Source organism: Vombatus ursinus, unplaced genomic scaffold (genome assembly GCF_900497805.2).
Source record: "Vombatus ursinus unplaced genomic scaffold, bare-nosed wombat genome assembly UNPS02014791.1, whole genome shotgun sequence".
NCBI classification, from domain to species: Eukaryota; Metazoa; Chordata; class Mammalia; order Diprotodontia; family Vombatidae; genus Vombatus; species Vombatus ursinus.
This window is the reverse complement of record NW_020954569.1, coordinates 77,080,602-77,152,690: the sequence shown is the minus strand read 5'-3', so window position 1 is coordinate 77,152,690 and position 72,089 is coordinate 77,080,602. Positions and strand designations below refer to the sequence as shown.

Genomic DNA, 72,089 nt, shown 5'->3' with positions numbered 1-72,089 from the left:
AAGTCCTCTAAGGCATTAAATATCCATTTTTTTCCCATGCAGGATTACATTCAGCTTTGCTGTGTAATTTATTCTTGGTTGCAAACCCAACTCTTTGCTCTTCAGAATATTATGTTCCATGCCCTTCTGTCTTTTGATGTAGAAGGTATTAAATCTTGTGTTATCCTGACTCCACAGAATTTAAATGATTTCTTTCTATAGTATTTTCTCCTTGACCTGGGAGCTTCAAAACTTAACTATGATGTTTCTGTGAGTTTTAATTTCAGAATCTTTCAGGTGGTGATCAGTGGATTCTTTCAATTCCATTTTACCCTCTGTTTCTAGGATGGTGGGGCTATTTTCCTCTATAATTTTTTGAAATATGGTAGCTAGGCTTTTTCTTTGATCATGGCTTTCAGGTAATTCAAAAATTATTAAATTATCTCTCTTCAATTTATCTTCTAGGTCAGTTGTTTTTCCAATGAGATAGTTCACATTTTCTTCTACCTCTTTTATTCTTTTGACTTGTTTTATTTAGATTTTTTTTTGATATCTCATGGAGTCATTAGCTTCTGCTTGCCCAGTTCTAATTTTTAAGGAATTATTTTCTTCAGTGAACTTTTGTACCTCTTTTTTCCCCATTTGGTCAATTCTGCTTTTTCACTCAGTTATTTTCATTGCACTTTAGCATGTATTTTTCCATTAGGGCAATTCTATTTTTTATGGTGTTATTTTCTTCAGTATTTTTTGTGCCTTTCTCACCAAGTTGTTAATTCTTTTTATAATTTGCTTCCTTTGCTTTCCTTTCTTTGCTTATTTTTTTCTACCACTTTTATTTGATTTTTTTTCAAATCCCCCCCCCCCCTTTTTTTTTGTCTTCTTTTTTTGTTTTTTTCCCTTTCTCTTCTTTTTTTTTTCTTTTTTTTTTTTTTTGTTTTTTTTTCTACCCCCCCCCCCCATTTTTTTAGGAATTCTTCTTGGGCTTGTGTCCAATTGGCACCTTTTCTTTGAGGCTTTTCTTGTAGCTCTCTTGACTTCACTGTTTTATTCTGCATTTGTGTCCTGATCTTCCTTGTCACCATAATAGCTTTTTATAGTCTGGCTCTTTTTTGTTGTTGTTTGTTCATTTTTTCCATCCTATTTCTTGATTTGTTATGTTAATGTTATGTTAATGTTAATGTAATATAATGTTAATGTGATGATATGTTAATGTGGGGCTCTGTCCTCTGTTTGTATGTGTGTGTGTGTGTGTGTGTGTGCCTAATAGAGGCTCTACCTCAAGCTGTTTTTGGAGTTCTGGAGATTTGGAATTTTTTGGTACTTCAAGGTAATATGATCTGGAGGGAAGTGTAATTGTTGCTCTCTTTTCTGCACTCTGGTCCTTATCCAGGAAGGGTCCCTGGTCCCTTGGGATTGCAACAGATACTGCTCCTCAGGGCTTCTCTTTCCTTAGCGAAATGATGCTGTTCCTCAGGGTCCCTGATTCCATGAGGCAGGAACTGTTACTACCCCTCAAGGTTTCCGTTCCTTTTTACCAAAAGTTCTCCTCTCTGCCCTTGAACTGTGACCTAGAGGTGGCAATAAATAATGGTGTTGCCAAACAGTTTCCCCTCAGGGCTCCCACTACCTCTTGATTGAATGTCCTCCTCTCTGTACTTGAACTATGATCCAGAAGTGGGTATAGATAGTGGAAATGCCAAGCAACATCTGGTTCTGCATCCAGTTTTTGTATCCTTTAATCTCTTTCTGAAAAGTTGTCCAGTCCCTTTATCATCTTTGGCTTAAGAGTTCCTGAAGCTGCTGTTGCTTCTGTCACCACCACCTAGGCCCAGCACTAGTGTTTCATCCATGTGGGCTCCAGGTCAGCCTCCTCCCTCATGTCACAGATCTCCCTTTCTGACCTTCTGTTGTTGTCTTGGGCTAGAAGGATGTTTCACTCTGACCTTTGTTGGCTCTGTCACTCCAAAACTCAATTTTAGGTGCTATTTTAAAGTTTTTAGAAGGAAATGTTGGGAGAACTCAGCTGAGTTCTTCTCTGCTCTGCTATCTTGGCTTTGCCCCTGGAAGGCCCTGGACAATTATTGTCCATTTCTGTAATCTAACTTCTCCAGACCACATAGGTTGGTACATAGCTGGTGGCTTATGTTATTTTCCAGCTACCTAGACCTGATCCTACCATATTCTCCTGGCTTTCGCTCCACTCTATTAGAAATATACTTTATTTCATACCTCCCTGCTTCTCTCACTCAACTCTGTGTTTGAGAAATTAAACACAGAATGTTTAAAGCATTTGCAAAGTTGCTTGTTTGCAAAGCATTTTATGTATTTTGTCATTTGATATTTATAAGAACCATGAGATCAAGCCCATTTTATAGGTAAGGAAACTGAGGATTAGAGAGGTTAAGTAACTTGGTCATACAGTCACACAACTAGTAAGTATCCAAAGCATCATTTTAAACCAGTGCTTTCCTGATTGGAAATTTCTGTTTTCCCATTATACCATTTTGCCCCTCATGGGAAAAGGCTAATGAATATCTGTTCCCTGGTTGGGATATACAAGTTAATTAATCATTTGGTGAAAATTCTCTGGTCTTTATTATCTAGCTTAAAGGAACAACTCTAAATGGAGGGGGGAGCCAAGTGGAAAGGGAGGGTAGGCTAGGGTGGGAGGTGGTGGTAGAAAAGGAACTAATTTTGGAAGTTGGGATCTATGTCCTCTCCCTGTCTCTCAAATTATGTCTTATAAATAGGTTTCAAAAGATGACCCTTGGAATTTGGGCAAACTCTATATCTAGATTTATACACAATGTAAGCTCTTTGATAGCAGGGACTGGATGAAGAAAGGAAGGAAGAAAGGAAAGAAGAAAAATTTAAGGCATCCAGTGCATTCTCTTGTGATGTTTTCATCTTACAGGGTGTTTTTTTTTTGTACATGCCTCTTTCTTATTCTTTAAATATTACAGTGTTTATGGGGATTTTAGATGGTTAAGTTTACAATAAACAAGACAATTTAATTAAAAATATATGGTGTCCCTTTGGAGAAGATAATCCCACATGCAAAAGAAGATACAAACAAATAAAATAGCTTTATTATTACCTTGCTAAGTTATATAGATATATATGCATACCTATATGCATTTCTTTAAAAATTTGTATGTATATATGTATGTATGAAGCCTACAATTTCTTATACAAGTCATTTTCTTGCTTTTCTTTGTATATTTAAATATTTATTTATTATCATTAAGTTCACAATAAAGAATAAAATTTTATTTAAAATGTTCTTTTTTGATGAAAACCCCTTCATGGAGGAAAATGTTGAATTTGTGATCAGTTTCCTTGGGATGATGCTTCTGGCTGAGGAATTCAATATACATATCACAATTTTATTTTGTAAACATGAAACTCTCCAAATGTTCTTTAGTCATCTAAAGCAAGTCCCTTGATGTTATAGATTGACCATTTCCAAATGTTCTCTGCCCACTTCTTCAGGTAAGAAATGAACACAACATCACTATGGCTCTGGCTGTGTTTTTGTTCTGAGATAATATTAGTGCATCTTTAAATGAAAACATCTTTATAATGCATTCATTTCAAAGATACAATTTGATTTGTTCCTTCACCATTCTCTTGGACACATCCATTTATGGAGTCATAGAACACAGAATGTTAGGACTGGAAAGAACCTGCAAGATGAACTAATCCAACACTCTCATTTTTGAGATAAGTGAGGCCTAGAGAAGAAAAGTGACCTATCCAAGGTTCTACAGCTTGTTAATGGCAGACACATGATTAGAGTCCAGTTCTCCTAACTCCAATACTAAAAAAAATAATCCTGATATCTGATTTTATTGATTTGGAAACTCCTAGTGAAAAAACTACATTTATGAATGCAGATCAACACCTACTGTATAATTTTTTTACATACAGTATTACCTGAGGCCATGAGAGGTTATATGACTTGCCAATGCTTGTGCAGCATTATTAAAAGTATGTTTTAGATGTGGGACTTGAACCCAAGTCTTTCTGCCACCAAAAGATAGCTTTCTATTGATTATACCACAGTTTCTATATCTTTTTTTAATTACGTCATAAAAATGAAACAATGGCACCTTTAACACTAGCTATCCATCTTTTAAAAGTGTATGCTACTCATCATTATCTTAGTTGGTCTTTACAACCACTCTGTGAAATGTATTATTATTATTATTGTTAATAGTAGTAGTAGTAAAGCTGATTCCACCAGTGTAGGGGCTCCCTCCACTGACATAGATTGCAACCTCTCCATGCTCTAGCTGACAGTCTTCATGAGATGTGATAGACAAAAAAAAACACTATTTAACTGGTGACCAACTTGCAGTGATGACCTCTTCTGCACAGATCAAGGCAGATAGGAAGGTAATAGATCTCAAATATATTTCCAGGACTATATCTGAAGCCTTTCCAGCTGTGTAGGGGTGAAATTGGGGAGGGGGAGGTTGACTTGTCAGAACCTTCATTCTGTCAAATGAGAGAAATGATAATTTCTCTCATATTAATAATCAAGTCCTAATTGAGGTTAAGGTTTTCCCTTTCTATTTCCTCTTTCAGAGATTAAACCCCTTGGGGGCAGCTAGGCAGCACAGCGGATAGAGCACTGGCCCTGGATTCAGGAGGACCTGAGTTCAAATCCCACCTCAGACACATAACACTTACTAGCTGTGTGACTTTGGGCAAGTCACTTAGGCCCCATTGCCCAACCCCCCCCCCCCAAACAACAACAACAACAACATCAACAGAGATAAACCCCTTTAGGTTATTCAGCCAGTCTCTGAAGGACTTTGCTGATAGATGAGATTGCCCAAATCCTTGGGGTATGTGCTTTTTGATTTTTTTACCCCACCCAACTAGAAGACCTTATAAACAGAATCCAGTCTAGGTGAGATTTTGCCCTTAGGAAATAAACTTCTGTCTGTCCTTGGAACCTTCTATTAGAATTTTGGGTGACATACCCTATGAGGCGGAAAACCAATCAGTGAGGTCTGAATAGAAATGGATTCTTTCATGCAGATTGCTGGAGGTGGCCAAGTCTTACCATTAAGTCCTGTTCTCTGTAGGAGAAGCTGAAGACTTTTTGCCCACCTCCTTATGAATATGCCCACCCCCTCATTGATTACTAACCAATCAAAATTGACTTACACCCTCAGGTACACCCCACTTTCCACAGACATTTTAAACATTCAGCAGCCCTTAAGGTTCATCTTTGGTCCCTGAGAGTGCCACTGACCTCTTTTATTAATTATTTTCCAGTCATAATTGATAAAATAATTGTTAATTACCCAGATAAGTCTCACACTTTTCATATTTAACAAAGCTTTCCTTTGAAAACTCGGGGACATTTCGTAAGTTCAAATCTTGCTTAAGACATATTCTGGGGCAGCCAGGTGGCACAGTGGATGGAGCACCAGCCCTGAAGTCAGAAGGACCTGAGTTCAAATCCAGCCTCAGACCAAACACTTGATACTTACTAGCTGTGTGACCCTGGGCAAATCACTTAACACCAGTTGCTGAAGAAGAAAAAAAAAGACACATTCTCATGGTGTGACTCTGGACTAGTCATTTAACATTACTCAGCCTTGGTTTCCTCATATGTAAAATGAAGAAGTTAGACTCAATGGCATCTAAGGCCTCTCCCAGCTCTAAGTCTATGATCTTATGTTCCTTTATGTAATAAATCCAGTCAGTCATCTTTACAAAGAGGGGAGCAATTTTAAAACTGTTACTTCATAACTAGCACCATCTGACTCCTTATACTAATTATTGTTCCCTTTCAGGGACGTGATTTGACCTGCGGTATATCTGAATCCATCCAACCATGAGCTGTTTGTTAATGGGCTCTTCAAATTACTTAATCATGGAATCTCAGCATGATGGAGATAGAAGGAACCTTGGAGACCATCTAGTCTGACCTCCTCATTTTATAGGCGAAGAAATTAAGACCTAGAAATATTAAGTCTCCCAAAGTCTCAGAAGTAGTAAGTGACAACACTAAAGTTAGAAGCTGGGTCTTCTTATTTCCAGTACGGTGCTCTATGGTATGATATTATATTGAAAAGTCATGATTTTTAAAATGAATTTGTAAATAAAATCACATTTGAAATGGACTAAATGAGTTTGGTATTTAATAAAGAAATCCTATGGTGAATTCTTCCAAACATTTATCTTTTGTGCAAACTCAGATTTACTGCTTTCCCTTCTTATTTCTCCTTTCTTACTTCTCCCTGGTGCTGGTGTCCTCCCTCTGAGCTTACTCTTCACTTACATTGCAGGCTTTTCTTGTACTTTGTCTCCCCCATCAGAATGTGAGCTTTTTGAAGACAGGGACTTTGATTTTTACCTTTCTTTGTATTCCCAGTGCTTAGCATGGTGTTTGGCACAGAGTAATCACTTAATAAATGTGTGTTAACTGACATTGATCACTAAAACAAAATCCTATGATGAATCCTTTAAACTTTTAATCCAGCAGATGCCAAGCTACAGGTGACAGGTCAGACTATCAGGCCATACTTTACATTCTATCTAGCCATGTACCCAGCAGTCTTAACCATTCTGCCACTGCCCACACTCTGAAGAGAGTTGGGAGGGCTAGGCTTCCACTCTAACTTTGGGCACAGTAATCAAATCTTTAGTGCCATTATTCCCGGAAAGGGTATGTCAATAAACTGTCTTTTGTATCAACTTACCATCCCTGTGACTCACCCAGACATACCTTTCCTTGGGCACTACTCCATAGATGAGTTGTCTTTCCCTATTAGAATGTAAGTTCCTTGAGGGCATTCTAGCTAACTTTTGTAGCATAGTGCTTGGTGCACAGTAGGAGCCTAACAAATGCTTTTTAAAATTCATTTGTTTATTCAAATCATGGTGGCACAGGTTAAAAACAATTTGGGCTAGGTCTCAGGAAACATCAAATCTGATGTGATTTCTGTTGCTAATTTTGTGGGCAAGATACTAGACCTCTCTGGGTCCTGGTTTCCTCTTCTGCAAAATGAGGGAGTTGCTCTAGATGACCTTTGAAGTTGCCTTCAGCTCTAAAACCTTTATTTTTGCAAATTCTTTCTCAAATAAATACTTACATCTGTCTGTTGGATTTTCATAATCTGTTAATGCTTATTATTACAATTTCTTTGCCAGCATCATTTATCTACTACAAAAATGGAGTAATTGGTCAATTTCAAAAGGTTAAAAGTCAGCAATAAAGTATAGTTTCAACCTATAGCGACAATTTGAAGGGAAAAGGCACCTTATGGTTTGCTCATACTCACTAGTAATCACATACTTGACAATGAGGCAATAATACTTCTAAAAAAGAGTTCAGAGTCCTTCTCAAATATTTCTTATTCACCTGAAAATTGGAGGCTGCCCAGGCTTAACATGAGAAAGCTGCCATGGATTTTTACTAAAGTTATCATTTCTGAGTTAGAAAAGGTTAAGAGCCTCATTGACATGGAGGCAAGGCTCTTTAACAGAAAGTACAGGAATCCTAGATTTGTTTCTCAAGGGCTGTGTGACTTTGGGTAATTCACCTGTCTCAACTTTGTTTTCTTCATCTTCAAAATAGAGGTTTGGATTGGCTGATTTCAGGAATCCCTTCAAACTCTAGATCTGTCTCCATTTCCTTTAATCTTCTTTGTCTTGATCCAGTGGTGATGATGCCCTCTCTTTAAAAAAGATTCTACTTTTAAAATTTAATTTGCACCAGTCTGCCTGAGGCAAGGAGGGCATGCAATAAACTTGGTATAGATTTCATGTTTTACAGAAGTTTGTACCTAAGGAAAAAAAAAAGATCTGCTATGGATTTCTATGTTTTAACCATATCAGCATAGCAAATATTTTTCAGAAATGACTAGGCCTTAAATATTCTAATTCAGGCCATGAGGTTTAGGTTGGACTAGCTAAAATTCAACTGTGTCATCCTTCTCTCCTTTTTTACCCCACTTCCTTACTTCCTGGCAGTATTCTCTAATAATTTCAGGAGGAAGATAGCCTTGTCTTTAGCACTTAACAACCCTCAGAACTCTTTGAAAGAAGACACTGCATTACTTATTCTTCCCTATTTCTCATTTTCCTGTTTCAGTGCTGGGCATTATATTGGTGCCTGATTATTCTTTTTGACCTTTAAAATAAAAATCCACACTTTGTCTCACAGTTTGAGTGGATAAGAAACCGCTCTTCAGGCTCTTTCCAAGGCTCAGCTAAGAAGCGTGATTGAAGGGAATTATTAGTGTCAAATATTCCTTGACACTGCTTCACTGTGTGACATTGGGCAGTTCAGCTAACCACTCTGGACACCACTTTCTCATCTGTAAAATGGGGCCTTTGGGTCAGAGGATCTCTAGGGTACCCTTCAGCTCTAGTGGTCTGATTCTATGAGTAGAACAGAACTCCAGTAAACACACATAGAATGTGTCTACATAAGGCAAGTGGTGTTTTTAGGCATGCTATATTAATGAATTCTAATGTATTTTTATTTCTTTTGAATGTCTACACAGCAAGCAAAGGAATGTTTGGTACTGAATAATGCAATGAGGGCATTCCTTGATGTTGGTACAGAGATGGTCTGAAAAGCAGTCCCTAGAGTTATACCTTAGGGCAGTAGCTCCCCAACATTTTTTACCCTATGAAACTCTTTCAACAATAACTAAAAATGTATTGTAACGACCAGGGTAATTTAATATACTACTCACAACATTCTTTTATATTTGTTCATTGCTTGTTTATAATAATCACAATGGTAATTTTTGTTCAAAAGAGTTCCAAATTATAATTTACATTATATAATTATAAAAATATTATTTTGTCTATGATTATAAAAACTCCAAAATAATAAAGCTAATTACAAGGTTTTTTTGTGTGTGTGTGAGGCAACTGGGATTAAGTGACTTGCCCAGGGTCACACAGCTAGTATCAAGTATCTGAGGCTGGATTTGACTCAGGTTCTCTTGACTACAGAGCAAGTGCTCTATCCACTGTACCATCTAGCTCCCCTAATTACAAATATTTTATGCGGGACATTCTGTAAGAATTAAAAGAAGATCTCATACGCTTACTAATATCTGCAAAACAATATTAAATTTCTTTATTTTATAATTTTTTGTTGAATTACAAATAACATTTTTAGTGAAATAGTCTGCAGACAGTTTTAAATCTTGTTATACATTGAGTTTATTTCTGTATTTTGATTTAAAACAAGAATAAAGTGAAAATATTTGCTCATACAAAAACGGGAGAGTTTTACAAGCTCTCTCGATGAGAAATAGAAATTAATTTTTTTAAAATTTTAGTCACAAATTTATGTGGCTGTCACTTTTATATGATGCTTCCAGTCCAAAATCCCTTGATATGTCAATTAAGTTGTCATTTCATCATCTAGAGATGTAAATGACATATTAAAAGCATTGCAAATTCAATTCAATTTATTGGAAATTTCAGGAAAATATTCATTAGAAGTCACTTCAAAAAATTTCACATAATCACTGATGTCTTTCTTGACAGCCTGATCCAAAGATGGTTCATTTTAATAAGATAATTATAATAGTACTTAGCACTTACTTTAAGGTGTGCAAAATGTTTTACAAATTTTATCTCATTTTATTCTCACAACAACCCTGAGAGAAAAGTACTCTTTTCAACCTCCATTTTAAAGATGAGGAAACTGAGACCTAGAGAGAGGATAGTCAATTTGCTCACAGTCACACAGCTAGTAAATGCCTAAGGTCTAACTTGAACTCAAGTCTTTCTGTCTTCAGGTCCCATGTTGGATCCACTGTGCCACCTAGCTGCCAAGAAATGATGTAATGTCACAAAGCATTCAATCCTATTCTCAATTGTGTGGTTCCAAAACTTTAGCTTCTTAATCACAATGTTTTCTTTGTTTTGAACACCAAATATGTTTTTATTTGCATGTGCTGAGTTAGCTAATTTTTGAAAAGACACCTATTATGTTAATCTTTGAAGCCATGTCATATCACTTGCACATTCATGTGAAAAAAAATGGCCAGTGAAGAGAACAAACAATTCTTCCTTCAATTCAAATAGATAAATACTAACCGCCACAGTAAAGCCATTTAAAATCTTTCTGTGTTAGAAGTGTAACATGCTCACTGCTCATCCACCTGCATGAAATGGTAAACAATCAACAGTTAGAGCATCTTGATTTTGTAAAATTAGTTATTTTGACACCTAATCCAACATGCTTTTAAGTTGTGGCATTCTCTTTAGTATCAAAACTTGTTTGTGCATGCTGCAGTGTGTCCAATATGTATTTATGTTAAGTTTTTGATATGTGAAATAACACCCCCAAATTTCTCATTGATTTCGCTTCATCTGGGCAAATTCTACAAGGAACAAATTGATTTGTTTTCCTTTGAAATATGAGTTAATTAGATCAAAAATGTCTTCTCCACTTGTACATCCTGTTAACTGATAACAAAGCAGTATATTCTCTTCCACTTAGCCATAATGCAGATGCCTTACAAATATAAGTAAAATTGCTAGATATAAACATCATTTGTCTTATTTAATTTTAAAGTGTAAATGTCACTTTTAAAAATTATTTCTATAATAACTGATTCAACATCATCAGACATATCCGTCCAATGAGACACTGTATTATTAGAAACAGGTATCACCTCTAGCTTCTTAATGGAATCATCTCTAAACATACATGTGACAATTTCTTTGGTAAATAAAAAATTAATTTTTCTGTAGTAGTATAATCTTCTACATTTTTTTGCAATTTGATACCTTATGAAATATGAAGTTTCAATCACTTCTCCACTTTCTTGTCTATTCACAGAAATAGATGAATCAATATTTCATGTTGTTGAATCTTGTTCTTTCCACTCAAAAAAATCAACATAGCTTTCATATTTTGATTACAAATGTCAAGACATAAGAGAAAGTTTTAAGCTGTTATTTGAAAGAACTCTACAAATTATACATTGCTACTGTGACTATTCAATGTGTTTAAGAAACAAAAAATTAAATTTAATGCATTTTTCATGCCTCTTACAATACAGGCATCTTGAATGTTTTTATGTATTACTTTTGAATTGTGGCCTACCTAATGATTTTTACTCATTTTCTGAATCTGAATAAATATTTTGAGATTCCTCATTAACACATTTTTCAATATTAATTTTTTCATAAACTTCTAGTTTTTATCCAACAATCTATTGGGGCTATTATAATAAAAAAAACACATTTTTTATATGTGATACTCAGTAAATGTATAACAATACTGTACCAGTACAATGGAAATGTGTATTCCTCCAAGCAATTTTGTTTCACAGAAAGAAACAGGCATAGTGACACACTCTTATAACTAAACACTGCCATTACCAGACTCTGGAAGAGAAAGGTATCAAAAGCTAGTTATGATATAAAATATATAATTTTTTTACTGACTAATGACAAACATTGTATTAAATGATAAAAGTACTTACAGTGCAATTGCATATATTGTTTCATTTTTTACAATGTTTATACATAAACTAACCTTTGTAAGGAAATAATTTCTTCAGATGTGACTTTCTTCTCTTCTCCCACTGATATGTTCTATATATTCTTGCAGAAACTCTACTGACCTGTGTTGCCAACCCATTCACTTGAAAATCCTCCAAACAGTAAAATAAGTGGAAGTTTAAATCAGAAAACAATGTTAGGACTGAAGTGAGATTCATTGCAAGATTTATTTCTACAGAATGCTTTTGATGTTTTGCGAATATTCCAAGATGGCTTTTAATATACATGCCCTATGATCATGGTTTTTAAACAGTGTGATATTTGCATTACAAGAGTACAAATGTAACATCTTGATCACATGATTATAACAATGATAAGGTATGATTACAAGGTAAAAGAGGGGCAGAAGGGAGTTACTCTGGTGCAGTATACAGAACACAGATGAGGGTATGTCTGACCATCTCTTAGGAGTTTGTGCTCAAGTATCAAATCATTGTTTGGAAACAATTTGATGACAAGTTGAAAAACTAGAAGAATATATTGCACTTAGATGTGGTAAGAGTTTGATTTAATCACTGCACACAATCATGAAAATTGTTGTGCATGTGATAATGGTAGAATCACTGCAGAAACAAACCTATAATGCTTTAAAGATGCCTATGTTTGTTGTTACAGAGGAAAAATACATTTGTAACATAATTGGTCAATTACTACCTAAAGGGCAATTAAATAATTTTTTTTGTGTGAACTCCTTGGACCATTGCTGGGAGCCCTTGGGGTTTCTAAGTCACTAAATAGGAACCATTGTTTTAGGGAATAGCTGGAATAGTGGGTACTTGCATAGTTACATGGATTGAAGCCAATCTAGAGTCAGGTCTCCAGTAGAATCCTACATGGCTCTACTGTTTGATATTTTTATTGGTGACTTGAGTGAAAACACATACTTATTGGCCCTATGGGTAACCCAAAATTATGAAGAATGGTTAATACACTAAAAGACAAAAGTCAATTTCCCCAAAGCTCTTGACAGGAAAGAACAATGAGCCCAAACTAAGAAAATGAAATATAACAATAGCCTATATTTATAGAATAGTGATCATTCAAATTTCCAGATCATTTCAAGGTTTACCAAGAACTTTTCAGAGATAATCAGCTGGACAAGGGTTCATGTTTAAAAGATCTGCAGTTTTGATTTGCCACAATCTCAATAAGCTCCACAGAAGGACAGAGCATTAAAAAAAAGCCTTGGACTGTATTAATCAAAGCATAGTGCCTAGGATAAGAGAGTAATATATAGAGAAAATAAGACTAAAATAGGGAAGTTGGGCATAACAGTTCTTCCACAAGAAATCTGGAAGTAGGATGAGACTTTAGGATAATTATTAGCTGACATTTATATAGTACTTTAAGGTTTACAATGTGTTTAAAATACATATTTCTTTTGAATGTCAACTAATCCCGTGAAATATGTAGGTAGTAGAAACATGATTCTTGCTAGAACTAATTAAGAGAAGCAGATTTTGGCTCATTTTATATTACAAATGTAGTCTGAGAGTGACAGCCTACATGGCCCTCTCAGATTGGCTGTTTAACCCATATCTGTGGTGTCTAATGTGGCACCTATACCTTCCTTCATACTCTCTGGACTCACTCATTCACCCTATCCTGCACTCATACTGGAAGGTCTTCAGGAGGGGGTAGGTTTTCCTGGGCAGACTATGGACATGACCATGTACTTATCTCATTCTTGCATTACTAAGAGCAACCCTGATATGTGTGTTTGTGTGCGTGCTTGTGTATGTGTGCTTATGTGTGTGTGTGTGTGCATGGTGTAGACATACTTCTGCTACTCATCACTATATTTCTTGAGCCTCCACTGGTGTGCTTCCCATTTAAAAATCAATTCTAATAGTGATAATTATTTCTTAAATAACATTTTATATTACCCCTAATTACATGTTAAAGTAATTTTTAACATTTTTAAAAGTTTTGAGGCCCAAATTCTATCCTTTCCTCTCCCCCACTTCTCTGCTCTTTGAGATGGTAAGCAATTTGATATAATTTATATACATGTGCAATCATGTAAAAAATTTCCTTATTATTCCTTTTAAACAAAAATACTCAGAAAGAAGGAAAGAAAAAAGAAAGAGGGAGAGAGAGAGAAAGAGAGAGAGAAACAGAAAAAGAGTATGCTTTAGTTGTATTCAGATAGCATCAGTTCTTTCTCTTGGAAGCAAATAGCATTTTTCATCATGAGTCCTTTGGAATTCTTTTGGATAGCTGAAAATAGCTAAGTCATTCACAGTTCTTCATTGTACAATATTGCTGTTGCTGTGTACAATATTCTCCTCGTTCTGCTTGCTCATTTTGCATCAGTTCGTGTAAGTCTTTCCAGGGTTTGCTGAAATCATCCTGCTCATCATTTCTTATAGTGCAACATTCTATCACAATAATATATCACAACTTGTTCAGCCATTCCCTAATTGATGGGCATCTCCTTGATGTTCAATTCTTAGCCACCACAGAAAAACCGCTATAATAAATAATGATAATTCTTACACATAAACTATTTATTAAACAAGAAGGCAAAAGCAAGAATAATCAAAACATAACATTTACTCAATAGATGGCAAAAGAAGCAATAGTCTACCAGATAATCTGGGCCACACTCTCCTACCAATGAAAGTAGTGTCCATGCGGTATAGAGAGCACACATTTATAGAAACTAAATAAGTAAGCATAGAAATAGGGAAATCCATGTACCTAGAGCAACTCACAATTCTGAACTATAGGACCTGATGCCCATGGTTTCTCTAGGAAGTAGCCTGCACCACATGTTACTACTAGGCAAAATTGCTTCTCTGTTATTTGTTTCCCTTCTGGTACATATAGCTCTCATGCTAGACAAAGCTGCTTCTCAGCTACTCATGGGCCATAGAAACATGGTTAAGTCTTTTCAATAATGAAGCATTATTATACTCTCAATGAAACAACGGCTTTCAAGATATACCCACTTGACTGGTCACTGAAGCAACATTAAGCTTTTTAGGTGACAAGCTGTCACTTAAGCTGGAGAACTACAAAGCTCCTCAGTTATGTTCCGTGGTCTCTGAGAAATTTCTCCCCCTCAATCCAGATAGTGCAGGAGAGGGCAATGGCCCCAAGCCTATAAAGGGTTTCTACTCTCTCAGGATGAGGTTTGTAGGGCAATAAGCTTAGTTGGCTTGTCACAGGGAAGCAAGATTCAGTTCTCCAATGAATATTCAGATGCTACAGAGTCTACTGGGCTTTAGTCATTTCTCTAAGGTAACACAGGTGGAAGCAGCTGCTCTTATCTCTGGATTTTTGCTACTTTCAAGCAGCACAAGAGAGTCTCTACCATCAGCTTCTATCTTTTTTTAGATTAATTTTTAAAATTAACATGCATTTATTTTCCTTTTCTCCTATATTCCCCCTCCTACCTAAGAAAAGAAAAAAGAAAAAGAAAACAAAAACAAATTCTACATGGACCATGTCCATAAATGAGTGTCTCATTCTGTACCCCCAAGTCCATCACCTCTGTCAGCAGTCTATAGCATTCTTCATCACTGACCCCCTGGAATCATGATTGGTCATTACACTGATCAGATCTCTTAAGTCTCTCAACATTGTTCATTTCTACAATGTTGGTGTTATCATACCAATTGTTCTCCTGGTTCTGATCACATTGCTTTGCATCAGTTCATACAAGTCTGCTGAGGTTTCTCTGAAATTATCTCATTATTTTCTGTAGTACAATAGTATTCTATTACAGTCACAAGCTTCTTTCTTTTAGCAGCTTCTTGTCTTCTCTTCCTCATGACTGCTGGTTTCTCATTTTCCTTATCACTTATAGCTCCTCAAGTGATTGTTTCTAATGCCTGAAATCAGGGCCTCCTCATGGGTAATGATCCATATCTACCTCAGATTAAAAAACCTAAGTCCACAGTGCTATCAGGTATAGACAGTATACAAATTTTCTCACAGTCCGCCAAACAGTTTTTGATTTCTAGTTTGTCAGTTACATCCTCCAAAAATCCAAAAATACTCCTATGTAACTGAGCTGATAGACAACAATTTACTGTAACCTCCACCCTCCCATCTTCAACAATGCCTTTGAGTTTTCAAATACATCCTTTCAGTACATTTATCTGAAGGTCAGTATTTTTCTCAAGTCTCCAGAATTGTCTTAAGATGATTTTCTTATATGGCTTTCCTTTTTCATTCCCTTTTGGCAAAAGTCCACATGTGAAAAGCATAGTACCTGGCCTAAAGAAGAACTTAAAAATATTCAGTGCAGGTCAAAAATAGAAAGAGCTGCTTCATGAGGTAGTATGCATCCGATCACTGGAAATGTTAAAGCAGACGCTGGTAGAGCATATGAATTTCAAAGATGGTGTAGACCAGGTTTATGCATTGGGTGTATTAACCCTCTGAATCATTAAGTCCTGCTGAAAAATTTATTGCATCCTTCCCCTATTTTCCAGACTCTTCTTCAACCACCCTGGATTAGGTTTTGATTACCCCTGACTTGGCATAATCCTGACCCACTCATCCCCTGACCCCAAATTTTTCCTTGTTCCACCCCCCCATCCATCCTGAATACTATTGTTGCATCTATCTTCCTAAATCATATATCTGACCATATTAACCCCCTCCATACCATGAAAAAAATCTTCAATATTTCTGCAATACCTCAGCTTGGCATCTAAGACCTTATACAATATGGTCCCAAACTTCCTTTCAGTCTTATTCTCCTTCCACCCTCCCCTTCATATTTTATAGGCCAGCCAAACAGGGCAACTGCTCTTCCTTAATATAACTTTCCCATCTTCAGACTTCCATGCTATTCACTCCACTCAGAATTCCATCTCCAGGCCTACCGAAATCTTTCTTATCCTTCAAAGTCTAATTCAAATGCTGCCTGCTTCTTGAAGCTTTCTCTGCTATTTTCTATCTACTGTAATCTTTATTTCCTCTGGACCTATGTAGCCCTTCATGGATGCTCTTTTTTGACTCATCACACTGTACCTCATACCATAGGTATTTGTGTTCTTGTAATTTATTTCTACTAGATTATAAATTCCACAAGTGTAGGACTATTTCTTCCTTACATTTGTCTCCCCAACAATGCCTTGGCTCAGCTTCTTTTGACTATTTGAATTGAATGGAAACACTGTTTCTAGGGAAAGTCAGACTAAAGAGGAATTTGAATGAGCAGGACAATTAATTTGGTTCCTTCTAAGCTTGTTACCTGGTTTTGTTTCAGCTCTGGGAATCATGGCCTCTTTCTTTTTGGCTGTTTGAATATTTGTTACTAGTGTATAGGCAGCCAAACATTTATGGAGTAACCAACCAGGTGATATAATGAACTTAAAAAAAACTTATTCCATCAAGAAGACATTAAAACAGTGGGCATGGGGGGCAAAAAGCAGGCCCTTATATGAGAGCATCTTGAACTGTCTGGGCACAAAATGGGCTTCATTAAAGTATTTTAAAAGCTGAACAGAAGGAAGAAAAGAGAGGTGTCAAAAAGGTAAAAAAAAATAGAGCAATTTATTACTACTTGGTTAAATTATCTATATATCTATCCATGTGTAGATAAGTTTACATAAGTGTATATACATTTGTATGTCACAAAGTGTCTTGGGATGCAAAGTGTCACAGAATGTATATACACATATATAAACTTACCTACACACAAATACATATGTGTAAATATGCATATATATTATATTTATGTATACACACATATATACACACAAAATAGTACACTGCTTAGAGTAGAAGCTTATACTTTCTTGTACAATCTTCTTCCCTGTTTTTCCTTTCTTGAGATGTTTCTGATTGTTGATGATTGAATTTTTTTTTAAAAAAGAAAATAACAACAAAAAAGAAGACCAAGGCATCTATTTACTTTCCAATGCACAATAAAACAGTTTATTTAAAAACACCACATCCAATACTGTGTGTTTGGCACATGAGGCAATGTTGCAGGCACATTCATACTCAACAGTTATGTTTTGGAAAGATTCAAAGTGAATCAATAATATTTTCTTCACAAGCTACAATCACAATACACACACAGTTATCTCTACGTAAGAAAGATAGTCCTTGATTGCCAAACTGACCAAATATTTACACATGTGTATATCACACTGAATCAGATATAGTCCAGCTCCATTGGCTACTTCATGCAGACCATTGGCTACTTCATGTAAGACCAGATCTTACTGGTGATGTGGGCACCAGGTGTCTCAAGGGCAATTTTGACTGCCAATCACCTGAGATGAGGCTGTGATCCCAAAGGAACTCAGGCTCTTCCAAATGGAAAAAGGCCTCCTGATATGATGTAGAAGAATGAAATCCTCAGTGTCATTCTGTAATCTCTCAAATACCACTCTCAAAAACAATTCCCGTGAATAGGTGAACTGCCTGCTGTGATAGTAGCAGCAAGACTTTCCCATTCATTGACAGGTTTCTTGTTCATTTCTTTAATAACTTACATTCATTGTTTTCCCACTCCAGGTCTTTTGGTAATACTGCTACCTAAAACTTTAAAATGAGAAAGAACACAATAGTCCTATAAACACTTTTCCTTCTAAATTCTTCATTTATGTAAGATTTCATTAAAAAAATGTTAAAAAATAAAGAGGTTAAGTTAGAGGAGATCATTTAGAGAAAAGCAACATAAAATTTTTTTTCACTTATTTTCTGTCTTCTGTCCTCATAAAAGATTGTCTTAACATTCCATTAAAAATAATGGAGGCAGTGTGGTGAAATGAGAAGAGCACTGGTCTGAGAGTAAGGTTTACTAGGTTTCAGTCCTGGCACTGCCAGTCACTAGCTGTGGGCCACCAAGCCACTCATTTAACTTATTTATCACTCTCATCTCTCTGGGACTTAGTTCCTTATTTATAAAATGAGGGAGGTGACTAAATGATTTCTGATGTTTTTTTCAAGCAACACATCTCCTAACATGAAAAATTATACAACAAACAGCAACACATCTGCATCCAGAATTTCTTGGCATGGATGGAAATAAAATCCCTTCAATTTGAGTAGTTCCATGAAGCATATACAGTTGGTGCTTAACAAATGCTAACTATATTCCACTGAATTTAATTTGATATCTACTTATATACCCTCTGAATTTGCCCCCTGCTGTGACCTAATGAAAGGAACTTCTGAGGGTTTTTAGTTCTTACTCAATCTGTCAAACTCAACTTTCTGGGGCACCTGGGATAGAATCCATGGTGGAAACTAACAACATCTCCAAAATATTTAAGTTTTCTTTTAGTCCAAAGGGATAAGAATCGAAAGTTGAACAAATTGATATTTTAGAAGTATATGTCATCCAAGATAAGGTATAAAGACAGTAAAAGTAATATAGTAGAACAAAAACTAGACTGGAAGCTTGGGTTCTTGCCCCTACTGCCAGTTGTATGACCTTAGGCAAAACACTTCACTTCTGGGAGCGCTGATTTTATTGTCTGTAAGACGAGGAGGCTAAACAAGAAAACTCATATGGTTCTTTTAGTCTCTGAAAGGTTATTGAAGTAACTTTACCCATGCTGTTGAATGATTTGATCCCATTTTAAGATGAATTTAATTCTTCATTGATATACAAAATGAAATTTCAGTGCTATTTGTTGGGATTTAATGCTTAAATCTGATGCCATCACTAAAAGTTCTGAGAACTTGGTTGCACAAACACAATGGCATGGATGATTTTTCATATAACATAGAGTTAAGAAATAGATTCCCTGAAAAAACCAAGAGTGCTTCTACAATGGTAGTCATTCATTCCGGGCCTTGGGAGAAGCACAGGAACTAGTCAACAGAAGGTGTCTTCCTATAGCTCTTTGCAAAGGCAAATATCCTCATCCACTAATATACATTCCTAATTTCTGACCCTATTTCTGGTCCTTGCTCCTCAGTGATCTGCTCTTGAATATGTGATTTTATGTGCAATGAGTGATTGAAAGAATGGGCTTAACTGTCAAGACCCAACATTCTACCAACACAGAACTTTCTCTGTGGTTGGGAAGAGGAACTGACAATGATGATTTATTTAGCATCTATGCCACAGATGCTAAATGTCTATGTTTTGAGAATTACTAAGATTAGAATCTGTCTTTGGATAAATTTAGATAGAGATCTAAGGCATTTAAGAAACACTTGTACAACTTATTCAGTTGAGAGAGAAAAAGAAAACCTTACTACTTTTTGATTATTAGTTTTTTTTCTCCTGGACAACTAGTAAAAAACAGACTCTTATCTATTAAACATAACTAAAAAATATGATTTGTTTAAGCAGAAAAAAATCCAATTTAAATTAGAACTTCTTACAATTCCCCCAAAACCTTGCTTATAGAAACCAATAATTTCTACTTATACAAGCACAGAAATCATATTATGTCTTTTAATACATGCCTTAACTTCATTTGCTCTAATCTAAAATACACAGAATGAGAAATCTGGCCAGTCACCATATCTCAGTAATTATGTAATGTTGCTAGCATTGCTTTCCACAAACATTTACTTAAAAACAGCTTATGAATGAGTTTCACTAAAAAAAAAAATTTCAATTTGAAAAATTGAGTTTATGTTCTCAAGTTGCCAGGATGTCTCATTTCTAAATGCTCAGTAAAGAATCTAGAAATATCTATGTGGAATCAGTTCCTTTCCACACTGGCAGAATGAAAAGATAGATGGGGAACTAGCTATCATATTATCTAGGATCTAAAGAGCTTCTCTGATAAATTCAAATTTCATGGCAGATGACAAGATGAAGCCCATCTTTAAGGAAGTTAATGATGGTGAATCACCAAATGGTGCCTTTCCAACATAGTGTGTTCCAATGAACAACTTGCCTCATTTGGAATGGTCCTCATTTAATAAGGCTTTCCACACAGTAGGAAAAATGAAGAATGTTGAAGACAAATGGGAATCCAGAAGGGTAGAGAGCCAGGTTCAAGTTCAGGTAGAAAATCAGGGTTGAGGGCATTGTTTGTATAGACTCAACTGCATGTTCTCCAAGGTACTTCCATTTTCCTTGCATTTTCCCCAGTGCTTTCTTTTTCTGAATGCCTCTGGATTTTGCTTTCATAGGTGAGTGTTTAATTTCCATGGAGAGTAGGGAGGGAGAGAAAGTCCATGGAGTTGAGGAAAAGAAGAGATTAATATTTGCAGATGAAAGAAAAATCAGGCAGAAGCATAGACCCAAAATGGCTCTCATTTACTTTGCTGTGGTTTCTGACACTGGTTGTGACTGGCAGTAAAACCAAAAAATTTTAACTAAGAAATATCATACTTATATACTAGAAAGTGACCCAATCAATTCAACAAAGGAGTAGTTTGACCAAATCACATTCTGAAGACATTAAGGCCTTAATTAGCCTAATGGATATTTTTTTTCAGCTTTGAAACCAGTTGACATAGTCAGATTTCAAAGGGACAGCAATTTTGCCAATTAGCAAAAAGTTATCTTGTGACTTTTGTCAATCCTGAATGAAAGATTGAAGAATCAGAAAAAGGGAGAACTGGGGAGAAGGCCAAGAACAGACTGGTGATGCTCCTATTCCTTTATCAGTTTCTTCTTGGTTCATGTGCATTTGACTCGAAATTGTTATACACAATAAAGAAAATTTGTTGGGAACTGTCCCAAAATTTGGTTGAGGGGAAGTAATGAAGTCTGTAGTTACTCTGGTCAAGATAGGCCATTTTATGTTCAGGACTATAAAAGGATTGTCCAACAAACTCATTAAAAATGGGAATTAGAGAAACTGATTATTTTCTCAAAGTTCCAGGCAGGCCCTACTCACATAGTATGGTTCCAACCAACTTCATTTAAAAATAACTCACATTTATATAGTGAAGTAGGTAGTGCATTTTACATTTGAGGAAACCAAGGCTAAGAAAAGTTAATTGATTTGACCATGATTACATATATGTTAGGAAGTGTCTGAGATGAGATTTCAACCTAAATCTCCTGACTCCACATTCAGGGCACTTTCTGCCTTGCTGTACTGTCTCTCATTTCATGTTAACACCATTATATATTGTAGCCATGATTCACCATTAGGTCATAAAGCCATATTGTGATTTTATTTAGGCAACTTCCCCTTTCTCTGGAACTCTGGAACTAACTGATTTCTATATTATAGTTTCACCTAACATTGCATTTTCTCATTCCAGCATTTCCTTGTTCTAATATGTTTTCAATTCAAGAGGTAAGCTGTTATGCTTGTACAAGGGAATTAATACAAAATAAGACCTTAGTTATCCTATATTAGTGTTTATATTTAAGCTTCCTGGAATCTATTATCTGAAAGTCTCTATTCTGGTTCAAGGACTTTCACTTTTAAGGAACACTCTTAGGCAATGAGAAATCATATCTTTGAAGACCAATTCCAGGTTCTGTGACTGGCATGTAACTCAAACTTGAAATGGCTTCAAGGAGACAGAATTATTGAGCATCTCTTCATGCTTTTTAGTCTTTGCAGTGGTTACTTATGGAAGATATTTATATTTCAATAGATACTTTTATCCTCAATAAAATCTATATTCATGTTGATGATCTTGTAATAGATTAACAATGAAGAAGCTGCCATTGAACCTGAAAAAACCAACTCTACATTAAAATTATGGTGTTTTTGGCATGAGATTATGAGGCACTATCAAGTAGTGGACCAAGCTTAATGAGGCCTGGATTCGAGTCCTGGCTTTGACCCAAGTTAGCTATATGACTTTAACAAAGCATTTAATCTTTCAACCTTAGTTTCTCATCTGTAAAATAAAGGCTTTGGATTAGATGGTTTCTTAGGTCTCTCTTAGCTCTAAAATCTTATTCTATGAACTACTTAACTCCCATGACTCTCAATTTACCCATTTATCAGAGGCCTAATTATATTCTCCTATCACTTGAAAGCTTCATTGAACATTTAGAAAATACCTTTAAACAAAAACCTATGAAGGAAATACAAGATCAAGAATAAAGACAGAGTTATGGAGCACGCTTGGACTATTTCTATATACAAAATCATTCAGGCAGATCTGAACCAGTTCCAAATTGTTTATGAATCGGTTGATGACAGGTCAGTTCAGAAAACCCATACATGCAATAAAAATAGTTGCATTATTTTGGTGGATCTATATTTCTAAACATCTTGAAAACTTTCATTCAACTGACCATTTGCTAACTAATTAAAAACGTAGAACTGGTGAATTATACTTCTGGGTGTGTATAGAAACAGCATTGGAGATATAAAAGAACACTTTTGAAGGAATACAATTCATTACTTCCTATTGACTTATCTATTGAATCCACATATGGGTAAAACACTATGCTGAGGGAGTTACACAGATCACTGAAATGTGGTTCCTGTCTTCTCTTAGCATGGAATTAGTTATTCTATTACATATTCCTCACTGGTCTTCCATTGCAAGGTCAACAAATTGATGGACATTACTAAAGGTAAAAAAAACTCTTAAAAAAAAACACTTTCAATAATAAGCAACCAGATAAAAACAAAGTATTACAAATTCATTTTGACAATGGAATTGTGAAGCATTCTGCATTTTAAAGTTTAAAATGTGGAAGGACCTGAGTAGAGAAGACAGAATTGGCTTTAGCCATTGCAATGATTGAACCAGGTCATTTTGGTATTGAGCTGGCTGCAGAGCATCCATATTGATTAATCAGACTGACCGTGTTGCACTAACCTCCCAGGATTGGCAGTGCTTCAGCCTACTTGTTTCTTCTATATAGACACAGCCAATACCTCTCCTGATGATACATCCAGCAGGGTTTACACATTCAGAATAATGTGGAGAATGGAGGCTACACACAATCATTCATTTGTCAAAAGCAATTATAATGCAACAAGTAGATTAAGGGAGTTTGAATTAAACAGACAATTGAGTCAGTCTTCTATTTTGCATGTGTAGAAGCAATCTATGTGCTAGATTCTTAGAGCATTCATTTATATTAGCCTGTCTCTTTGTAGTATTCAAAGTATGTTCTAGAAAAAGTTTAAAATATGAATGGCATTAATAACAGTAATTTCTTACCCTTGAGAGGTGTCACTGGAGGTAGCATATAGTGACAGTATAAAACCATACTCACTTTTCAAGGTCCCGATTATTTATATGTATTACTAAAAATTATATCAAAGTTTTATTAAAATGAACAGAGAATTAAGTTCTCAGTTTTCAGCTGAAAGAGAAAGTAACAAATAAATATATTTTTTCCATAATAGTAATTTACCAGGAGCCTATCTCTTCTTTCAGTAGAGAATGTGGTTGACTATCAAAGAGATTGCATATCCACTTCTGCTCTTGTGTGCCTAGGAAACTATACTAGAAATGTTTATTATTGTTCAATAATAGATTTAGAAGACAGAAAATTTCCAGAAAATTGTAAAATGTACAGATTACCACTAGTTAGTTCCTTTTTTAGGAAACTGATCAAAATACAAATGAACCACATTTAAAAGTTCCAATTTTACATTCCCTCAATATTTCTGCTTTGCTGAAATTTTGAAAATATCAAAACAAAAACCAGCACTGAAAATGTACTTTCCTCTTGTCATTATAACTTGTGTTTCTTGTGTTTCAGAGATTTAAAACCAAGATCACCTTTTCACTGCTCCTATGATTGTTGGGTGTAATATTTGGCTTATCTTTTCTTCATATTGGAAGGCAAGAGACCTAAATTCTAGTGCTGGCTAGAATTATTGCACTATTTCATTAACTAGCTATTTGACTTTGGGCAAGTCAAGTCACCCCTACTAGTTTCATATTCCTCATATGGAAAATGAGGGTTGGACTAGATGATATTTCAGGTCCTGTCTAACCTTAAATATTTTATGATTTGAGGATATACTTGTTCCCTTTGTGCATCTTTAGTACTTCTTTGTCAGCAGAGGTGATACCTAATGACTACTCATCCCAAAGGCATTGAAAATGCTTTTTCACCCATCAGCTATCAGCAAATTATAAAGAGAAAAATCTAGTTGTCTTATCTTCAGAATGAATGTTAGCATGGTCTTCACACATGCAATGGATTCTTCTTGTCTTGAGCACAGTAAAGACCCAGGGCATCCCTTTTCTCACTGTGTACCCTTGTTGGCACAACTATCTAGTGCCATACACTTGAGTTAATTTGAGGCATGGTACAATAATCACATTAGGCTTTATATTATTCTACTGAACTTACAAATACTTGCATTATTCTATTGAACTTACAACTATTGTACTGAAGACAACACAAAAAATGCAATGGCTGATTAAACAAAGGAGTTTTAATCTTCAGTTATGTGTTTGTTGGTTTTTAACGGAATGGATTGCTTGATACCACATATTCAGAACTCTGGCCAGATTCTGGGTCTATGACTCTATGCACATGAACAACTATTTGAACAACTTATTGAAATGTTGAAAAAATAAACCCCACAATTGTGTGCTTGCTTTATCTACACAAAGGCAGTTTCATTGATTTGTTCTTGTTTTGGACTGAATTGAGTTTGTATTGGTATCAGATTAAGAAAATCTTGGTGGATCTATAGTAGAGTCTGACCCAGTATCTGGAAGTGGGTTCTTTGAAAAGGTAAAGTTTGAGTAACTACAGTTGGATAGAGATGGCAAAGGAAATACAGAATCTGAGTGTAAATAGCTGCCCCAAATTGGTAGGGATTTTTGAGTCTATCTGCTTGTCTCATTGTAAAGCCAGTCTATGTAAATCCAGAAATACTCAGGAATTCTGGAGAATTGGCCCTTACTGCTCCTTCCCAAACATTCCCAAGAAGGATCTTTTGGCTCTTTGGAGCAAATATGACTTGTCTATAATTGTCTAGACCCAGGCTTTGTAACAATCTTTAAGTACATAAAAAGATAGATATATATATATATATATATATATATATTTTTTGGTGGTGAACAGCTTTTCTCTATTGCTGTGGTCTACACAGTTCAAGAGGTTAATGGTTAAGTTGTAGGGGTGGGGGGAATGCTGGGAGAACAGCAAGAAGGACTTCCTGTAACAAAGTTATAAAGAAAACAGAAAGGAGCTTTGTGAAATGTCTTTCTTTGCAGGTTTTTAAAAGAAGAATAAATCATTATTTTTCTGTAATGGCTAGAATGAGCTTGTCCAAGAGCAGGGTTCTTAAGATTTTTGTTTCATAGATCTCTTTGGCAAGCTGGTGAAGCCTACAGACCCCTTCTCAGAATGTTTTTTTAAATGTATAAAATAAAACACATAGATTTTCCAAAGAAACTAAATATATGAAAGACATTATCAACCTCTAAAAAAAGAAAAAAAAAAGGCTCAGCTGTCAGCTTAAGATCTTCCTGTCTAGTTGATCTTTCCCTTTCCAGTCCTAGAATTCTATGAATGTAGCTTTTCCTGTAGGGGGCAGCTAGGTGATACAGTGGATAGAGTGCAGGACCTAGAATCAGTCTTGGGTTCAAATACAACCTCAGATACTTATTAGCTGTGTGACCCTGGGCAAGTCATTCAATCTGTTTGCCTCACTTTTTCCATCTGTAAAATAAACTGGAAAAGGAAATGGCACACCACTTTGGTATCTTTGCTAAGAAAACCCCAAAAAGGGATCATGAAGAGTTGAATATGACTGAAAAATGACTAAACAGCAAAAGCCTTTCCATCAATATTTTGCTTTCTAGTTAAATTGATAAAATGGCATCAGAAAGATGCCTAATTTAAGAGCATGACAGGGGCCAGGATTGAAATGAACTTTTTCAGAGTCTTATAGAACATTTTACATTTTCCACATAGTAAGTCCTTTAAAACATTTAAATACCCACTTTACAGTGATTGTCAATTGATCAGTGTCAGGGTTAGATTCTTTACTATTCTGACCAGTGTGGTTTTCTGCATCTATGTAGTTTAAGCTTGGATCAAATGTATAATAGCCATATTGGGGTTCAAAGCTTCAGCATCCAAATCTTCTGGCCTATGTGAGAAGTAAACCACTTCCCTAATCCAAGTACTGTGCAACTGGGAATGCAAGAAAAGTCTTCTGCCAATCTTGGCTGCACAGTGGAAACTTGACCCATAGAATGTAGTTAGGGGCATGGCCAATTGAATAGGACAGCTGAAGAACAGGCTACATCTCTGCCAGATTCCTGAAATAGTTTTACAGCTCATCAAATTGTAGGGGAGAATTGAAAAATAATATGAATATTCTTTCAATGAAAGTTTTTGTTATTGTTGCTCCTTATCCTGAAACATCTAACCATCTCTTTTCTCATCCAGTTTCATACTGTTCATACTGTTCAAACAGTTCATACTGTTTCTGTGACAAAATTATTATATTATGTAAATATATGTGTACACACATATATGCATATATACACACATATATACATATATAGTTACAGATATAGTTGTAATTGTAATTAAAATTATAGGTATATTGCCTTCCGTGAAGTCATCTTCTTCTCAGACATATACTAATCTCTTTAATTTTCCACTGGTTGATTTCTGACTTGAGCAAAAAAGCTCTGATCGTAATAATTTTGGGTGGTTCTCTGGATGAAACAAAACCCAAATAGCCTATCTCTCTAGGCTCAGGTAGTGTGTGTGCAGTATCTTTCATAGCTGAACTTAGTGTTCTTTTTAGATATAATATACACATCAAACAGGGGCCTTGATTTGATTCTCCCATCTCAGCAATTATTTTTGAATCACGTTTGTAACATTGTAGACTAGGGAATGCAAAAAATTTAGATGTGATTTATGGGAAAGAGTGAGCTGTCTCCCCCCATACAGATTATAAATGTGCTTGATTGGCATTTAGAAAGAAAGAAGACATATCATATTAAAATTTAACTTCCATTTGGCCAGACTACTGTCCAGACTACAAGAACAAAGAACCATTCAGGAAGAAACCAATGATCTAAAGTAATGGCGATTTCTATGCCTGCATTAGAAATAATGAAAAATAGAAGGGCCAAAGCCATGCCCTCATTGTAGGGTCTATACAGCTTCACATAGAAGATAATTTTGTCCAAGATCCTGGGATTGCCTAAATTGCTCAACTGTTTTTCCTCCTGAATGACTCATAAATTGTAGCTATAATATATTTGACTTGGACCTATTGGAAAGAGGAGTATAAGACCCAGAATTCACTTGGTAAAGAAAGACCAGGAATCCACACTTCTCTTGGAACAAAACAGTCACCTCTGAGACAAAAGGCATGGAAAAATTGTCAACTAGAGCCCGTAGACCTGACACGAATTTGAACACTGCATATTCAGGGTCCAGGTCTGAGGTGGCCTTGGGAGAGACAGTAGACAGTCCAAAAAGGTTCTCTTACTCTACCACTCTCCAACATTCCTTGTTCTAGAGAACATCATCCTAATGACCTTGTAGTCTCTGAAGAAGGCAGTTTGTGTGACAAAGAAATTTAGGTTGAACAGACTCATTAGACCAATTCTGTGCTAATAAATAATCTTTCATCTCTCAGAGGGCTTAAATTCCAAAAATGACAGTGACTGTATTCTGAGCACCTCTCAGAACCACTATCCAGTCTGGCTTAAAGGATAGTGAATGGCGCCAAGGTTTAAATGCCCTTGGTCCCTTACAAAATCAATTGTCATTATGCTAGTGGCCAACCAAGTACAAGAAGCCACTGATATCTTTAGCTTCCTGTGTAATAAATAATGAGAGACATACTATGTGTCCCCTTAGATTCAGAGCTCATGATCTGACCTGCCCGGGAGCTCAGTTCATGAGCATCTGGCAAGGGGTGTTTTCTGTAGAAAAATAAAGTAACATAAATGTATTATAATTTATTCAGTTTGAAAAGAAACTGGATGGAAGCATCAAAGTTATTCAATGTCATGAATGCATCAAGCAAACACGCAACCCACAGTGGAAAAGGCAATTAAATAACCAAAAGAAAATCCCACACATCAAAGAGAGAGAGGGAAATAGGTAGGCTATGGAAATCAGTCTTTTCTCTATTATCAATTTAAAGAGTCTGAACATAATGTTAAACAGAGATCCCTCTTAAATTAACCACAATAATATGATGCAGAACTGGGACTCTGGGTAAGAAAAGGGGTCACCTAGGGGGAAATATGAAGGGAAGGAAGGGGCACCAAGGCAAATTTTTTAATATTAGTTTTTAAATATATGCACATACTTGGAATCACAGAAAATTCTGCTCTCCATGATATGCAAGTGTTTATTTTGTGTAAAGTAATCCCATTTATCACCCTGATAGTTCCAAGTCTCTGGTAGAAAATAACATGGAGAATGGTGGTAGGGGGCTGGAATTCTCTAGTGAAGGAGTGAAGGGGGCCATTTTCAAATCTCTTCTTAGGTGCCTTGTCTCTAGTTCTACTTAGCATGGAATGCTCAAAATAGACAGCGGTTTCTCTGCTGCTAAAATATCAATATGAAAATACTTTAAAACATATATTTAATAGCATAGCTATAAATGTAAAATTTCTTTCATCAATTCCTTTAAGGTTCTCACAGCTCAAAAAAGTGGAGTTTTTGTTGGCCTTGCTAAGTTTGCTAAGACCCTTGCAGACCAGTGGGCAGGGCAATAGAGAATATCTTGACTTTTTAAGCTGTGGAAAATAGTTTTAGTAAACATATGACCCTAAAAGGGCTCTACTTTTGAAGAATATTCAATTTGGTTTGGGGCACTTTTAAAACAATCATTTGGCACTTCAAGTTTGAAGTTCTTAGGCACAATGTGACAAAGTCAGTTTGGTCAGTCCCTCCTCATGCATTCTGTATAGTAGCTGAAACTCGGCAGGAAGCTGGTGGGACTCCTGCCACTTGGTCGTAAATTTGGTTCCTTTTTTGTCATAGTAATGGTAAGGAAGGTCTTCCCGAGTGTTGGGGTCAAATCCAAATGGCCAAAATCCATACAAGTGGATCTCTTCACACATTGCAGATGCAAGGGTGTACATAAGAATACCTGTGCTCAGCCGTTTGGGTGTCAACCGTTTGTTTTTCCAGTACCTGTAGAATAATAAGCACATGCTGATTTAATGACTGAGGCTTTGTGTCACAATGTGACAGGTCAATGTGCCTCAGCTTAGCTAGGTGATAGGTGGGTTTCAGAGAGTATAAAGTCTGCTATTCAAGTTAGGGCTTGCAGAGTTCTGTCCTGGAAGTGCTTGAAGATTTCAATGTCTTAAGGTCTTTCAAAAAAATGACTGCTATGATTTAGTGGATGAGAGGGCAAACAAATTTTTTATACTTCATTTATTAACTGCCTACTATGTGTAAAGTAGTCAGTAACACCTAGACCGAGGTTTTGCACATACTTGAGGCAATGAGGTAGAACAGAAGGACTTCAAATCAGGAAGACCTGACTTTGAGTCCTACCTTAGACACTAGCTGGGTAACCCTAGGGCAAGTGACTTGCCCTCCCTCAGCCTCAGTTTTCTTAGCCATAAAATAGGAATGAGAAAAGCATCTATTTCACAGGATTATTGTGAGATCAACTGGGAACAAATGTAAAGTGCCTTCAGAACTTTAAAAGTATTATACACGTACTAGTTATTATTATTGAGTATTTGATTTGTCATGATGAGGTACTCCAGGTTTGGTAATTTAGTAGACCAGGGTAGATCAATCAGTTCATCAATAAACATTTACTAAGTGCCTGTTATGTATCAGACACTACAAAAAGATGAAAATAAAATGGTTCCTGTTCTCAAGAAGCTTGTATTCTATCCAGTGAGACACATATGTACATATATCTATAGAAAAAATATTTTTAAAAAATACAAGGAACTTCTTATAGTGAAAGCATTAGCATCTGGGTAGGGGTGGATCAGGAAAGGTGTCATGTAGGAGGTAGTGCTCAATCTGAGTTCTGAAGGAAACTCATCTATAACTAGCAATATGCTTAGTAGCTAAGTCTTAGGGAGTTGCTTGAAGAACATAAAGGTCAAATGACTTTTCTAGGCTCACACAGCTAGTAAGTTTTAGAGGCAAAATCTGAGCCCAGGTCTTTCTGACTTTTAGTCCAGTACTCTCTCCTATATTCTCTGTGCTTTTCACATAGTAGGAACTTAAAAATAGATGGTTGTTGAGTATATGAATGAATGAAACATTATCCATTTCAAAGGATGCATGTGCTCCTAAGACACAGGGACCTTTCTGGCATTTTCTTACATTGGATGAGTTTCGTTAGTTCCTTCCTATGCATTCTTAATAATAGCTGAAACTTGACAGGAAGCTGGAGGGACTCCTGTCACTTTGTCACCTGACTCTTTGCTGTAATATGGGAATGTACAATGCATATATTTCTATATACATATATACACAATATGTGTACTGTATAAACACATGTAGATATGTACATATACAAAAATACATTAAATCTCTTGGTTTTAGAAAGATTCTAGACTCTGGCTTTTGTTTGCAGATTGTTTGGACAAGCCAAGGGATGTTTGTGAAGGTGGTAGTTATGGACAGGAGCAGGCAATGGATTCTCTTTCTCATCTTCTGACCAGCAGCAGCTCAATTGCCTATTAGTAAACACAGGTCTAAGTGTTAGTGACCCATACCCTCTCTACATTTAGGGGAAAATGCTAACTTATGCTTATCTCCCAGTTAGGAATGACTCTGAAACCCCAAAACAAGCTAGAATATTGTATTTTTAAAATTTTTGGCTGTGACTTTCACACTTGTTCTGTCTGTGAATTTGGATTTACAATGGACAAAATTTCATTTCTGTCAGACATGTTTAATTTGAGCTTGACCTGGATGTTGTGGAGCTATGTTAAAAACCATATAGAGAATTCAGCTAAAATATAATGGTCTTTCTATTGGAGTTGCCAAATCCTTGAAGTGTCTTACATACTACCTATGTGTCAAATGATTTACCCTTCTTTTTCAGCTGAGAGTAAAAGATTTTACATAAATGTTAAAAACTCCATGACCTTGATTTTCTTTTAACACCTTTGTTTCACTGAGGTAACTGAAGCTAAAGGGAGCTGTATATACCCTCAATGTAAAAACTGTTATGGTACCAGAGGTAGGGTATCTTCTATGCAGATGGACATATTTAAAGTCCTCTTTCCCTTAAGCTCTTATTCTACCTCATAATGTAAGTGAACTGCTCAATTTAGGTAAGAAGTTAGATACTCACAAGCTGTTTAAGAAGGACAAGTTGAGAGTTGAGGCAATTTTTCAGGTAATTTAGAATAAGGAAAATCTTTCTGCCCAGGAAAAGAAGAATTATTCATACAGTTATTTATAGCCCCTTTGGCTATTTTCATTTAATAAGTTATACAGAGAACTAGTCAATTTCCCATTTTATTTTTTTCACTAGTTATTATAGAGAATGTGTTCTCTTCCAACACATTTAACTTTCCTGAATCCAGTGCTTCCAACACTAGTATAGTAAATGACTTAAAAATGAATTACTCTTAAAGAGTTAATCAACAACTTATTCTCATTAGGCTTACTTCTCTGGTAACATAAAACTTAGACATTTGTGAATGCAGGTAGAAAACTTGGAGAGAAGTATTAAGTTTGAGAAAATACATGAAAAAATGAAATGATTATTCTAACCTGAATAAACACCCCTGCTGTGACTTCTGTTCTACAAGAGTTCACATATAAATTACTCTTATTTGGGAACAGCACTTAGGGAATGTCGACTTAGAGAAATGATTCAAAGAAAGTTTTTCATCCTTAGTATTGTTGGGAGAAGTGGTATGGGATTAGAAGATGGCTAACAATACATTATTCACCAACAATACATTATTATAACTCTCAACTGAAGCTGATTGTAAAATTTGCAGATTCTCCAGGTTTTTTTTTTCACTTGATCTGGGTTTTGCCTACGCCTCACCCAACAAACTAGATAAAATGGGGGAAATGGATTCAAAAAATATGTTTTACTAGTCTTTAGGCTTTTCTCCATGAATAGAGATTGGGTAGAGAAAAGCAAAGGAGACAAAATTTGACCATTGCCTCTTAGCAGCTCAAAGTAGAAGACAAGTTAAAATGATTCCAATAGCTAGCTGCAAGTTGGTCAAATAATCATTTGTGTAAACTCTCCATAACAACCAATTGTGAATGACCCTCCCACCATAGATCAAGTGATTAATTTGCTATTTGAGCAAAAGATGGATTAGATGCAGTAAAATATACACACCTGTTGACATGTTGCATTATATTTCCAGGCCAAGCCAATTGGACCTTTAACTGACCTCTGTGCTCGACAAAAAAATCAACTAATGTCCTGGTGACAGTTGTTGAAGTATGGAAGAAAAATGCAGGGATCCAGAGGATGGCCCCATCAAGCTTTTTTAAACTGAGGAAAAAGTTGTTACGATCCTGAATGGTCAAAAGATTGTTGTAATACTTTTCCAGGATGCTAGGATTGAAGGTGGTAAGGTTGGTTTTCCTTCCAACATCTTTTTGGAATGCCTCAGTGGGGGCAAAATTGCAACGGAAAACAAAATCTGATTTATCTATTTCTTGTCCACACTGGCTCCCTGTCAGGATCCCACTATTTCCAACCACAGTACAAATATTATAATGCTTATTCATAATGGGTGACACATCTGGAAGCAGTGATCGGAAGTTATTGCTAATAGAAAAAACATATTTATGGCTGGAATAATCATAGTGCATCAGCTGTCCAATCCGAACACTATTCTTGGTCAAAGAAAAATTTTTTATTACATCGACATGTTGAAGAATCTCTTTCCTAAAATAAAAAGAAATTCATTAAATGTATCCCATTCAAAACAATTGATTTTTCAATTTTATTTCTTTTATGCTACTGTTTCATTCAGAAAATAGTCTTAAAAATTTTGAACCAATGGAAAAAGAAATCTATTGATTACTATCATGGTCTTTGGAAGGAGACCAGCATAATATTATAGGATCATGCTAGTCCTTGGGTCCAGTGTTCTAAATGTGGGCTTCTTTCTTGATAATAAAATTTGGGGCTGACAATATGCTAACTATAGCTATCATATACCTGTTCTATGTCTTATATTGAGGATGTGGATAATGAAAAGGTGACCCAGGCTCAGTCTGTGCCAGCAAATAATCAATGGGATACAGCTACTATCTGTCATTGGGTAATCATGTTAACTCATTTAAGTTGGAGACCTGGCCTTTGTTACATGGGATTGCTTTCTTGCTATCGGATTGCAGTACACAAGGCATATCAATTACCACCTCTTTTTTTTTCTAAAATAGTGCCAAATATCTATGGGAGAGTCAGTACAGTATTATATGTTATTGAAATATTAAAATGGTAATAGCAGAGGGGATAGTTGAATATTTAATGAAAATGAGATGATAATCTCATCAAGAACCTTTGAATAATGAAATAGGGAATTAGGGAATATTGCCTTTTGAGATGTAGAAACAAAATGTATTTGGAGAAAATTAAAATTCAGAAAAAAAGAATTATTATAAAACACTGAAAATATGCCCAGTACTCTAGTTTGGCTTTTATGATGATTTTTGAGAAAAATAAACAAATCCTACATTGTTAAATCATTCAAAGTATTTAAGAAAAGCAAGTAACATGTTGCTTTGTGGTCAAATCCACACAAAATATGCAATTAACAAACAAATTTGAAAGACTTAAGATCTCTGACTTAAGATCTCTGCAATGACCAATCATAATTACAGAGGACTGAGGATTATCCACACTTCTCACATTCTGAGGGAGAATAGATTCATGATGCAAAATGACGTGAACATAAACAATGTGTGGGAATTTATTGCTTTATACATATCTTTTAAAAGGATCTTGCTTTTCTTTTAAGTGGAAGGGTAAGAGATAGAGAAAATAAATATTTGATAATTGAAAAAAAATGAAAAAACCCAAAATATTCAGTTGCTTTAATTTTATTTATTTATTTATTTATTTGTTTGTTTGTTTTAAATAGAACTGAAAGTAGATGTTATGGCCAACATCTCTAGGCCACTTCATTTGATTATGTGTTTGTTTTATTGTACTTATCAAATTATAAATCTGTGTAAGGGGAAGTGTGTGATCCAGAACTTAGTGTTACTCAAAGTAATTTCACAATGGCAAAGGGAAAATATGTTCTGTTATTTGTTCATTTTTTATGTTATTGACTTAAAAATGGAATTTTTGTGAAAAAATTTTAAAGAAGGAAATGTTTTGAAAGGTTAAAAAATCACAAGGTGGGAACATTTTCATTAGGTTAGAAATATGATGAGCAATTGGTACAGAACTTAATCAGTTGAAAATTAGCATCTCCCACAAAAGTTTTCTAGGTTATTAGCTAAAAGAGTTGTATAGAAGCCCATATCTGGATTTTTAGAAATAATTTATTTTATTATGTTCTAATATCTATATACTGAATTTTAAAAATTGAATCATAGTCACTGAAGATAATGTTTTAAGACAATGCCTTGATGTCATCAATAAGTTTCTCTCATATTATTTCTGATGAGATATTATATGTCAGTACATTAAAAATGTATACCCTGCGTGGGTAGGTGCTATAACCACCATGCACTGTTTCTTAAACTTAAAGCTTTGTGGAAACAGATCTCCACGCCTCTAATGAGTACACTAGATGGCTCACGTTTCATTTAGCAGTATAATAACCCCACTAAAGCAGCAGCTTAACTCAGGGAACCAAATGAAAGCTAGAAATACTGAAGATATAAGTTCTATCTTGCATAAATGATTTCAAATAAATTCTTTAATTTTTCTGTTGATTATTTATCAATAAATATGAGACTGATGTAAGGCATAACTAATAATAATAACCTAGGATCACTTTACCATATATCAAAAGCTACAAGGGTTTAATTTTTAAAGGAAATCACATTATATACATACACACACATATACATATACATGTGTATGCATGTGTGTATGTATTTGGTTTTACTAATTTTATGTGGTGAATTAGCAGAAATTATTATTTTTCCATTTTAATTAAACAATACACATAATATAGATTACATACATTTCAGCAAGACATTCAGTAAATAATAAGCATTTAAATTGTATGAATTTACTGTGGGACTCCCCTCCCCCATTTGTGTTTGAATCACTTTGGGTGATATATTGTGACCAACATATTGTTTAGGGTTTTTGATGCTTTGGAGATTATTTTATTGATACTTTCACCTTAAGCTATGATTTTAATGTGAGGTCACATTTGAAAAAAGATATTTGAAATAATATTTAATTGAATTTGATGTAAATTATTTAGACTTTTTTCTCCAGTCAGAATTCTGATGCTGACATTGTTTTCTACTTATGAAGGGGCACCCAGTATTAGTATTAATTACAAGTTACTATTTTGTGTAGGGCAAGAGTAAACACCAAACATGCCCTGACAGCAGAGGAAATTATTGTTTCAAACCATTGCATTCAGAAACACTTTTTTTTTTACTTTTGTGCTTTCTTCCTATCCTACCTTTGTCGTAAAAATGCTGTCCGGTTAAATGTCCACTTAGAAGGTTTCTCCTGGAGTTCCTGGGTTAAAGAATTCGTAATGGGTACAAATGATGGATCTAGAAACTTCAGGGCAAATTGTGACCTGGAAAGAATCATGAGTACATAAGCAAAATAATCAGCCTCTGCTTTTAGAGCCAAAGGCCATTAAAGTTCAACTGGGCTGGTCCAGGCAGCACTATACAAAAAAAAAGTCTCCATACTCCTGTCACCATCACCTCTCCTTTAACTCTCTTTGGTTAAACGAAAAAGAAGGAAATATGACAAAAAATATACACTTAATGTTCTCATTGCTTTACTGGAGAAATCATAAAATGGCCGTCAAGCATAGAGAACAGAGGGGCTGAGGCTGAAAACGACAAGTAAATGTAAAGCATGCACCTAGCCGGAGTAACTCAAAGAGTCAGCACCGCGGACAGCGACCGCCCACAAAACCAGGCAGAAATCCAAACCACTTCAACACTCCAGGGCCTGACTTAAATTGTTTTTGGACAGGAAAGGCAGAGGAGAGTGCAGATGGGCGAGGGGGCGAAGGGTGGTCTTCTGCCTTAGCCTCTTCCATCTCGAATCTGTTTATGGTTTAATTCACAATTTCCTGACAAAGGAGGCCCATTCCCTCAACTTCCACAGACTCTGTGGAGGTCTAGCGGCAGAGGTGAGCAATTTGAGGGATTGGGCGGGAAAGGTTTCCTAGTGCCTAATCCAGGTCCGGGACACCAGGGGGTTGAGAGCATAGGGCAAAGTTTCCCCTCAGGCGCAACACATACATCTAATGGCCAGATTCTGGCCGCAGGATTTTGTTTTTTTCCTGTCATCCCCCTCCCCCAAACAATCTACAGGCCCTACTTAGTGTGCAAGACACCCCTCCCCCACTACACACACACACACACACACACACACACACACACACTCGCAGAAGAGAACTTATGGGTCTGAGAACGGGGGTGGGAGTCTCCAGATACCTAGGGAAAGCCAGAATCGCCTGATAAGGAGCCAAGCTAAAGAGCTAAGGAGCAGGTCCTTTCCCCACTGACTTGAACTGGGTATCTGTGGTTGCGGATGCCTAATTCCAGTTTGTAGGCTGCTTCCTGGGAGGGAATGGGAAGGAGAAAGGAATACAGGACTTAGTGCTGTAGTCTCGAAGAAGATTGCTAACACAGAAGGGGTAGATAAAAGAAACCCTAAGGGAATTCTTCGAACAAACCCCTCATAATTTTTGTAGGGAGGCGGGGGAGCAAGGGAGAGGGGGATAAGCAAAGCGCCTGCGCCATTTAATCGCCCCTGGACTGACCGTCACCACAACCATGCCGAACCCTGCAGACCAGGGAAGGGAGAATGCTCTCACAAGGCACACATAATCATCCCTTCCCTCTTCCGAATAGCAACTCTCCCTTCTATCACTCTCATCTCCTCACTACCATCTTCATTTTGGGGAGAGGGAAGGGGACACAGATACTGAAAACTCGTAGAAAAGCAATCGGATAGATTTGGCTAGTAGTATGGGTAAGATTTTTTCTTCCTTTAAATAATAAACAGTGATGATGATCACGCAGTTATCTTGGCGAAAATGTCTCTGAGATGTCAAAATACCTTCCTCATCTTATGTTCCCCGCCACCACCAAGCTCCAAACCTTCCCTTTCCCAATTCCCCAACCATAAAATAATAAATAAACCAGAGGAAAGAGAGAGAGAGAGAGAGAATGAGAAAAATAAATGGCCACACTTACCTAAATCCCGCGTGGAACATATACATTCGGGGCACCCTCGGGCTGGCGTACTTGGGAGTGGTGAAGATGTTATCCTTTTTCAAGGACACATAGCTGATCAGAGATAAAATCAGCAAGGCGACGCTGAGCATGACCAGCCCCAGTGCACTAACCACCCGGGCCATTTTGCAATTTCTCATCTTGGGGAAGGCGTGAGTCAGTGAAACCCAAGAAATCGGTCCATTGAGTTGCAAACGGCTGCTTGGGGAAGGGGGGGTGGGGGTGGTGGTGGCGAACGTGGGGGTGCGTGTGTTGGAGGGTGAGTGTGTGTGTGTGTGTGTGTTGAGTTGGGGAGGGCGCTGGGCTGGGGGAATAGCGAAAGGGTGGGGGTGGGCAGACAGAGAGAATCCGAACCCCCTAGGAAAGGGAGAGCCGGGACAATGAAGAATTAAAAATAAAATGGAGGGCTAGAGCTGCGGTGTCGAAATGGCAGCTGGCTGCGTTCTACGTCTCCTCTTCGCTGTCTGCTCATTCTACACCGCGAGTTTCCAGTGGGGCTGCCATCCCTCTTCGAGGATGCAAGATAAATGTGATTGGAATAATGTTACAGTTCGATCTAGGCACAGGATTTAATTAATGAACTCTAATCTCCCAAATAACCTTGGTGGGGGGGAGACAGTGAGGGAGGGAAGAGGAGGGGGCTAAGGGAGAGGAATTAAGGGAAAAATGCATCAGCCCACAACATTGGGCTGTTCAGGACCAGGATGGATAAAGCAAGAAGGAGGATGAATGTGGGGAGACAGACACCCAAACTTATTTTAATGGACCATTCATAACTTTATAAATAAATCGCAGAATAGAGAGATAAATAACAGGATTTGCTGCCTCCGAGGATAAACACCAGCTGTGCTCTGCCCGTATATGTAGTGAAAATAGTATTAGTGAGGCACGCATTTAAAAGCTTCTATATCCACTAAGAGAAATTCACCCCCACACCACTCAGTAACCCACGTCCCCACACCCTGAACAATCACCAGCCAACCATTACTGTTATTCCACCTCCCCTGAGAGTATCTAAGCAAAGACTATCCTGCCTCCACCATGGTGTGGGCTAGCCTCAACTATACAAAATATCTTCTTGTCCAAATAACTGATGGCCCTCTCCTCATTAACAGACAGAAGCACCCAGTAACCCTCCCACATCAAACAGTGGTAAAATAGTGAAGTTTTCCTTTCACTTGAGTGTAGGGACTTTAGCTTGTACTTCTTTTTATCCCCATCCCCAACACCTAACTAAAAGGTGAACATACTCAGTGGTTGAACAATACATGTTTGTTGATAAATTGAAGATCGACAGTGCCTAGTTCTTTCTGAGCCTGAGCTATGACTTCATTCTTGGCTTCTCTGGTTTTGCTCCCATTCTCTTTTACTAAGTCCACTATCGCAGGACCTTAGGGAGAGAACATACTTAGGATCACTTTTAATTGAGCATTTGAGGGTTGAGAAAAAACCCTATATAGATAATACAACCCCTTGCAGTAAGCACTAGGCCTTTGGTACATTAGCTATACCTTTGTCTGGCCTTGCCTTCCAATATTGGTCAATTGGCACTTCCAATATTTGTCAGTTAGAGTGCTGGAGATAAGAATTTGGCTGTGAAGGCCTTTCTCCAATAAAACAATCCAAGGTATTCCAGGCAAAAGTGCTTTTTTTCAGAATTCCCATGACTTCTTGTTTGTACTTCTCATAGGTACACATCACATTCAACCTTGTGGCATTTTTATTTACATTTTATATCCCCAACTAGACTCTAAGCTCCTGGAGGGGTTCACCTCTGTTCCCCATAAGGCTTAGTGCACAGACTTTCAGGAAATATTGTTTAAAAGGCAACCTGATGATTTTGTGGAATAGAACATATAATGTGGTGATGGGATCATAGATTCTGAGCTGGAAGGGACCTTAGAGGTATGAATCCAATCCTTGCATTTACTAGATAAGGAAACTCAGTGATGTTGAGTGACTTGACAAAGGTCACACAAATCTCTTTGTTTTCAAGAATAGAGCATGGAATTTCTTACCCCCTGAAGCCTCTGATATCAAGGCACAGGAAATGGAATAAGAACATTACATTTTTTTCTTCTGCCTATTGTTTCTGATTCTTCCTCATTTTCCTAAATGACTCTCACATGGCATTTTAGTCCCACATAGCTTCACTGGAGCAATAACAGAAGCACAAATTTTAATGCAGATTTTTCTTCTGGAAAAGAAAAAAAAGCATTAAGAGAAATAGTAAAATGTTAACAAGAAAAAGAAAAAACTAATGATAATAAGTTGGCCCATATTTGCATCTGCTATAAGAACATACTGTAGTGGGAAGAACTTTGGCCTCAGAGTTAGGAGCCCTGTTTTCTAGTTTAATGACTCAAACTCACTAACTGAACACTTTATTTCATGCCTCTCAGGCTCAGTTTTCTCATCTAGGTGAACTAGATCATTTCTAAAGTCCCTTCCAGCTCTAAAATTTTGTAATTCTAAAAGCAACTCAATTTGTCACATATGCAATTTTACTTAGGTAGGGTAGTTTCTTTATAGAGAGCAATGAGTTTCAAAAGTCCTGTTTTAATAAAACAACAAAAAAGTTTAAAAAGTTTATTTTTAATGTGTTTCTTTAATGAAGATATTGTGATTTAGACTATACTTTTTAAATGAATGCATTGTCTTTTTGCAAGATTTGAGTGGAGTACTTTGCCTCAGTTGGCACCTTCTCCCAATAACACATCATATCAAGTAGGTGACAGTAGACTGATTCTTGAAGGCTATGCTAGGAGAACACAAACTCTAGCAGGTCTTATCAAGCTAGAATGATTTTGAATAGAACCTGATCAGCAGAGTATCAGCCTGGTTGAGTTAGGAAAGTCCCAGGACCAGAAATCTACAGGTTAACAGAGTTTGGGCTTTTTTGTTTTGTTTTGTTTTGTTTTTAGCTATAGTAACTTAGGAAGTCTACATGGAAAGGTTTTGCAATGTGCATTGGTAGATTTACTTATACTGATGTAATCCTTTTGATGTACTTGATTGCATGGTTCTGTGTCAGCCACTTACATCTTATCTTTTTAAAAATTAAATTTTATTTCAATCAATGAAAATCTACCTTCTGTCCCTCCCACCCACCCCAATTGAGGAAGACAAAAAATAAAATGTTTGTTTTGAATGTGTATAGATAAGAAAAAATTCCAGCACTGGCCAGGAGCTATATCTCAATCAGTAAGTACTCTCAGTCCATCACCTCTCTATCAAGAGGTATGTAGCATGCTTTATCATGAATCCTCTGGAATCAGAGTTTCTCATTGCATCGTTCAGAGTTTCCAAGTCTTTCATAGTTGTTGTCTTTACAATATTACTGTTAACTTTATAATTTCTTCTGGTTCTGCTCCTTTTGACATTTGTTCATTTACAAGTCTTCCCAGGTTTCTCCTTTTTTTTTAAATAGCACAATAGTTTTCTATCACATTAATATACCACAATTTGTTCAGCCACTCCTCAATTAATGGACATCTCAATTTCGAATTCTTCATAACTGCAAAAATAACTGCTATACTTTTGTACATATGAGTCCTTTCCCTTTTCTATCTCTTTGGTATTTAGACCTAGTAGTGGTATTGGTGGGTCAAAGGTGTGCACAGGTTAGTGTCTTTTAGGGAATAGTTCCAAAATTGCTTTCCAGAACCAGCCACTTTATCTTTTAAGAGATATCTGCCAGTCTACCTCTTCTGAGAAGGCACAACTCATACTGTGTGAGAAGAATGATACTACATAAATGCAAACTATTAGTGAGAGCACTGATCTAATAAAAAACGGATAGGACTAGTCCTGTGGTAGAGTTAACCAATTGTCTATTTGATTCCATTTGAGATATTAAATGATCTACTTTTGGATGTATCTTGAATTGAAATGTAATAACTGGAAGGAACCTGAAAGATCAAGCCCAATCCCTTTTATTATACCAATGAAGAAAAAGTGATCCTGAATAGGGAAGCATCCTGATCAATTCTCATAGTGAGTTGGTGGCATAGAGAACCCATATTTTTGACTCCTAGTCCAATGAAAGTTCTCTTATCCATTTTCTATCTACTCCCATAATCTTTTGGTGTTGAGTAATTTTTCAGTTATGGCACATTCTTCATGAATCCATGTGGGGTTTTCTTGGCAAAGATACTGAAATGGTTTGCCATTTACTTCTCCAGCTCACTTTTCAGATGAGGAAACTAAGGCAAATAGGGTTAAATGACTTGCCCAGGGTCACACAGCTAGTAAGTGTCTGAGGCCAGATTTGTACTCACAAAGATGAGTCTTCCTGACTCCAGGCCTCTCATTCTATCCACCCAGCCACCTAGCTGCATCCGATAATCTATTAATATGCTGAAAAGTACTACTGTTAGTGTCACTCATTCAGTTGATGAGCACCTATTACATTTATAGTGTACCAAGTTCTATGGGGAATTCTAACAAGTATAATACTTGGACTCTCAGAATGAGAGAAACTGGAAGATGCCTTACAGGTCAGATAGTTGAGCCCTCTCATTTTGCAGATGAGGAAATATGCCAAGAGAGGTTAAATGATTTAACTAAAGTCACAAAACAGAGAAAATTGAAGTGAAAGGACTCAAAGACAAGTCTTCAGACTTCAAGTCAACTCCTTTTTCCAGAAAAGCACATTTTCCCCTCAAGGAACTCACAGTCTGTTCAAGGAGACAAATATGCATAGATTGACAATAGTACAAAGCAGTCTATGACAGGTGTCAGATGAACAGTAGAAACGATAGAATTATGGAAGTTGAGAGGAGGGAATAAAGACTTGAAGATGCAGTAGTCAAGAAGAGCTTCTTGGAAGGGGTGATATTTAAGTTTGGCCTTGAAAGGTGAATTGAATTTCAATAGCTTGAAAGGAGGGGAAAAGTTATTCCTGGCCAAAGGAATGGCAAAGGATCACAGAACATAGAGCTTGAAGGAGTCAGAGATGTCCTTACATTTAGTCCAATTAGCTTGTTTTATCATGAGGAAATTGCAGAGGAGATGGGGAAGTGATTTATCTAGATAGTAAGTAGCAGAGATCAGCTTTGGGCCCAGGTCTTCTGAGTAAAAATTCAATGTTCTCCCTACATTTTATTGGAAATGTGTGTGAATGGTACTGCAGGGTGATGGTGACTAGACCAGTTTGAGCAGAGCAGAATTCATGCAGGGGAAGAGTGGAACACCAGGCTAGAAGGGTGTGGGTTGGGTCTAGGAAAGCCTTGAATGACAGATTAAGAAGCTTGCAGGCAATAAGTAGATATGGGAAGTTCCTAAATAAAAAAGTGACAGGATAAAAGCAGTGTTTAATTGTGCCATATAAGGCATCATATCTTCATGATGCTCTTGCTAAAATAAAACATATATTATCTCAATTCAACAGACATTTAAGTGCCAACTGTGCACAAGCCACTTTGCTAAACACTGTAGATACAAAGACAAAAATGAAAGCTTCTGCCCTCAAGGAGCTTATATTCTACTAAAGAAATAGAACAAGTACACATAAAAATATTACACAAGGTAGGGAATAAAGGGGAAGAAGAAATATTGACATGTTCTAGAAATATTGGAGAGAAAAAATGCTAAGAACTGGAGGGATCAGGGAAGGCTACATCAAGGTGATTTGGGGGCCAGTCCCTGGGAAATAGTTTGGAAGAAGCTATTTTATTTAGTTGTATTAATCTCTTAAGCTGTCCCTGGGAATTTCTTATATTGAAGACATTTTTTTCCCTAAATATTTCAGGGTATTTCTTTTTCTAGAAGCCAAGACATTACACATGGAGGAAAAATAACATTATGGTTTCAATTTAAACCATTCATATGCCTTATTGTGTTTCTTTATTGAACTAAATATGAGTAAGAGAAATCATCTGGGCTTTAAAGGCAGCTGTAGCACATTGCCTACATACTGTCAGATGAACTTTTTTCTTGAAAAAAAAAAGATCTAATCTTAAACTTCATCTTAAAGTCTTTTTTCTTTCCATTTGCAACATTCTGTACCCTCTGCATCTGCAATATTGTTAACTATATACCTTTTTTTTTTCAGGACTAGTTCTGGTTTGTTGGGGGCATTGTAACAACATTATTAAAATGTTATTTAAATACAATGCCTTTTTAGCATTATTTAAGAAGAAAAACTGAAGCACCACTCGTTTATTGATAGACATTGCTCTCCATGGGGAAACAATAGGGACTACTTGTAAAGATCTGTTTGACTCTATGACCTTTGAAGTTTTGTAATCATCACCTGTGGGCTCAGTCTTGCCCTTATTTACTAGAACCAATCCTGTTTTTAGATAGGAAAAATATAAGGAGCATGGTACATAGCAGGGGCTTAATAAATGGTTATTGACTAAGTCATTTGTTCACTTACTCAGCATCAAGTCATCCTTTCTAATGGTGCCACCCTGACTTTCCAGCACTATTTTCAGTAACTGGGCTCTTCTCTTGTTGGGTGAGTTCGAATTATTGAAATTTCAATTGTTGAAATTGTTTCCAATTTCAACCAGTGAAGATTTGTTTGTTTGATTCCCCTATAGCCTGAGTTTATTGCCTTGGTTCACTTGGTTTTCCTTGGTTTATTGCCAAATGACCTAGTTCTCCTGAGATGGGGGTGGGAGATGGCAAGAATACTTCCTTACCTTCCCAGTCTTCAAAGAAGGAGAATCCTGCTCTTACTCCCCAATGCCAATGTTTGGGTCCCCAATTCCTTCTGCTGGACCTCTCTGACAATGTCTTTGTCTTGGACTAGATAGCCTCAGGCCAGCGTTTATTCTCTTGGCTTTCCTTCCTCTTATGTTCTGCTCACTGCTGCCCTGACTTCCCAAGGTTGTTTGCTCTACTGATGCAGGGACTGGACGGACTTGATTTGTCTTGTCTCACTATTAACACCTTGATTTTAGCTCCATCAGAAAATGATGTTTTGAAAAAATTCCTCAAATAATGCACTTGTTCCTGGACTTTCTTGTTTTGAAGTCAACCAGACAATGTATTTTTGAGCCCTGTAATGATGAATTGTATTTTCTAAGAATTAAGAAAAAGTAGACAGTGGTAAGACCTTCTCTAGGATAAAAATTTTGTCTTTTTTCCATTGAGAAGTGAAATTGATGCTCATTATTGACTGGAGCCAGTGAACCTATACCTTCTCCTTATTTCCTTTATTGTACATCTATAGCATACTCTGTGGCCAGCCATCTAACTGTAAGGAAAACTACTCTCTATAGGTGGGAGGACTTCTAAGCACATTCCTATGAAATGACTTAAAATTTGCTTTATTTGGTAGTTTAAAAATGTTTCTAATTGAAAGGGTTTGGTTCCTCTTAAAACAAAAGACTGTGAATAGTCATTCACCAGAATGAAATAGCTCAGAGTGACAGACTGGAAGCCAAGTGAGGACCTAAATGACTCTGTTTTGTTATGTGTGTGTGTGTGTGTGTGTGTGTGCGTGTGTGTGTGTGTGTGTGAGAGAGAGAGAGAGAGAGAGAGAGAGGGAGACAGAGAGACAGAGAGAGACAGAGAGACAAAGACAGAGAGAGACAGAGACAGAGAAACAGAGATAGAGAGAGACAGAGAGACAGATAGAGAGACAGAAAAAGAAAGTAAGGCAGAGACAGAGATAGACAGAGACAGAGACAGAAAAAAAGACAGGAGAAGAGAGACAAGGGAAGAGACTGAAACATGAAGCTTTTATGATGTCAGAATTTTTCTGAGCAAAGTGTTTTGTAAGCCTCAAAGTTCTATTTAATTTAAGTTGTTAGTGCTGTTACATTATTATAATTATTATAGTCTAAGTGGAGAGAAATTAAGGCAATTTAATGCTCATAGATTAACAGGGGTGTAAAGGAGGTAAAGAACAATTTTCTTCTAAAAAGCAGTTGGGATCAGACTGGAACAGAAAGGGTCAAGTACTTGAAATAGTCTGTGGGCAACCTCAGGGGTGAATGAGCTTTTCTGTTGGCATCATGGAAAGGCAATATTAAGTCAATTAGAGTTTATGACAATTTAATGATATGTTGTTTATCAGACAAAAGCACAAGCTAATTAATTGATACTTTTTAAATGAAGAATTATATTTTTGTGGGAAAAGTATAAGTGATTGTAACTTGGGTTAAGTCCCTACTCCTCACATTTATCTGTTTACCAAAAGTCTACCTTCTATGTCCATTACTACATACAAATGTGTGTGTGTGTATGTGTGTGTGTGTGCATGCATGCGTGCACTGCCCCCCCCAGCATCTTCCTATCAAAAACACACATATAATGCCTAGGAGCAGTTAATTAATCTCCACTGGCATAAGTCTCAAATCCAGCTCTATCCAGCCCTAACCTCTCTGCTAACCTCCATTCATGCATCTCTAACTGCCTATTGGACAATTAAAACTGTATGTCTCATAAACATCTCACACTCAACACGTCTAAGACTGAACTCATTATCTTTTCCCTCAAACCCTCTTCTCTTTCTAACTTCTCTACTGCTCTTGAGGGTACTGACGTCCCACCAACCTTGCAGCCTATGTAAGTATTCACTCTCTTTCACTCCTATGCAATCTGCTGCCAAGATCTATCATTTTTACCTTTGTAATGTCTCTTACACATACCCTTTTCTCTTCCCTGACACTGTTCCCAACCCTGGCACAGGTCCTTATCACTTCACAACTGGATTATTGCAGCAGCTTGCCAGATGGTCTTCCAGCCACAAATCACTCTACATTCCAGTCCATTCTCCACTCAGCTGCCAAAGGGACCTTCCTGAAGCTCAGGGCTGACCATGTCACCCTCCCTACTCAATAGACTCCATTGGTTCCCTCTCTGTCACCTCCAGAATGAAACAGAAAATCCTCTGTTTGGCATTCGGAGCCTTTCATCCCTACCTTTTCAGTTTTCTTACACCTTAGAGCCCCCTAAGTATTCTGCCTTCTAGTAACACTGGCCTCCTTGTTATTTTTCAAATAAGATTGTCCATTTCCAACCCCATGTATTTTCTCTGGCTGTTTCCCATGCCTGGAATATTCTCCTTCCTCATGTCCACCTCCTTTTTCCTTCACATCTCAGCTAAAATCTCACTTTCTAGAGAAAGCTTTTTCCAAATCCTCTTAATTCTAGTGCCATGTTGATGATTGCCAATTTATCCTGTAAATATTTTGTTTGTACTTAGTTGTTTGTATGTTATCTCTTTATACACTGTGAGCTTTTTCTGAGCAGGGACTCTTTTGCCTTTCTTTATATTCTCATTGCTTAGCACAGACCCTGTCACAGAGTGGGTGCTTAATAAATGTTTATTGACTGACTGACTGATTCAAGTCAATATAAACATGTTATTTTTATTATCCTCATTATCTCATTCTTTTAATATTTTTGATGGGGTTCAGATAAAAATGGTCATAAAGTCCATATCCTATTTTTAATGTTCTATGGCCTAGTGTGCAGTTGGAGAAAATAACTGCTTTTTTTGGTAATTGGCTAGTAGTATTGGGATACTCATCTTCTCTAGACTCACTTAAAGCTTCTTGGCAACACCAGTAGTAGACAAGACAACAGGGATCACATAGATGGCATCCTGTTCCTATGTGGTTTTACTTTCTTCTACCAAGTTTCTTTACATTGAAAGCTTTTTATTCTATGAAATTTGGGTATTGAATATTGAGCTCGGTGACATCTTTAAAAAATATCATTGTTAAATTTGCCTGGCTCAGTGTTGTGCCTGCCTGGGTTGTGCTTGTGGGCAATAGTTCATTCAGAGTGATGCCTGGGTTTGAATATACCTATATTGTTGGACTTCTCAGTACATTTTGGGCTTTGTATTTGTCTTATAGCAGCATTCTGTGCTATAATTCCACCCTCTTGAGAGTCTTTTCTAGGTATGCAGTAGATTCTGCATTTTTGCAACCTTCAGTGATATGTTGCACAGTCTCCACCACTCCTTTGCATGATTTGCATTGATCAATAAATCCATGTGGTTTAATGATAACCTTTCTGTAATTTCTGGTCACACAAGACCTGATTCCAAGTCTTTACCATAAACTCCTCTGTTTCTGAAAACATATCTGTATAACTCAGCCTTTTGTTCCACAAAACCTCTCAAATATGCCCCCTTCTCTCTACTCATACAGCCACTACCCTAGTTCAAACTCTTGTAACTTCTGTCCCGGAATACTACAACTTTTTCTTCTCTCTATCTCAAGACTCTCTGCACTTCAATCCATCCTCCATGCAGCTAGCAAAGTGCAGGTGTGATCATGTCACTCCCTCTCCCATTCTTCAAACTCTCGGCTCACTATTGCCTCTAGGATCAAATGTGAACTTCTTTATTTGGCATTTAAACATCCATCACCCAGTCCATTTCTAACTTTCCATTCTTCTTAGATATTAGTTCCTTCTTTGAACTCTGTATGACAGCCATCCTGAGCTACTTTTTTCATACATGTCGTGTTCCATCTCCCGCTCTCCATCTCTGTGCCTCTGCATTGGCTATTCTCCATACTTGGAATACATTCCCTTCTTACCTTGGCCTCTTGGAATATTCAGTTTCCTTTAATATTCAGCTCAAAAGTCATGTTCTTTGTTTTCCCTGACCCCTGCTTCCCAGCTACAAGGGCATCCTTTCTCAAAACCACCTTGAGATAATTTTGCATATTTTTACACATACTCACAAGTGTAGCTATCTCCTCATGCAAATGTAAATTCCTTGAAGGACTAGCTACAGGGGTGGGGAGCCTGTGGCCTGGAGGCCACATGTGGCCCTCTAGGTCCCCAAGGTCCTTAATAAAAGGATTTGTTTTTGTGAAATTTGGATTCATAAATCCCCTTAATAAAAGAATTTGTTCTGTGAAATTTGGATTCAGTCATAGGGCCACACTTGAGGACCTATAGGGCCACATGTGGCCTCCAGGCCACAGGTTCCCTGTCCTCAGACTAGCAGCTCTGATGTGAGGGCTTGCCATTTTTGGGTTGCTCATCCATTTTTCCTGTCCATTTGGCACTTAACTCTCACCTGTAGCTCCAAAAGGTTGTAGCATGTGTACCAGCCACACCCCAATAAACTTCAAACCCCAGAAAAAAGTCTCTTCAGATGGGCTAAACCAGATTAAGAGCAATCAATATGCCTTAAACCCATTGGATGTCTACCCCAAGCATGTGATTTGTTCCAATGGTCATGAAGGCAGCTGAAGCAAGAGCTATGGAATTCTTAGAGCTTGGTTAGACATCATAGATGCCAAAGTCATCCACTACATCCTGGGCCATCACTAGTTGTCCTGACTTTTGTCTTGCCACTGGACTTGAATGACTCTGGAAGAGTGAAACTAACAACTTTGTGCAACTCTACCTCACTTAAACCCAATTCACAAGCAAGTCAAGATTCACCTCATGATGTCATTGGTCCCCTTTGAAAACAAAGGATAGACAATGATGACAACAACAGCAACAACAACAACAAAACAAACTCCTTTCAAAGCAGAGACTATTTTACTTTTGACCTTGTATCTCCAGTGCTTAGCATTATTGATTGATTTGACCATGTAGATGACTACACATTTTCCATATCCTCCTACGTCAAGGACTCTTTCTCTCTCCTTTAATTTCTGTTTCTCAGCACTCCATAGTTTACTTTTTATTGACATTATATTTTTTTCATTAATTACATTGCATTCACTCCTATCCCTTTTAATGTTTTTACTTTTGCTTTCAATTATTGATTGTCAGAAATTTCTAGTACGTTCTTCTTTTTGTTGTCTTCAGTTGTGAAGGAATGCATTCATTCAAGATAGCTATAGCATATAACCAACTTCTCTCAATTATGCTATTTTGGCACGGTTGTTCTATTCATGACAGATGTTCAAAAAGGACTTTTTGGAATTCTATTCTAAGTATGTCCAACTCCTTTTCAAAATCAGTTCAGATGCTGGCATTATTTTTGCCATCTGTTTCATGATTAAACAAGATTTCTGGAGTTAAAATGGAGATGTTCAATATCTTTAGGGCCTTCAGTTTTTCCTCTCTTCAGAATTAAGGAACTCATCAATTTTTGCTTTCATTTCATCTTGGGTTTAGGAATTAAGTTATTTCTTGTGATTGGCCTGCATTGATCTGAAATACATTGTTTCATTACTTGGAGTGGAGGATATCATTGACAAAAAGCAGTATGAAGTCCTTGCCTATAACAGGTAAGATCTGTGAGCAATCTTCTTAAGATGTGTACTGGGCACATAATAGAAGCATCACATCTGCAGGAATTTTCATACATTCTTGGGCTTTGCCCTCTTTAGCTGACAGAGTCATCTACACTGAAACATTTTAAGCAGAGGATTGTTGATGATGTTTGCTATCCATTACAGAGAGGTGATGGATTTAGGGTGTGGATTAAGACACATATATGTGTACATAGACATATATGTGTATACACACAGCCATTGTGGGATTTGTTTTGCTTTACTATGCGTTTGTTATAACAAATTTGCTTTTTTTCTTTTCTTTCTCTCCTAGCCCCAATGCAATGGGGGTGGGAAGGAGAGAAAATAGGTTTCTGTTAACTTTTTTATTAAATAGAGAGGGGGAGATGTGTTTCAGATGTGAAATGTGGCTTGAACTTCCAGATGAGATAACTATATTGTAAGGTTTACTTAACTGTTTCACTTTGTTACAAGAGACTCAAGAAGCAGGAATAATCTGCAGAAGTATGTTATGTAAAAATCAAAAGCATCAATAAAACTGAAATGAAAAAAAAATAAGCAGGTGACATGTTGGTACTTTGGATTTATCCCAATTCACCTTGCTTTTTTATGGCACCAGAACAAGGAACACCACTCACTCTGCTATCCTCCATGTCAAATTGAACATCTGAATAGAACTACTCAACAATCCTGCATCATCCCATTTATTTCTTAGATTCACAGATGCAATTAAATCACATTGGCCAGAGTGTTAAGACAATCAATGGTATGTCCAGTGCCCAATTGGCTGGTGTTTTAGGGTGCCTGTTAGATTTTCACATAGTGGTCTCAGAAGACACGGGATTCTGGTTGTATAGGTAGCCAGGTGGCACAGTGGATAGGATGCTGGACTTGGAGTCAGGAAGACCTGAATTTGAATGCTGTCTCAGACATTTACCAGCTCTGAGACTACGTGCAAATCATTTAACCTTTCTCAGCCTCAGTTTTCTCACCTGTAAAATGAAGATAATAATAGCACCTATCTCACAGAGTTTTTGTGAGTCAAATGAGGTAATGTATGTATAATGATTTGCAAACCTTAAAGCACTCTGTAAGTGCTGGATATTATTGTTGTTATTACATCACTGTGGCTGACATTCTTTTGTTTTCCTATTACTTCTCCCCACTCCCCACCACAGGGATGCTAGAATAAGCTTTCAGGAGCAGTTTACTACTACTACTATTTATTACTGCTGCTGCTACTACCACCAACACCACCACCACTATATTGTACAGATAGTCGAATACCTATATCAAATAAAGACACAATTTACTTTTGATCGGCTTGGGAGGCAAAATTATCACGTATCTGCAGTTTTGGATAATTGTTCTGCCAAACAAGTCCAGCCTACTTCTGGCTGAGTTCTTGTTCCTTGAATCTCCAAAAAGTTTGTGTTCATTCTCTAATTCCAATACATTTTGATTTTCAACTCAGATTAATTTTTCCTCTTCTGGCTATGGAAGCAGTATGCAACAGAGGAGGACTTTAGTAGAGGGCAAGAACATTATGGTGCTAAAAATTTCAAAGCACAAGATTCAAGGAAGGAAGTATTTGAAAATTTCACCTTCAATTTGTAAGAATTTCTGATAATGACCTATAGTAGAATAACACACAAATGCACCCATTTTTTGGTGAGGAGTATGGTAAAATGGATAATTGCTATTACATTAAATTTAAAAGGTTTTGCATAAATAAAACAAATGTAGCCAAGATCAAAAGGAAAGTAGAAAATTGGGAAAACATTTTTATAGGATGCTGGACTTGGAGTTAAGGACAACTTCAAGTGACTAAGTCATTTTTTGACTCTTGTAAATATCCAGATCAACTATAAAGGACATATGAAGGAAGATGCTATCTGTGTGCAGAGAAAGAACTGACAATTAGAAGTATGTATAGAATGACTGTACATGTATACATATACATACACATATATATATATATATACACATACACATATTTGTGTCTAATGGTAGTCATCTCTAGGGTAGGGGAGGGAAGAAAAAAGGAAAAAAAAGAAATTTAAATGATACCTTTATTATATGTTTAATAGGAATAGCAAATGTACATAATGTATTTGCAGTTTCATGTACAATCAACTTTTCTATTATACTATGTTTTTGAAATGCTTGTTTTAATCCATAAATTAAAAATAAAATTTAAATAAGAAAAGAAATAACATGGCCAGATACATTATTGTGATACCTTGACTCTGATGGATTTCTAGTATACAAAGTTTTTGGGAAGTATACCCAAATCAAAAATCCAAGAGTGTGATATTATTGGAAAGGGGAGGATAAATGGTCTCTACTTCTCTGTCCTAATCATCTTCCAAAATATTTTCAGTGTGTCTGTTTGGAAAGTTGAAGTGCCACTGGCTTCAAATGGATCTGTGACTTCCTCAGTTCAAATATTCCCTACAACAGCAGTTTTCAAAGAGTGGTTCATAGATTCCTGGGCGTCCCTAAGACCTTTTCAAAGGGTCTGTTAGATCAATGCAATTTTCCTATTAATATCAAGATGTTATTTGCCTATTAAAATACTCGTCTCCTTTCCAACTACATATCTGTGTGAGTCTGGATTTTCTTCATATATTTTAACCAGAGTAGCATATTAGAACATATTGAATGCAAAAGCTAATATGAGAATCCAGCTGTCTTCCATTATGTCAGACATTAAAGAAATTAACAAAAAAATGTAAAACAATGCCAGTCTTCTCACTAACTATTTTTGTCATAGAAAATAAAGTCATTTTTCATAAATTATGTTATTTATGTTAACATGTAGTAGTTGGCATTTTAATAGTATGATAGAATATACAAGTTTGTCAGTTTTGCTTTCTAATATTGTAAATATCAATAGATATCCAGGAGTATGATGAAGCCAACTGGAAACAGCTCTGGAGAGCTAACTGATGTATTTTCAGTGTGAAAATTTGCACCTTGGAAACAAAAAAATGCTGCAAATCAGGGCTTGACATTGTTTTGTTGATTGTCTAGACTTAAAAAATGATGGAGAGAATGTAAACAATGCTGATTATACTAAAAAGTATGTGATGTGTACTTTTTTTTTTTGAGAGCTGGTTATAAAATACTTATCAAGACACTGCTAGTTATAGCCCACATATCTAAAAGCTCTTTGGGGTCTTCAACAATTTTTAAGAGTGTAAAGAGGTCCTGAGACCATAATGTTTTAGAATTGAGTAATACAGATTATAATCCCTCCATGACACACCATTCTGTATGACCCTTGTCCATATTATCCCATAAATTCACCAAAGGAGATCCACTCAGCATTCTGAAAGATCAGAAATCTAGAGTTGCAAGTAAACTCTGAAGCCCATTTAATTTAACCCTTTCATTTTACAGATGTAGAAACTGAGGCTTAAGGAGTTTAGGTGACTTGCCCAAGGTTGCACAGGAAGTATGAGATGAGATTTGAACACAGGGCTTCTGGTTTCAAATACAGTTCTCTTTCCATTATACCATTCTGCCTTTTTCTTGACTTCTCACACTGCAGATACCAATGGGACACTCTGAGCAACCCCTCCCTTACCTTGCCATTGGAGAAGCTTATCTTCTCTTCCCATCAAACATTTCCCATTGGCTATCTGTTGCAGTCTGATTGTATAGACAATGCGTCTCTCCATTTCCCTCTGTGTAATATTCATTTTCAATTCATCATACACTATTATGCTCCATATTTTGCAGTCATGCATCAACACATAGAATATTGGTATTTAAAAGATGAACCTGTGCTTCCAGAGGAAGCTTGGGGGTCATTAAAGGAGCTTTGCAAATACTTGAAGCCAATCCAGCTCACTCTCTTCCTCCAGTCTTTGTCATACAACCTTGAAAATGATTACACAGGTTGGTGGTGAAGTTTCAAGTGCGTGTTTCCAATGTTTTTGCAACACAGTAACTCTGTTTTCCAAAAATGCTTCAAAATCCATTGTACTACTTATAATTTCTACTTTTTTTAATCCTTTTTGAAATTAGTGTAATTATATGACATGTTATAAAGTCAAGTGGTGGTCATGATATAAATTAGTATAAAATATTACACTTATTGTAAACTCTTGCCAATATTTGAACAGCATGTAGATTTATTTGAAAATTTTTATTAATATCTTTGGATTTTTCACCACTTTGGTTTCCAAATATATCTCTCTTTCCTCCCCTACCCACTGAGCCATCCTTTGTAACCAAAGAATGATTAAAAAAGGGGGGGGGGGGAATAGCCTATCAGCACAATTAGCCGATACAGCAATTGAATCTGATGGCATGTATACACAATGTTATACATTCATTGTCCCTCACATAGTCCTCTACAAAGAAGAAAAGGAGGTGTATCTTCTTCTCTCCTCTGTGAAACAAGGTCAGTCATTATAAAACTTCCATATCCATATAGACAAGGCATTAGCATAAGGGATCACACACCAAAGATACCTGTAATGAGGACTTTTCACTACAGTTAGTCTAACTTTAAATTTTTCCCACCACCAGTAGACTTGATACCAGAAATCATTAATGATATCAGAATTCCCTGGAACCTGGATGATGCTTTTGGGAATGTTGCTGAATTGCATGATTAAGCAGAGGATATATGTGTTTATTAAAAATTTACTGGCTACAGACTTTTTAAGTTCTGATCTATTTCACTTTCCCTAAGCTAATCTCATTTGCTTTGCAGATAAAAAGGTATTCAAGGTTGAGTTCATCTAAATTGAGAAATTTGCCTATTGTAGTTGTGGCTTTGTCTAATGCTACATATAAATGACTGGTTAGTATCCATCAATAAACAACAGTTTGAACAACAGTTTGAACAACAGACCAGGTCTGTGCTGACTCTTCTGTTTCCCAAAAAACAAACATTTACTAAGTGTTTATTGGGTGCAGAGCCTTGTTCTGTGTGCTAGGAATGTGCATGTTTCAGCTAATATATAGACTGTCCTTACAGTTTAGTAAAAGGATACCTAAATAAAAATGCTTTTTGAATCAGTTTTATATATTATGTGCTGAATACCTAATAAAGTTATTTAAATCCAATGATGAATGGTAACAGAACATATGCTTTTATTGTATAAAAAGAGAGAGCTCCAGTTCATCTCAATCAATCAATATTTTTTTAAGTGTCCACTATGCGCCAGGCACTGAGCTAAGTGCTGGGGATACAAAAAAGGCAAAATACAGTCCCTGTCCTCAAGGAGCTTACATTCTAATGGGGGAGGCCACAAGCAAACAAATATATAAAAAGCAAACAGGATAAATAGGAAACAATTGAAAGAGGGGAGTCACAGAAATTAAGAGGGCTTAGACAAGACTTCCCTTAGATGGTGGGATTTTAGTTGGGACTTGATAGAAGCTAGGGAAGCTGGTAGTTGGAATGGAGGAGGGAGATGTTCCAGGCCTGGGGAACAATCAGAGAAAGTTCCCAGAGCTTAGAGATGGGGTTGTCTTGTGTGTGGAACATCCAGGAGGCCACTGTCATCAGATCAAAGAGTACAAATTGGGGAATAAGCTGTAAGAAGATCGGAAAGGTAGGAGAGGGCTAAGGTATGAAAGGTTTTGAATGCCAAATAGAGCATTTTATATTTGCTCCTAGAGGTAATAGGAAGCCACTGGAGTTTATTGAGTAGGGGAATAACATGATCAGACTTGTGTTTTAGAAAAATCATTTTAGTAGCTTAATGAAGGATTGACTAGAGCTGGGAGAGTCTGGAGGCAGGCAGACCCACTGGCAGGCCATTGCAATAATCAAGGCATAAGGTGATGAGGGCTTGCATCAGAGTAGTGGTAGTGTCAGAGGAGAGAAGGGAGCATATTCAAGAGTTTAGGTTAGGTCAACAGGTCTTGGCAACAGCTTAGATATGGGAGGTGAGCAATAGTGTGGAATCCAGGATGACCCCTAGGTGGTGAGTCTGAAGAACTTGGAGGATGATGTTGCCCTCTACAGTAATAGGGAAAGTAGGAGTTGGGAGATAGTTTAGGCGAAACAATAACAAAGTTCTGTTTTGGAATATTGAGTTTAAGGTGTCTACTGAACAGTTGTTAGAAATGTCTGAAAGGTGGTTGAAGATGTGAGGTTTGAGGTCAACAGAGAGACTGGGGCAGGAAAAGTAGATTTGAGAATCATCAGCATAGAGATGATAATTAAATCCATGGGAACTAATGCACTAGCCACCCTCTCTTGTCTAACTAATGAGATCACCAAGTGAAGTAGTATAAAGGAGAAGAGGAGAGGGCCTGTGATAGAACCCAGAGGGACAACTATTTTTCAAGATCTGGAGGAAGATTCAACAAAGGAGACAGAGTAGTCAGATAGGTAGGAAGAAAACCAAGAGAGCGTGGTGTCCTGAAAACCTAGAGAAGAGAATATCAAAGAGAAGGGAGTGATTAACAGTGTCAAAACTGCAGAGAAGTCAAGGACAGGAGAGAGTAGCTAGTGCAAAGGAGATGACCTGGGAGAAAATTGAGGGGAATAATCAAGGGATTGGAGGTCATGGTATAGATGAAAATAGGGTTATGCAAAGCAAGGCAGAGAGAGAGGTGAAAAGCCAAATAGATTATGGTTGGATAAGGGGATTTCAGGATTTTTGAACATAGAGGTGGTCCATTTATGGGTAATGGCAAGATCAAGGATATAATTATCTTTGTACATGGCTGAGGTTGAGTGTAGAAGTCACTTATGAGAGATGAGTAGGTTGAGGAACTGAGTAATTAGGGTATTTAGGAGAGAATAAATATACTGCTGAAGTCCTCTAGTATGACAGCAGGAGTTGGGGAGGAGAGAAAAATTGTAAGCCAGGAATCAAACTTATTGAAGTGGATTGACCTGGAGGCCTGTAGACTAGACAACTTGTACCAAGATTTCAATTGGATGGTAGATATGAACCTCAAAGGAAGAGAGTTTACTGAGTGATAGAAGAAGGGGGAGAACCTGGAAGTGGCAATGGGGAGCAAGGAGCATTCCAACTTTTCCCACCTTGACCTTCCCACCTATGGAGGATGAGTGAAAGAGCAGTCAGTACTAGAAAAGGTGGCCAGGGAGGCAGTATCATCAAAGCTAAGCCAGGTTTTAGTAAGAGTTACTAGATGGAAAAAATAAGAGAGGACTCAATTTAAGATGAAGGAAATTTGGTGCCTTTGAAACAAGCATTCCAGAAAGTACAGTGAAAGGGCTGGGAGAAGTTAGATTGAAACTTTGGGATGGGAGGGTTGAGGGGGATAGGAATGAGGAATCAAGTGGTAGGGACATGCAATGGAGTTTGGATGATGGTCAACAGGAGTTCAAAGTCACTAGGATGTGAAAGTCATGAATAGAAATGAGAATGTTCACCATTGAGAGGAATTCAAACCTCTTTGACCCTTAAAGGAGGCATAGCAGGAGATGGGAGGGCTGAAGTCCAAAGGAGGATTGCTCTTCTTTGGACTGAAGGCTCTCCTCATCCCATTTGGGAGATTGGGCTGGCAGCAGGAGAGGAATGGAATAGACTTCTATTGAAATAGAGGACTTTAAAACTTCCCTGATGAAAAGACCAGAGAGCTGTGTAGAAACTTTGAAGTTCAAACACAAAAATGAAGGGAAACATAAAAAAAACACAATATAACTCAGATTTATATGAGTTAAAGGGTCATGAAGCCTTACACTTAAAGTCTTATCTTTTCTTTGAGCATTTTTCTCAGTTAATCAACAAGCATTCATTGAACATCAACTACATACTAAACACTATTCTAGGTGCTGGGGATAAAAATAAAGACTGAAATAGTCTCTGCCCTCAAGGAGTACTGTAGCACCAGGTGGTAGTGCAAGTATTATTTCCCCCATGTTACAGACAAGAAAATTGAGTCTCAGAGAGCTTAGGCCGTTTGTCTATAGTCAGACAATAAGTACAATGGAGTATAGATCAGAAGCTCATGAGTTCAAATTCTAACTCATTTGCCCTTAGCAATATTGGGAGGGAAGACAGTTTTGAAGCCACAGTCTGATTTATTAGTCTAATAAATGTATCTACTCTTTCCCAATTCTGTGATTGTCATGGAAATGTACTCATTCCAAGTCAACTGCAACCTTCTCCAAAGCTGGGAAGGGCCATAAACATGAAGCCCATTTTGTAAGATGGGAAAAAGGGAGATGAGGAGAGGGTATATGACTAAAGGAGCCTTGCGAATCAGAGAATTATAGTCTGTTCAACTCTCCTGTCTAGTTCCAAAGCTTTCAACAACTTACTCTGTAGAATTGGGTTGGGAAAACTCCTTTTCTCTACAGTCCTCCTCAACTATCAGTGATTCTCAGTTTGATCAAAGTTTACATGAGATCCAAGTGGAAAAATTATTCACTGGGGATAAAAACCTCTGTGGTGGTTGGCAGTTTCCTAAATGGCTTTCCCAGTGTGGTAATATCTCCATTAATGAGGTTTATGTGTTCCAAAGATATGCTTTATTGTCAGAAGCTTAGTCACCAGGGTAGAAATAATTTACAAGTCATTGAAATGTATTCTCCTAAGAAAGATATTATGCTACAAAAAATTAAATACCAACCAAAATACAGAACTGACTGACACAAAGCTAACTTTGACACCAATATCTCCCTCTATGTTTGGTTAGGGTTAAAATAATTTGTTAACTAAATGGCAATAATAGCTCACAATACTATTCCTCCAGACCACTATGAATTGCTCCTGTCCCTTGTTCAATAACTCAGAATAGGGTGAAATCTAGGATAATGTGCCAGTGGCCAACCACACTGATTACAGCATTTGTTTTTCCATTGATATAACTCATTAATTCTCTGTGACCCAAGGCAGAAATCATCTGATTGAGGTAGAGTAGGGCAATGTCAACTTGGCTGGTCATCTCCATTACTACCTTATCTCCAGGCAAGGGAAACTATGGCCCAGGAGAGGGACAGGAAGAAGAGGAAGGATGTGAACAGAATTTGAGCAATTTAGAGTCCTTGAACTTGTTTGTTAAAATATTTTGATAACTGTGTTTCAATATAATTGGTTTTCTGGGGGAGGAGCCAAGGTGGCAGAGGGAAAGCAGTGACTTGCTTGAGCTCTCCCCCCAAATCTCTCCAAATACCTATAAAAAATGGCTCTAAACAAATTCTAAAGCAGCATAACCAACAAAAAGACAGAGTGAAACAAATTTCCAGCCAAAGACAGCCTGGATAGTTGATCAGAAAGGTATATCACACTAGGCTGGGAGAGGAGCACAGTTTGGCATGGGTGCACAGGCTACAGCGACCATGGAGCAAGCCTCAGAGGACTGAATCGTGGGCAGCTGTTGTGGTTTCCAGACTTCTCAACCCAGGAATGCCAAAGACAACTTAGAAGGTCAGTGGGAAAAGTCTGTGACTGCAGTGAGAGAAGGAGCTAGGTCTCAGTCCCAAGTCTCGAGCGTGACCCGGGGCCATGGCTGTTTCCTGAGCTTCCGGCCCACAGACTGAGGGGGAATCGAGTGGTTGATCAGAGGGGGATTGCAAGGATCTCTCTGCCAGTGAGGAGGCAGGAATCTCTTGCTTTGCCCATGTTTGGATCTGGGTCACAGTTCTGAGGGGCGGTCCTGGGGCAAGGAGGAATGCTGGTGTGGTGTTGTGGCAGTGGAGAGAAAACAACTCTCCCCTTATCATAGCACCTTGGAAGAACTGAAAATTTTCAGGTCCCTAGAAGTATCTCTGAAAACAGCTGTACAAACCCCCAAAGCTTGGGACAGTACGTTCTCCACATTGGAAGCAGACTTTTACCTTAACAAAGAGTTTAAAACTCAAGTAATTGGCCGGGATCATGAGTAAGCAGCGCAAAAAGAGTCAGACTGTATTATCTTACTTTGGTGACAAAGAAGATCAAAACATACAACCAGAAGAAGACAATGAAGCCAAAGCTCCTACAATCAAAGCCTCCAAGAAGAATATGAATCAGTCTCAGGTCTTGGAAGAGCTCAAAAGGGATTTTGAGAAGCAAGTAAGAGAAGTAGAGGAAAAACTGAGAATTTTGCAAGAAAATTATGAAAAACAAGTCAACAGCTTGCTAAAGGGAACCCAAAAAAAATACTGAAGAAAATAACACCTTAAAAAATAGCCTAACCCAAATGGCAAAAGAGGCCCAAAAAGCCAATGAGGAGAAGAATGCCCTAAAAAGCAAAATTGGCCAAATGAAAAAGGAAGTCCAAAAACTTACTGAAGAAAATACTTCCTTAAAAATTAGAATGGAGCAATTGGAAGCTAGTGACTTTATGAGAAATCAAGATACTGTAAAACAAATCCAAAAGAATGAAAAATTAGAAAACAATGTGAAATATCTCATTGGAAAAACAACTGACTTGGAAAATAGATCCAGGAGAGAGAATTTGAAAATTATTGGACTATCTGAAAGCCATGATCAAAAAAAGAGCCTAGACATCATCTTTCAAGAAATTATCCAGGAAAAGTGCTTGGATATTTTAGAACCAGAGGGCAAAATAGAAATTGAAAGAATCCACTGATCTCCTACTGAAAGAGATCTCCAAAGGAAAACTCCTAGGAATATTGTAGCTAAATTCCAGAGTTCCCAGGTCAAGGAGAAAATATTACAAGCAGCCAGAAAGAAACAATTCAAGGATTGTGGAAACACAATAGGGATAACACAAGATTTAGTTGCTTCTACATTAAGGGACCGCAGGGCATGGAATATAATATTCTGGAGGGCAAAGGAGATAGGATTACAACCAAGAATCACCTACTCAGCAAAACTGAGTATAATCCTGCAGGGGAAAAAATGGTGATTCAGTGAAATAGAGGACTTTAAAGCATTCTTGATGAAAAGACCAGAGCTGAATAGAAAATTTGATTTTCAAATACAAGACTCATGTGGAACATGAAGAGGTAAACAGGAAAGAGAAAATCATAAGAGACTTATTAAAGTTGAACTGTTTACATTCCTGCATGGAAAGATGATATTTGTAACTCATGAGACCTTTCTCAGTATTAGGGTAGTTGGAGGGGGAAAATTTGTATATATGTATATATAGATATAGATAGATAGATAGAGGGCACAGGGTGAATTGAAAATGAAGCGGTCATATCTGGAGAATAAAATTAAGGGGTGAGAGAGGATTATACTAGGAGAAGGAGAAAGGGAGAGGTAGAATGGGGTAAATTATCTCACAAAAAAAAGCCAGAAAAGAAAAGGCTCTTATAGTGGAGGGGAAACGGGGGAAGGTGAGAGGGAATGAGTGAATCTTATTCTCATAGAATTTGACTTAAGGAGGGAATAACATACACACTCAATTGGGTATGGAAATCTGTCTTACCCTACAGGAAAATAGGAGGGGAAGGGGACAAGAGAGTAGGGGGATGATAGAGAGGAGGGCAGATTGGGAAAGGGGGTAATCAGAAGTAAGTACTTCTGAGGAGAGACAGGGTCAAAAGAAGGAATAGAATAAATGGGGATGGGTGTGAAAGGATTAAGGGAAATAGAGTGAGTTTTTCACAGCATGTATACTATGGAAGTGTTTTGCATAACTGCACATATATAACCTATATTTAGTTGCTTGCCTTATCAATGAGAGTGGGTGGGGAGAGAGGAAGGGAGAAAATTTGGAACCCAAAGTTCTAAAAACACATGTTTAAAAAAATGTTTTCACATGCAACTAGGAAATAAGAAATACAGGAAATGTGGTACAGAAATCCATCCTGCCCTACAGGAAAATTGAAGGGGAAGGGGATAAGAGAAGGGGGAGAGAGATAGAAGGGGTGGCAGACTAGGTGAAGGGGTATTCAGAATGCATGCCATCTTGGGGTGGGAGGAAGGGCGAGATGGGGTGAAAATTTGGAACTCAAAATCTTGTGGAAGTAAATGTTGAAAAAAAAAATAAAAGTTACCATAAAAATATAATTGGTTTCCTTTATAATCCTATATATTTTGTTTAATGCATTTAAAAAATAACCTGAGAAAGTGTCCAGACTTCATCATACTGCTGAAGCAGCCTATTAAACTACACAAAAATGTTAAGAATATCTATATTAGGAGGGAGAAGGAGGAGGAAGGAAAATGTAAAAGGAAGAGGAAAAGAAGAGACAGACTTTGCATATCACCAGCCCACTCAGTTTTTGTAAAGATGTTCTTATCATCATTGAGTATTGTCCATGCTTAAAATACAAAGTCATCAGAACCTACCTTTTGGACAGCCTCAACTTCACATACAAAAACAAAAACACTCTTCATATTCCTTCCACATCCAGATTCCTGGACTTTACAAACTTTGTTTTAGAAAAAATGCAAAACAAAATGCTCAACAAGAAAATATACCCCAAAATACACAGCTGACTTTGTTATAAAGGGATTTTCATGTCCAGAGGATTAATCAACAAGATGTCACTCACTGAATACTTGTGAAATTGTCTCCATAAGTATATATTCCATAAGGGTATAATGAGCATCCAAGAAAACATACAGCTGTGTAAACTGCTGTCCTTCCTCCAAATGCCCCCAAGTGGAAAAACTGGACCCTATGAAAATGGAGATGTAGGTGCATTTACCGCATCTTGTTTTCTATACACAGAAAAGGTGGCACTGTTTTTTTTTTTTAACCTTAATGGATAGTCATTGAATGCTGCAAATATTTTGTTTAACTGATGGGGTCTTTTTCACTTCTTTTCTCCCAAATCCCAACATCTTATTTCCTGTGTACACACAAATAAGTTCTTTTAGAGTCAGACAAGCTATGATCATCATATGTTTAGAACACCTATCTCAAGTTTATAAAGTGAACAAGAGACATATTATGCACTTTCTCCTTCTCCATCTTTATCATTCTTCCTTTTCTTCTGTTTTTCTCTGACCTTACTCCTTACCTTTGCCTTTCTAGAAGAATGGAAACTCCTTAAGGGAAGAAACAGTTTCTTGTTTTTTGATATAACTAGCGGCTGCCACAGAGCAGATGTTTAAAAAGTGCTTGTTGAATCACTAAATGCTTCCTGAAGACAGGCAAAGTATTTTTGCACCCTTACAAATCTTCCTTCTAAAGGTCAGACAATTGTCCAAAATATTTTCCTGAAAATAAGAAAACTAAAGAATTGCTTTAATCATGTTGCTCTACTGCTCAATGACTTTCTCTTTAACATTAAATTAAATTAAATTAAATTAATTTTGTTACATTTTAAAGTGCAAACTGTCTCCCTCCTTCCTCCCCTACCCCACACTAGAGAAGGCTACCATTTCACACACACACACACACACACACACGTGTGTCTATGTGTGTCTCTGTGTGTCTCTGCATACTTTGCATACTTCTATTTGTCAGTTCTTTCTTTGGAGGTGGATAGCATCTTCCTTCATAGGTCATTTGTACTTGACTTGAATATTTATAATACTCAGAATAACTTGGTCATTCACAGTTGTTCTTCAATCAATATTGCTGTTACTGTATACAACATTCTTGGTTTTGTTCATTTCACTCTTCTTTATTTCATGCAAGTCTTTCCATGATTTTTCTTTAAAATCAACCAGTTCATTATTTGTTACAGCACAGTAGTGTTCCATCACAATCACATACCACAACTTGTTAGGCTATTCCCCAATTGATGGGCATCCACTCAATTTCCAGTTCTTTGTAACCACAAAGATAGCTGCTATAACTATTTTAGAACATTCTTTTCTTTTTTTCTTGATCACCTTGAGAAACAGACCTAACAGTGGTATTGCTGGGTCAAAGGGTATACACACTCTTTGAGCATATTCTCAGATTTCTCTCCAAAATGGTTGGATCAGTTCATAGTTACACTAACAGTGTTTTAGTGTACCAAATTTTCCATATCACCTCCAACACTTTCATGTTCGTCTTCTATCATTTTAGCTAATCTGATAGGTGTTAGATGATATCTCAAAGTGGTTTGAATTTGTATTTCTCTAATCAATAATTATTTTAAGCATTTTTGCTCAATGACTTTCAATTCCTCCTTTAGTCTGGAATTCAAGGCCCTCGACAACCTGGTCCCAACCTTGTAAGGGAAGGGAGTCTCTTTTGTTAACTTCGAGATGGTGTATATGAAGTTGAATTCTGATTTTTAAAATTATGTATTCTATTCTTCCTCTGATACTTTAACATGGTCTGGATGTGACCTTAGGTGCAAACTCTCATGGATCTTACCAAGTTAAAATGTCTAAAAATGTGAGCCCAATAATGGACTGTAAGTCTGAGAATCAGCCTAGTTAAGTCATAGAGAAATAATGATAATGATGATGATGGTGATGATGATGAAAGACCATCTTCTGAGTCCAGGTTGTAATCTTTTCAGTGAAATGAATAACCACACATAAAATCAGATCCTTGAAATACTAAAGTAATTGAGGTGATAGACTCCATCAAAATTACTTGAGTCTACACCTACACCAGTCTGAGTATACTCCCTGAATAGACCATTTGTGTTGCCTCTGACATCTTTGCTCATGCCATTATATCCACCTTCAATGTATTGCCAACCTCTTTGAATTTTCAACATCCTTCAACACTGAGTTCAACATTTGTGAAGCCTTCACTGACCATCTGAGTCCAGTGATCTCCTAGGAATGGCAACAATTGTCTGTGCCACTCTGTGGCATAGTGAATATTGGACTAGCTTCACAGACACAAAGACCTCACTCAGTTCAAGACACTGGCTGCGTGACCCTGAGCAAGTCCCTTAACATCTCCAAGCAACTCTGAAAGAATTGTTAAAGAAAAGTTGAAGATAAGGTGCTAAGCTGTAGGGGCATTCCCAAACACACACATGCACATTTGACTGAATGCACTTAAATCCCCAACCTTACCCTACTTTCTGTTTTGATGATAAATCCGACTGACCTTTTTAAGAAATTAAGATTCACTGAAAATTCTCACAGCCCTGAGCTATTCAGGATTGTGCCAAAATGCCTGATTCCTTTGGTTTTATATATCATTTGTCTTGGCTACTTATGAAATTCATTATCCTGTTAAGTGAAATAAGCTGAAAATAGAAATAAACTCATATGTGCAACTAGGTGGCAAAGTGGATGGAGCACTGGGCCTGGGGTTAGGAAGATCTGGGTTCAAATCCAGTCTTAGACACTTACTAACTCTGTGACCCTGAGCACTTAACCCCTTTTGCCTCAGTTTCCTCATCTGTAAAATGAGCTGGAGAAGGAAATGGCAAACCACTCCAGTATATTTGCCAGGAGAACCCCAAATGAGGTCACAAAGAGTCATATGTGACTCAACAACAACAACAACAACAAAGGTTTTATATATATCCCTGACAATAACTTCATATTGTTTCATTAAAGATTTGAGGGATGCTTAGAGCCCATCCCTAGATTTTTTTTATGTCATCTTAAGAGGAATAAATCAAGATGGACCCAAACATGACTCAGAGATGAAATACTCTATTCATGATTACAAAATATCCTCTGAGTACATGAAAAAAGGAAGTACAAGCCAAAAGCTAAATTACAATAAGTATAACTATTAATCAGTAGCTGATAACCTAAAACTCACAAATCTAGAGTTGGAAAGGATCACTAAGTAAATGGATTCAGTCAAAGAGCATAGGCTATGGAGTCAGAAATCCTGAGTTCAAATTATGCCTCAGATACTTACTACCTGTGTGATCTAGGAAGTTGTTTAGCCTCAGTTCCCTCATCTACAAAATGAGAAGGGTTAGACTAAATGCCTCTCAGATCTGTTCTAGCTCTAAATCTATGATCTGTGATCCTGAGTAGTATCTCCTGTTTCAGGACAAAACTCAATCCAAACCTTTTCCATTGGGTTTCATTGCTAGATTCATTGCTAGATAATTTTCTGTTCATGCTTGTGAGGAACAGGTTTCTGAGCAGGCACAGGACTATATGAAGTGGGGGCATTCTGGAAAGACATCGAGTTGCAGAATGCTAAAAAGTGGCTCCTTTTGAAACTTTGAGTGGTAGTTTAGAGGAGATCAGCAGGGAGTAGACTTTGAGAACTCATTACTCCTTGAGGTGGTATGGTCTGAAATAGAAACTGGTTCGAAAAGAGTTTATTCATGGATGATAGATTCACACTTTGAGTCATGGTGGGTGTGGAGACCTTTCCCACCAGCAGAGAGAGGTAGTGTGGTGTGGTGAAAAGCATGCTTCCTTAGAATCCCAAGCAGCTTGGTTTGATTCCAGTCTCTAGCATTTCCTAGCTGGGAGACTTTGTGTGAATCACTTAACCTCTTGGAGCTTCAGTGACCTCATCTGTAAAATGGGGATGATGATAGTAGCACCATGTTGGTGGGAAAGTCAAAGAACATAACTACCTAGAGTGCTTTGTGAAACTTAAAATATATCGTAATATGAGCTATCATTCCTAACTTTTTCACTGTCCTCGTGGAAGGTGAGGAAACTGTTAGAGTATTAGAGCTGGGAAGACCCTTAGAGAACATTTTGTCTAACTTTTTACTTTATATCTGAGGAAACTGGGATTAGGCACATTCAAAGTTAAAAAGGAAGTTAGTGGCAGAACTAGGCCTTGAACCCCCAAATTTTTAAATTAAAATTTTCTTTTTCAATGAATAAAAATCTATTATTTCTTCCTCCCACTCACCCCTTATTGGGAAAAAGAATGAAAAATAAAACCTTTATAATAAATATCCATGGTTAAACAAAATAAAATCCTGCACTGGCCATATTCAGAAAATAGATCTCATTCTGCACACTGAATCCATCCTCTCTCAATCAGGAGGTAGGTAGCATTCTTCATCCCGGAATCATGGATGTCCTCTGGAATCTTGGATGATTATTGTATTGATCAAAGTTCTTGAGTCTTTCAAAGTTGTCTATCTTAACAATGTTGGTATTATATAAATTATTCTCTTGACTCTGCTCCCTTCACCTTGCATCAGTTCATATGTCTTCCCAGGTTTCTCTAAAACTGTTCCCTTCCCCATTTCTTACAGAAAAATAGTATTCCATCGCCTTCATGGCCATCCCCCAATTTATGGACACCTCATTAATTTAATTAATTTTCAGTTATTTGACACTACAAAAAAAACTGCATTGAATATTTTTGTACATGTGGGTCTTTTTCCTCTTTCTTTGATCTCATTGGTATTATAGGCCTAGTAATGGTGTTGCTGGGTCAAAGGGTGTCCATTTTTAGTGACTTTTAGGGAATAGTTCCAAATTACTTTCCAAAATGAACCCAAATCTTCTTGACTCTAGGGAACCTGATTCCTTGTGTGTTATAGGTTATTTGTCCTGAGGTGTTGTAGAGGAGATAAGTGATGATCTGAGCTGAAGGTAATAGTAGGAGGTGGTATAACCCACTAAGGTTAAAAAATGATCTGAGGCTCATAGACACACAAATGGAGCACACGATATGAGCTAAACAAATGCTTATTGATTGACTGATGGTTATTTGATAACAACAGTGATGTCTCATCCAAACCTTCCACACTCTCAGGTGACATCACCTATTTATGACAACTTTTTCTTTCCTTTTCCTTATCAAAGTTACCACTGATGTTTATTTTAAACAGATTTCACCTGTATACAAATTTTGGGGGAAGGATGTCTACAATTCATTCGTTTATTCCACAAATATTTTTGAGTAAGGCACCATGCCAGGCACTCCAGGGGAGACAGAGATGAATATGTAAGGTGATTAATAAATAGTAGTCTTAGTCTGGTATGCCTTCAACAGTGCTGATAAGGTGGCCCTGGCTGTGGTCACTGTTGGAACAGCAAGATAAAATAGTGCCTACAATGCTGGACCTGGAGTCAGGAGAGCTGAGTTTTAATCCTGTCTTTAAAACACAGTAGTTGTGTGACATCAGGCAAATCACCTAACTTCTTTGAGTCCCAGTTTCCTCATGTGTAAAATGGGGATAATGCTATCTACTTCCCACAGGATTGCAGTGAGAAAAGCACTTTTATAACTATAATGTAATACATTAGTGTGACATGCTATTACTATGTCAGTGGCAAAAAGACAGATTTTACTGAATGCCATCATTGTCCTTCTTCTCCAGGGAATGCAGAATAATCTCTGTTCTCTAATTCTAGGCCACCTCCCTGGATGCCTGATCACAGTCCTCTAAAGTAATGTACAGTGAACAGACTTTCCTTAGGCAACCAATAAGCATTTATTAAGCACCTACTGTGTGTCAGGTACTGTACTGTCTGCAGCTAACAAATGTTTTGTATTCATTGCATTAAACTCTGGGAGGTGGTATCTGCCCCCATGCTGGGTGTGAGAGGCACCTGCTTGGTCAAGAAACAGAAGATTCAATTCAATTCAATATGTTTTTATTAAGCTCCTAATGGATGCCAGGCACTGTACTAACCATGGGAGATACAAAGACCAAAATGAAAATAGTTCTTGTCCCCTAAGACCTAATAGTCTGCTGGGGAAAAACAATATGTAAACAAATAAATCAACACAAAACATACAAAATAATTGGGGAGAAAGAAGCTGAGAAAGCACTAATATGGGCATAAGATGGAGACAAGCAGCAGTAATAGAACCTGACCTTACTTCGCTGAGGAAACCCAACCCTGTCTACGGTATCTATTAGCTGCTGATACCTGAGGGTGAAATTTCTGCTTCACTTTCCCTCTGCCAAGCAACATTGCACTTCAGTGTCATTTGCCCTCTGGGCACAGATCAGGGAATCCAAGATCTCAGCATCAGCCCCTAGGACCATGGGGGACCTAGAAAGAGCAGAAGGAAAACCTGGCCCATTTAAATCCCTTTTTGTGCTATAGAACCCCTCTAGTTGTCTTCATTGGACCCAGAATTCCTGGGTCAGCTGATGCCTGGGTAGAGTGGGACACTGCCTATGTTATTGATTTGATTTGAGAGAAGCATTATAACATACTGGGGCCTCTGAGGTACTTTGGGCTCCAGGGTAAAGTTTCCTGCTCCCTAATTACTCATGAAGTGGTAAAAGGAAAAGTAAAGGCTGAGAATTCTGGTATTTCCAGGCTATCAACTTTATACAATGGTCTAAATGTGTAGAATCAACAGAGAAGCCAAGAAAACAGGACACATTTAGTATACTTCAGTTTTCCTGATTCCTCTTGTCAGTGGTTGGCTGAATTATTTATCAGTATGAGGTCAGGAACAACCAATTAAACTCTCCCTGCTTAATCTGACACTGATTGACAGCTTAGCTGGCCAATGAGGAGATGAGAAGTGGAGGCCAAAAATGGGGGATGGGGGGAAGAGAGAGAGACAGAGAAAGAGAGAGATGGAGACAGAGAGAAAGAGAAAGATGGAGAAACAGAGACAGATGGACAAAGATCTTCCATTTTAATGTGCCAAATAACTATTTTGGGGTCCCCTATTAGAAAATTTTTGCATATGGCCCTAATTGAAGAGCATAGGGGGAAAAAATCTCATATCCCACTCAGGTCCATAGGCAATATGGTAAAATTGGCAAAAAAAAAAAAAATCTTTGGCTGAATTCCACCCCACTCTCTCTGCATTACTTTTTTTGTTCCTTTTCATCCTCTTTTTTTAAAAAAAATAACATTCTCCTTTCTCATTAAACAGAGGCTCCCATCACCAAGGTGGAACCAACCTAATATGGCTACACACTCATTTCTAATGCATTAGGGACAACATATATTATATGTTCTAGGAGAACTTGAATTTCTAAAGAGGAATGAAAGGAGATAGCAATACTTAACCCTATGGAATAAATGATAATATTTACATCTCAGGCTCCAATAAGATGCCAGCAAGGGGGAGGTCTTTTTGGCTAGGGAATCCTTTTGTCTTCTTCAAATTGTACCAGCAACAATTTACTCCACTTATGAACAGTACAGTTTCCAAATTTGTCCCTCACTGGACTGGTTTTAGTGCCTAAAATTTCCCACCATTAGGGTAATGCTGTTGAGTTTTAGGTCTGATGTATCTAAGTTAACTTGTTAAAATGCAAACCATGTGAAAAATGTGACATATGGAATCATTAAGGGGCAAGAATGACATGCTGGTGTGCATTAGCTCATCAGAGTCAGGCCCTGAGGGAATGGAGCATGGGGCAGATACATTTGAAGGGAGAAAGGGGGGATCAGAAAAGGTCCGGAGTACTGGACACTTCAGGGAGGGGATGCCCAAGTGGGTGATGGATGAGTGACCCAAAGAAGTATTTGGGCATAGGATGCCTGGGGGGCATGTTTTACTGGAGGTGTCAGTAAGAAAGGTGCCAAGGACTAGTTTTGTTAGCCTCCTTCCAAATGTTGCTCTGGGTAGTCCTGACTCTCATCCCTATAAAAGAGAGTTGGGTTTCTGGAGCTGTGCAGCATCTGATCTAGCCAACTGTGCAGTGGAACAAGTTGTAGGAAAAAAACAAAGGAGGATTTTGCTTCAGATTCTTCAGAGATAGCAATATGTCAGCAGCCCCCAGAGAGGCTAAAAGTAAATGAATCAGTGCTAGAAAGTGAAGGATATCATCCGCACTGAACGGAGAAACGGACTCCTGAACAGTATCTTCATTGATTTCTCCGTAATTGACATAGCATCTTGGTTTGCCTTCAGGCTTCAGAAGGAGAAAATGGGGAGTCCATGTACATAGAACTTCCTGGTCTTGGAATTTACAAAAACAAAATTGCCCCTCTGAATTAGCCATCTGCTTTTCTTCCTTCCCTTCCTTCCCTTCCTTTCCCTCTCACCCTCCCTCCCTCCCTTCTTTCCTTCCTCTGTCCTTTCATCTCTCCCTCCTTCCCTTCTCTTTCTTTCCTGCCTTCCTTCTTTCCTTCCTTCCTTCCTTCCTTCCTTCCTTCCTTCCTTCCTTCCTTCCTTCCTTCCTTTCTTCTTCTCTCCCTTCCTTCCTCCTTCTCTCCCTTCCTTCCTCCCTCCCTCTCTTCCTTCCTCCCTCCCTCTCTACCTCCCTCCTTTCCCTCTCTTTTTCCTCTTCCTTGCCTCTCCTTAATATTTTTTTTGTCCTTCCTCCCTCCATCCCTCTCATTCTTTTATTTCATTCCTTCCTTCTCCTAGGAATCCTGGTCCTAAGAACAGGAAGATGGTTCAAAGACAAATAGATGTCTCGGTTGAATAATTTGCTTGCCCTGGACATGCTCTTCATCACAATCTCTCTCCCTAGGTGCTGTTCTGCTGGCTCCCAGGCACTGGACAGCATGGGCAAAGAAGCATGAACATGGCACCTCAGGGACACACATCACAGCTCTACTGATCCTACCCTCAAAAAGGAGAACAATCAAGAGAACACATAAACAACCCTCCCCTCCCCCTCCCATTTGCACACATGGAAGATGCCTAGGGGCCCCAACTATTACATCTAAGTTGCCCAGTCAGGTCTCCCAGACCTCACTGGACTCCTCTGCCCCACCTTCATGCACAATTCTCTGCAACTTGCAAAGTATCATGCTTATCTTCCAGAGAAAATGCCACCAGCTTTCATGCTCCCTGCTTCCTCTAAATACTTTGGCTTTAAGCAGCCCCGTCAGAATTGCAGATGTAATCAGCAGGCTCCTGGCAGCAGCTTTTAGTTACAGTACAACAGTGGAAGTCTTAATGGGAAGTTTCTTTTGCACAGTGTGTACCCCACTTACATTCCCTTTTGTCTCCGTGCCTCCTCTCATCACCCTTTTCTCTGTCTATTAAGCTGACATATTCTATCTTCTGCTTTTTTTTCCTTTCTTACTTTATTCATTTGTTTATTTGTTCATGTATTTGCTCTTGTTCTGTGTGTGTGTGTGTGTATCTGTCTATCTGTCTCTCAGCTAGAAAAGAAATGGAATGATTTGATTCATTCTTTTATTCCTGGTGGGGGGGGGAGGATAGACTTTAAGACTAACTGTGCAGGTTAAAAATCTCTTTGCACAAAATCATATAATTTGCCATAGAGAAGGTGAGAATGGGCATCTAACATATCCAAGAGCCCCTGCAGAAGTTAAAGATTCTTATGTACAAACATACTTATAACAGGTATTTTTTGCTGTTATAAAAAAAAAACTGGAAAGGAAAGGTATGCCAATAAATCAGAGAATAAGTGAACAAATTATGAATGTAATGGGATACTATTGCATTGTAAGAAGTGATGAACAAAATGGTTTTAGAGAAATGTGGGAAGGCTTTATAAAGCAATGCAGAATGAAATGAGCAGAATCAGGAGAATAATTTGTATGATAACATTTAGATACCACAAAGAG

General features: G+C 37.3%; 1 protein-coding gene across 1 annotated transcript; it reads right to left on the bottom strand.

The window, feature by feature from the left end:
• Positions 1-29,226: 29,226 nt before the first annotated feature.
• ST8SIA3 (ST8 alpha-N-acetyl-neuraminide alpha-2,8-sialyltransferase 3) lies at positions 29,227-37,926 on the bottom strand. The gene is made up of 4 exons (XM_027868769.1): positions 37,706-37,926; positions 35,941-36,063; positions 32,667-33,224; positions 29,227-29,509 (listed from the first exon to the last, which is right to left on the bottom strand). Exons 1-4 carry the CDS (start codon positions 37,882-37,884, stop codon positions 29,227-29,229), a joined length of 1,143 nt encoding a protein of 380 aa, XP_027724570.1. The 5' UTR covers positions 37,885-37,926.
• Between the last annotated feature and the right edge of the window lie 34,163 nt (positions 37,927-72,089).

What these genes read in the sequence shown, in the direction of transcription:
- ST8SIA3 (XM_027868769.1), bottom strand. Translation starts at nt 37,884, where the DNA reads ATGAGAAATTGCAAAATGGCCCGGGTGGTTAGTGCACTGGGGCTGGTC. An exon ending in ATGTTCCACGCGGGATTTAG is followed by an intron (nt 36,064 to 37,705) that starts GTAAGTGTGGCC and finishes GATTCTTTCCAG; the next exon opens with GTCACAATTTGCCCTGAAGT. An exon ending in ACAGCATTTTTACGACAAAG is followed by an intron (nt 33,225 to 35,940) that starts GTAGGATAGGAA and finishes TTTTTATTTTAG; the next exon opens with GAAAGAGATTCTTCAACATG.